Source organism: Balearica regulorum, chromosome 6, assembly GCF_011004875.1.
Source record: "Balearica regulorum gibbericeps isolate bBalReg1 chromosome 6, bBalReg1.pri, whole genome shotgun sequence".
NCBI classification, from domain to species: Eukaryota; Metazoa; Chordata; class Aves; order Gruiformes; family Gruidae; genus Balearica; species Balearica regulorum.
In genome coordinates, this window is record NC_046189.1 from 27,559,256 (window position 1) to 27,631,344 (window position 72,089).

Here is a 72,089-nt window from a genome sequence, read left to right on the forward strand (position 1 = left end):
ATAGTTGCCTCCTGATTTTATCTATTTATGGACTGGAAATCTCAGCTTGAAATTTGGGAGTCCCGTTCATTAGGCATAATCTCCCATACATAGTCTGCCACTGTGTTGAACCTCCTAGTTGAGTAAGCAGTCTGGCTCAGATACAGCAGAATTTCACAGCTGTGGGGTAGACTTCAGGGGTAAGTATCAGAGGTCCTTAAGGCAGGGCTCTAGAAGAAGCCATTCTGCTGGCAGCAAGGAAATATGACCATTTGCAGGGAGGAAAAAGGGATGCAAGTTACAGAACTAATTTGTAGGGTGGAACTGTGAAGTACAGTATCTAGGAGAGACTGAGGCAGATACTATTCACATCAGCATCTACATCTCTGCTTTTGGTGAATTCTCAGCAATAGGACTGTTTACTAATTCATCTCTTTCATCATCCTATTTGTCATTCCCCTTTTCCTTCTCTATTGACTTGATTCAAGCAAACAGCAGCATCTGAAGCATATGGGGAGAAATTACAGCATCCATCTTTAAAGTGACCTGCTTTTCTTTTTAAACAACTTCTATGCTCTACCCAGGCTTCGGAAGTTCTCTGCTGGATAATGTAAAATGACACTAACTGGGCTATTTATATCACTGCAAAGTGACTACATGATGGGATAATTAGCAGTGCTATATCTGCTGGAGTGAATGATAACGCTGTAACACATTTTTGTGTTAAGCAACACAAACAACTATGCCTGCAGGTTAAACAGCACCTGAGCGGCTGATAGGCCTCCTACACTGTTATTTCCAGGAGGCAATATCTACTGGCTTCATTCATGCGGGAGACACAGTTGTAATGCTGGTGTTATTACTTCTTGCAGTACTCACCCTCTATGCAGGTAAATGATTTTTGCAAGCAAGCTTGCTTTGGGTAAGTATGGATATTCAAAACATTTTGTGAATGAGTAAGGTTGTGTAGATTCGTAGATCTGCTGACTAAAACGTGACCCTTGAATGAAATCATCCAAGTGCTTGGCCAGTCAGTCTCACACTGTTACTCCTGTACGGAGTCCAATAGCTTGTGCTGTGTTTCGGCTTACATATTACCTCACAAAACACAGCTGGTCTTGACCTGAAGCCATAAAAGTGTGTGCGTGATCCATTTAGCCCACATCTAGGTAGAAAGATTCTAGCTTTGCTGATGCGAGCCTGGACTTCTTTTAAGTATTAGCACAGCCACAGCTGCAGAGAACAAGAACTTTTTATGCTCAGTGAATTTCAATGGTTAATCACACTCATTAAAAAATGTTTAATATGAATTTTCTCAATTTCAATTTCCATAAATTGTCTGTTACGCCTTTCTCTGCAAGATTAAAGGACTATTTTGTATATGCTGTTTTCTCCCCAGGAAGGTTACTAATGCACTAATCATGGCTGTCTCAATTCTTCCTTGAGATCAGATCAAATTCACTCCCTGTAAATATTTTTCTCCGTCCCTTGAGCTATGTTTGTGTCTCCTCCCTTCACACCCTGTAGTTTTTCAACATCGTCTTTAAAATGTCAGCACCATAACTGGACATGCCATTCCGGTATGCAGGAAACATGCCAGCATCAGGTGAGCTGCGCCAGACGGGGAACTGAAATCATTGCAGTGCTTGCCTGCTGGTGCATCCAAGGAATGAGTTTGTTCACTGATTATATCACCCTTGCAAAGTATGTTGGGTTGTTTCTTTGTTATGAACTATAAGTATGACTTGCTGGTTACTAGGGTTCAGTTCCTCACTTTTTATCTTTAGATCAGTAATACTGCATTTCACCTAGCTAAAATGCACTTTGTTTGCATGGACCAAACTTTCAAAGCAAAATCTGTAACTGTCCTTATTGATGTTTATTCATCATGTCACCCTCTCTGATGAGGAGCAATTCTACATTTACCTCCAGCTCACCTATGGGATACTCCATTGGAAGGTGGACTAGGAACTCTACAGCTCAGGCTTGTAATTCCCTGGTTCTAAGGCAGAGCTGTTTCATGTTTCACGAAAAGACAAGAGAAGTCCTATTTAACCTTGGTAAAGAATAGTATTATGATTGTGAAAAGAAACTGGAGAGTGACGTGTAGGTGAAACGTTCTGGTAATGTTTCCATGCTGTCAGCTAGTGTGAAATATGCCACCTCCATGACTAGAATTTATCCCATCTCCAATCTGCAGCTGCTTTGTGTTAGCAGAGATTTCTGCTACCAATTTATCTGAATTCTATAAGCAAATCCATCCAAGATAAGACAAATTTTGGGCTCAAGTCTGTTAGGTATCCATCAGGACTTTGCCTTTCATATTATCCTAGTTCAGTCCAATGAGTTCTGACACAACAGTTCATTATGTGAGGAAGAGAACAACTTTTCACAAAGTGGAAGCCAAACATCTAGTTTTTTTTAAAAGTGAGGCTACACATGAAGACAGTCTTGAAAACCCTCTAGTGGTCTATAATAACATGAAGATTAAAATGCTGTCTGTTGCATAGAAGCCATGGATTGCAGAGTGTTATCTTCTTGAATAAGACTGCTGCCACAAAGGCAGTGTATTGCTGACTGTATTATGCAGAGAATAGTTGTCAAGCTTTAAAAGAGCCATTTAACAGAAGTTGAGAACAAAAAGAAAAATATCTAAAGAATACAACTTTCTAAGTAATTTCCTTTCACATTATTTGAAATTTCTGCTGTACTTTCCCGCATACAGAACAAGTCATGCTACTGTAGCTGTCTCAAGTAGCCACTCAGAAGGTGGACAGGGCTTCCAAGTGGCTTGAGGACTACTGAGGAAGTAAATGGAAATAACTGTTGGCCAGCTGTTCTGATGTAAGGACCATCAGGGCTGTGCTGAGAAACCATCAGGGACAGGATGAGAACAAAGAAAAGGAAGTATTGCTTTCTTAAATGCCCTGTTGAGCTGTGTAGCTTCTTGCTTCAGCATGCGGGGGTTGGAACTAGATGATCTTTAAGGTCCCTTCCAACCCAAACCATTCTATGATTCTATGATTCTACGTTTGAAACACAAAAAGAATTATGTGTTTTCAAAGCATAACCCTATAAGATAATAGAAGAAAAATCCTTAAAATCTGAGAACACGACGACTTTCCTCTGATATGTGAAATTCCTAAATCATAAATATTTGGAGTAAATGTTAGAGAAATTGCACTATAAGCTTCCTCTGTTCTTGTATCCTTCCCTTTTGTATCTGCTATTGACAAAGAGTTGGAGATGTAGTACTAGGACACATGGGCCTTTTTTCTGACCCAGTAAAGCTCTTTTATGTTATGTTTCCCTTCTTACAGAGCTACATGCCTTCCCTATGATACCGGAGTCAGCCTCTAACTGCTTCTGCAGTTTACTGCAATATCAGTATGAGGAAGGTGAGAGAGATTTGTTGCCCTGAATCAACTAGAGACAAAATAAGCTGAAAGAAAAGCTCACTGCACAGGGAACCAGACTTAGCATTCACTGGTGGGAAGCAGCTGCTCTAGTAGCAAATAAAGGCTGGATGCAGTCAAGGGGTTGATAGCAGGGTGGCAACAGGAGAGCAGGGTAGAGAGGTGCTGCCCAGCAGTGTACTTGTCCCTACAACAGGCCAGAGCGTGCGAGCTGTGCCAGGTGTAGCTTGTGTCTTAACGGGAACGGTGCAGTGCTGAGATCTGACTGAGAAGACCACGCCACACTGGCTGAGGTGTGTAGGGAGAGAGAAGGAGGGCGGAAGAAATTGCACTCCCTCTAAGTATCCTGCTCTGCCAGAAAATCAGCCTTACGTAGAGCAGCCATATAGAATTATACAGAAAAATGGACCTGCTTCTAATTTAGAGTATCCTGTTCTACAAGAAGAGCTATATTTAGATGCTCTTCACTAAACAACACTGCATTTTCACTCACTATTTTTCCCTCCTTCAAACTTTTCTCCATACTTTAGCTACAAATGCATTCTGAAACCCAAGCAATAAAAACACTCTGTTTTGCACTCCTCTAGCCAACTCAGAGGATTGACTGAAAATTTTCTTATAAAAACTTCTCCCCAGCTGTGGCGATTTACTAAATAGGAGAGGATTAGTTTCTTAGTGGAAACCAGCACAGAAAGTTACACCTTGTTGCTGCGTTAGATGATTGTAAACCCTAAGTGACTGGTAGGATTCATGAGAGTATAGATGGATAGATGGATAATAGTATTCTGGGGAATGAAATCTAGATGTGTAGAGACTGTCAGTGTCAAGAAGCAAGGTATGTTGGGAGTTCAGAGTCATTGATAAAAAGCTTCTGGTCATTGAAGTCTAAAATTGCTTCGGTAGAATATGGGTTTAAGCTGAAATGAGTTTGAGGCACTTAATGATGAACTGCTATTGTCAGTCTTAGTAGCAATGCAAAAATAAAGTCTTTGTTATTGACTTTACTAGGCAGCAAATATAGGCTTTCTGAGATACCTCAAATGCATAGGTCTACCTCTTGAAGGCAGCTCTGTTCAATTTTCTGTTAGGTCTAAAGGATCTGACTTTTTCTTACTATGAAGAAGTTGCTGATAGGAAGGCTGCTTCTGAAGATACAGTTCAACTCTGACTTTAAAACTCTGATCAAACCAGAGGTCTTCAGGTGGATTCTGTCCTCAGTTATCTCTGTGGAAATTGAGTAGCTTTATCAAAACCAGCTGATAGTATAGGAGCAGAGCAATGGGCAGCGTATGCTCTGTATAACTTTGTCTTCTAAATAACCTTTCTTGTACTGCTACTAAATCACCATATTCCTTTTCAAAGAGCATCTGATATCACTTCCCTGCAGAACAAAAGGAACAGCAATAATATTATTCTGTTTTCTATTTTATTCAGTCCTGCACTTAAAAACTTGGGAAAAATAACCTAAATATTCAAAAGTAAATTTTGTGAACAATGAACCTTCACTCGCCGTTCACAGACTGAAGGAGTGGGAGAAGAAAGTTGTTGTTGTTCTTGTTTTACACTTTAAATTTAAGGGTGATGTCTTTACTTTGCAAAGTGCTTGGGTTATGGATGATGGTAGAACAAATTCTATTTTTTTCCCCTCTAATCTTCTTGACTGTGACTAACTCCAAATTTTACCCTCCAAATTTTACCTGCCTGTGATAATTTCTGGCTGCCATACGAACAGGATTGGCCATTCTAAGCATTATAGATCCAGCAGTCAATTCCAAGATCTCTAGAATTTCTGAGTCAGTGAACTATATTGTATGTGGCCTTTTAACATTAATAGGCAAGTTAAATTTTGTTGGGTTTTTAATAGATATTTTTAAAAAATCAATGACTTTCCAGGAATTTTAATCCAAAGTAATTACAGTTATCAAATCCATATTTTTTTCTTGTCTGTTTCAATTTCTTGCCATTAACTTAAGCTGTTGCTCTCCACAGAAAATGTGAGCAAAACTCTGTGCCTTCTTAAGAATCTCCAGCTTACACCCAATGCAAGATCCTGTGCAAGAGGTGAAAATCAATTAAAAGTTATTTTTTAGTCTTCTAAGACATTATATGCTTGTGATGTAGAACTTTCAAACTTTTCCCCTTGATCTGAATATTCCTGTGAGGTAACTAACTTTGGACAGGCCCATAATAGTAAAACATTGTCAGTAAGTCTTCCTTTTCAAATGAGCAGAAAAACTTGTTTAAAGCACCTTCCATCTTTAAAAGCATTTTTCCCTTCAGAAACCTTGAAGTGCTACAGCAAAGCTGGAGCTGTCTGCATACAGAAACCTGCCTGTCACTTCTGGAAAACTCAAATTTCATATATCAAGGGCTTGTGTGAAAATTGCTTTGAGTGTTAATTGCCCAAATGATTCAGCTTTATAAGAGCCTCTCTTATGTACTCAAGTATGTCTCATAGCATGCTGAGTGCCAAGCTCCAATAGAGGGCCAGCTGTGCTCTGTTCCCAGATGTTTGAAGAAGATAATTCTCACCCATCGTTTCAGTCCCCCTCCAAAAATCCTGAGCAATTTGTTTAATGAAGTCATTAATGCACAATAGCATATTTCTTCTTCTTCTTTTTTTTTTTTTTTTTTTTTTTCCCCTGTTAAAATAATACTCTCCCTAGAATGTATGCAAGTTTGCCTTGGCTTATAATTACAGTAGCACATTGTCAGATTAACTGTGCTGAGGAGATAAAAAAAAAAAAAAAAAGCCATCAGTTCTGCAAAATTAAGACTCTGCCAATACAATTTAGAAAAGATCAGATCCCTCTGCTTTCCAATATGCTGTTTCTTTGCTGTCTTTGAGGTCATTTTAATTCTCCAATTCACCTATTGCAACAAGAATTGCTGTTGGAAATCTAACAAAAAATATTCTCAGTCTGGGATTCAAGCCTTTTCATAATTATTCTTCATCCAGATCTCAATTTTCAACATGTTCATGTGTCAGATCCTTGAGCAATTTACATTGCTTAGATTTTTTTTTAAGTTGAAGTACCTGCATTGAAGTGATCTGTGTTTATTTATTCCAGCCACCTGTGGGCTGAGCTAAAACCCTGGATCCAAACAGCAAGAAAACAGCCTTTTACAGGGAGATCCTGCCTGAACTTTTCCTGTCAGTGTGCAGGTGCAAAGAATTTCAAGGAGAGGTTTTCTGTGCTATATGGCAATAAAATATTTGTGAGGTCTACAGCTTCATCTTCATAGTGAGTGACTACCATCAATTCCTACTCCTGACTCAGCTGTCAGAAGAGATTTCTCTCAGACTATGTTATAACTGAGTTTGAACAACCACAGATGGGCACTGGGTTAATTCAGCCTGTCTTTGTGGCCAGTCTGCTCTTGAATCACAAGTATATAGCTGTATTTACACAGCGCAGGAGCTAGGCGATATGAGTTCACTTTCCACGGTTCCCAAGGTACCGTGGTAGAGCTCATCTGTCTTCCCAGGCCCATGTGTTTCTGCGTTCACCCACCACAGCATTTCTAGCCCACAGGTTGCTCTGGTTTTACAGCATCTGATCCAGCTGCTGTTGCAAGTTACGGACTCTGCCAGGCATCTGTAGCCTCTTTCAGCTGCTGTTAAAGTTGTTGCAAAGTCCATTTTTGCTGGTTCAATTAGAGGTGATAAGACCCTCTGGAAAGCATTTTGTCTGTAGCTGATGGCCCTCACAAGCTGAGGGCAGATGTTGATGGAGATTATTGAGGTTGCACACAGATCTGAGAGACGTGAGACAGCAGAGCTCCTTGTGGCAATGCTGGGATGAAGCAGCTGCTCTGAAACAGAGCCGCAGCCACAAAAATCTGTGCAAGTCTGGGGTGGCCAGAGCGACTCTAGACACTTCTTCTCTTTATGAAGCTAAGTGAGGCATTTGCTTGTATCTCTATCAAACGATCCATCCAGAATTAGGACATACACACTTGGGGATACAAATCATTCACTGATTTTGTTCCCACTGGTACTAAAGGGTACAGCGGTGCAAAGGGTAACATTTTCTATGTGGGCTTAGTAAAAGACCTTAAGAAGTATGATTTGTATTGCTCTCTTGTTCTGTTAACTAGAATATGAAATTCTGTCATTTGCAAGGTTGTTTCCGTGAGGTGCTGTGCAGCCAAGGTATGTCATTCAGAGTAAACATGTGAGATGTGTTGCTGTTTCACTCACCAACTGCAAGAACCTAGAAGACACAGGCAGAAACATACAGGTGGAGACTGGACATCTCCCATGGTATGGAGATTTTTTTATTTCAGCTTTTTTTTCATTCAGGTATTGCCTGTAGGTAGAAATACTATTTGGATTAGACTAGTTTAGCAGCCACAACAGCCACGGACATGACAACCGAACAGGCATGTAAACGTTCTGCATTCCAGCAGCTGTGTGCACTGGTAGATGATGCTGTAATTTTCTCAGGCTTTCTGGAAGAATATCGGCTGAGTGTTAAGACTGAAGAAATCAGTCTTAAACTTGCAGTCACAGCAAGTGACAGCAGTGGAGAAGACAATGTTGGAAAATGTTGGAAGATTGTTACCAAATAAAACCCAAGGATGTGTTCTTGCACATACTCTGGATAGCGACTACAGAGATACATATGTTAAATATACAATTGTAAGAAACTGCATAGCATTTTCTCAGGGGTTTAATTTTCCATAATAATACCAATAAAATAAAACATAGCCCTTGGAAGGTGTGAACTCCTGCCTGGACTCAGAGCTAAGCAATGTATGATTATATATATTTTCCCAGCTCTGCCTTAACCCGACGTACATAGAGAGAGAGGGCAAGACCTGGGAAGACACTGCACAAGAAAAATGATTATTAGATAAAACAACACAAACGTCTTCCACAAATGTTACTGCAGAGGGAAGATGAAACAAAAATATTACTTTGCCTTTGTGCTATGTTAACAAATTATACTATACAGCACAGAACTTTTGGAAAATAAATGGTTTTAGTGAATAATGAACTCCTATTCATCTGTTTTTGATTAAAAATGCTTTTTCATCATACTGATTATTTATTTACTCTTTCTTGAAGAAAGGAGACAATTATGAGGAGGTAAGAGGTGACTTTTAAAAAAAACCCCAACAATTCAACTTTGGCCAAGAAATTTGTTTTTTAGAAAAGGTATTGTTTGGTCAGAAAATGTCAGAAAAATATTCTGGTAATGCTTTCTGTCAAATCTTCAGTATCCCCTTTCTTTGTGTATGGAGGCTGACTTTCTTTGGGAATGTGACCTTCATTCATGACTATGCCATTAGCTTCCTCACTGAAATTCCACTGTTTTGTCAAGTTATAAGTTTTTTTTGTACGTAAAACAAACAAACAAACAAAATCCACAACCAAACCAACAACAATCCCCTCCCTACCCTGAAGATTTGATCTATGAAAAGGTCAGCCAGAACCTAATTAGAAACCTCCTGATCCTGCAGCAGGAGAGGACAAACACTGGACTGGAGGGCTGGGTCAAAATGAAAAAATTGGGACAGGCTTTCAAAATCCATGTAACTTATACCTCCAAGTGGGACTGTGTGGAAGCTGACTTGGTAGGTCAGATAAGGTTTAAAGTAATCTGATCCTGAAGTATTTGCTCGTCTCCTTGGGCCTGTAATTCATTTTTCATTGCAGTCAGTGAAGCTGCAGAGATGAGAGATCTGGTTAAACACAGCTGCCAGATTTTTTTGGGGGGGAAAGAAGGGGAGAGAGGTATTGAATGTGAAGACTAAGAAAAATAATTCTTTGGGGGTTGGGCAGAAGTGTCTATGACTAATTCTTGTGGTTTAACTTTTGGCAAGTGTTCAGCACCTTGCTGTTCAGGGGAATCAGCTTGTTCGTGATTCTGCGCCCTGCCTTTCATTTTTCATTCTGCTTTCTTATGTCCCAGTGTCAGAAGCATCCCTCATGTCATGCAAGAAGAAAGACTGAGAGAGTCCTGAGCTCCCTTCATGGAACAATGGTCTTTATCCCTTTACCAGAAAACTGAGAGATGTAATAATCTCTCCGATTCTTCCACTTCTGTTCTGGTAAGTAAGTTGTGCTGCTGCTGAACAGAAGGGAATGGGGATATTTCAGCTCTGTAGAAGAATTTTGGAGCACAAGGCTGTATTTATGCATAACGTTACAGGAATGTTAGAAAAGGTATGGAGAGCCCTGAGGGTCACACATGCATTTGTGAAACAAAAATTTATGAATGGAGAAGAAAGCAGAAATTGACAGTAAAGAACGGCAGAAAGTGTAATTTAATCGAAATACAATATAAAATCTTATTTGAGTTAAATATGACTTACAGTGGGCTTTATTAAAATGCTATTGATCCCTCCATTAGGTGTTAGAATGAATAAAGATGATTGTTCCCAGTAACCAAGAATGTGGCGTTGAGTTGCATTTTATCAGCATATCAATATGTCACATTGAGCAGGGCTTTCAAGTGGACCTGCGGGCAATACCTCTGGGAGATTAAATACTTTGTTTCCCAGATACTGGAAACTGAGTGACCACTCAGGTCTTCCTGGTCATTAGCCAAACATCAGAAATTAGGAAACCTTTCTATGTGCAGCCCTGGCAAGGCCGGCTACAAAATGTTTGGGTGTTACATTGTGGTTTTTTGTTTTTTTTTTTTTTTTGTTTTTTTTTTTTTTTTAAGCTGAAACAGAAATGTTAATCAAAATCTTTGCTGGAAAGCAGGTACATTACTGTAAGGTCTGGACTCTTTTCTTTCTCAGTGTAGTCAAAATATTCCGTACTGAGGCTTTAGGTTTAACACCAATGATACAAGAGGTGCGAAGCAAATCATATGTATGTGTAAGATGTTACTATGTAATAGCACATATTGGTGAAAACTCATATTTTCATGTCCTTCCCTTTTTTTGGGGGGGTATTTTTTTCCTTTTTTCCTCTTTGCTTCTCCTGCAAGCTTTTCAAATACTGGTCATCCATAAAGGAAGAATTTTGTCCCAACAGACGTTCATTATTTCCTGGCAAACAGCGTATAGTCAATCTCCATGGAATTACATGCCATGCAGTGCCACTGGTAACAGTATAAACTGTCACAGATTTGGGCTGCTGAAGCACCTCCAGTAACACTGAATCCCATTGTCAGATGCGGTATAAAGTCAACATCAAATTTGCATAAGGTGCCGGCTAATGACGGAGGATCCAGTGCCTAGTCTTCAGTAGTCTTACCTCTCTGTTTGTCATCCCAGCAAGAACATTGCTAATGAACCATTTGGCTATTGCTGGCCTCCTAACAGTCCTATGCATCAAAGTCCTATGGCACATAAAGGCTCATTGGAAGACCTGTTCTTACCACAACTTCTCCACTTATGGATATTAAAACTTAGATGATCCACCATCCTTCTGGTACCCTCCAGGTTTTCACCCTTTTGAGGCATTATTTTGACTCGCTACTGTTTTGGGGTTTTTTTTTTTTTTGGTCACTGACAGCAATTACCTTTGAAAAAAGAGGTGGCAGAGACAAGATTACAATACATATTACACTAGGTATAACCTCTGATTATTCTTTAACTATGGATATATTAAGATAAAAGATAAATTGTATGGAAAGCATGAAGAACAAATTAGCAGTATTCACATTGGGGAGGCAGGCCATCCATCAGTAAATACCCATTAGATGTTTATAAGCCTGCCTAGAACTGTTAAGAATACTGTGCTTTAGGATAACAGACCAGTGTACAGGTCCACACTGGCATCCGCAGGGTAATATTCCTTCAGAGAGAATTACTGTTTGATTTCTTATTTGAAGTTTGACTCCTACTTAGACCTATCAAAAGCTTCTCTTGCTTTTTTAATGCAAACACCAGCAGTATATCTTTTAGGGTTTGCATGCTCTATTAAGAAAAAATTCTAGTCTACTATTCCTTTTTGATCTATGTTCTTATGAAAACAACATAATTGGCAATTCTCAAAGTTCATGATATTTTAAAAGAGAAGAAAAATATGAGAACAGTCTTTTAAATGCTGAAAATGACAACTTTAATTATAAAGTTATTTGTTTCTTCATATTTTAGGTTTGGTTTGGTTTGGTTTTCTTTTTTCTTCAAAATATAGTAGATTTACACCAGCAGTGTATTAATAGCTTTGGTAAATACAAACATTATAGTCAGCTTTAACATACAATCAGCAGTAAGTTTTGAATGCTCTGTGTTCTCTATTCGTGTCATATTAATGCTGCAATTCAAATAAACTTTAATACAACATATCAGATACTTTGCATCATATATACAGTTTGAAACAACAGAAAAACTGTGTGGAGAGACGAGGTTATGCTGAAAGATCAGCCCACATAAAGATTTCTACTATGTGTGTTTCTTTCTGACATGGGTTGGAATACAATTTTTTTCAGAAAGGCTATAGCCAGTGAAATTCTTGTCCCACTGAATTCAGTGGGATTTTATCCCACCATGCAGTGAACAGTCATGTAGAATAAGGATTCCTTATTTCCAGTCACTGACAATATTACCTTCTAGAACTAGAGAAGGACCTCTCCTACTACAAACATTTCATTTCTTTGTAATATGGTTGAAATTTTTACTCACCATATATGTTTTCCATTGATATCATTAGCTTCCTTTATTAACTACCTGAATTTCCAGACATCAGATGTGTGTTCATTGCTTGCTCAGGGGTTCTTTAGTTTTCTGTCTTACATGAACTGCTTCTGTGAAGCTTCTGCATTTTCTAAACACACAAAGCTTTCTTATGTGAAGAACTGAGAGATTTTAGAAAATGCAATAAGCAGCTCTTAATAAATTTAACGTGAGTACTCTTTTGGTGTGTATTTACCAGCATTTTTTGATTGGACTGGCACATGCAAACAATTCAAACACCTCATATAATTCAAAGAAATTTGTTGTCAGCAGTTACCTTCAGCAAATACACTTTGATTTCTCCAAATGGCAATATCTATTTTGTTTGATGAAAGACTGCTCTCCATCTCTATTGGCATCTAATTACCTTCTCCCCCTCCATATCTTTTTACTGATTTATATCTTGTCTCAGCATTTCCGGTATTCTGTGAGGAATCCTTGCAGGATGTAGCTAGTTGTGCCATCCTACTTATTCTGCAGCTATAAATGTTTCAGCACCTTGTCTGCATTCCTTGCTGAAAGTGAACAGTCTTTTTTATTTTCCTGTCCTAGTGTTCCCCCAATGATCCCTAGATTTGATTTACGAGAAAAATCGATGTAGATGTTCTGAGGGATCCTATGGTACTATTTGCAATAGCTCCCCAAAGTGATTTGGTCCTGTTGTTCTAAAAAGAAAAAAAAAAATGTTATCTTGACTAGTGGCTGATTAAATACTCCTTGGGACTGCATTAATGCACAATGGCACATTGGACCTCAGGAAAACCTGGAATGATAGAGGCCAAGCCCCAGGAAAAAAATGCATACCACGTCCAGTAATGGGTGGCCAGATACACATTTGGGATTGACTGCTTTTGTACAGAATTACTCTGCTGAGCTGTAATGTTGCTACAGGGGCTGACGCTGGCAAGCAGTCATTTTTGTGCAAGGGACGACTGTACAGGTATCCTCCAAAAATTAGAAGAAATAGAGTTCCAGGTGTTGAGGCAGAATGGTGGAATTTTGAATCTGTGAAGTCTGTTTTCAAAGATTGACAAGAAGAGATGGTTTAAAAAGATATTTGTTTCCTTTTGTAAACAGTGATTTTTTTCAGTAAGAGAATTTGAAAGCTCCGTGGACTCCACTCTTAAAGCTCACCAATGTAATCAGAAATATTATGCTTAACTCTTGTCATTTGCATATAACTTTAAAAAACATCTTGTGTTCCTACAACATCATATTTATCCTCTCTCTTCCAACTCCAGCAAATATTGGTCATTTTGATGCACAGCTTTCCTGAACATCATTGAAAAGGACTCACGCTTTTAAATATGGGCCAGTAGCAAAGTGGGATTCAACAAACTTTCAGAAGGCATTAAGTCATCAGGACAAAACTGAGTTTCTTGAGGGATTGTTATTCTGCTCCCTTGTTTAGTGAACACTAGAGATTTATAGCACTAACTTTAACTAACTAAAGAGCTTGCAGTGCTATTTTTAGACCTGTTTTCTTTGAAAATGTGGCGTATGTGATCACTCTGTCAGTGTCAGCAGTCTCAGGTCAGGTTGGTCAGGTTTGATCAAATTTGACACAGGATTTGAAGTCCAAAGCTAAACACTTTGTAAAATTTGGTTCTTGGCTGGCAGAGAGAGACAGAGTATCTTCACTGATGAAAATAAATAAATAAGCAAATACATAAGTAAACGGCCAATCCTTTGCCATCGGGAGGACAGTAGGGATCCAGCTGGGAGGCTGGGGGACTGCAAGCAGGAATGGCAGTCACGGTTGGGGAGATGGGGCACCAGAGAGTTGCAGGGCAACAGACCACAGCAGTGGAGGGACCTGGGATAAAAGCATGTGGGGGAAAAAGAAACTGTTTCCTTAGTTCTCCTATTCGGTTAGGAATCATTTAATCATCAGTGATGAAAAGCTATGGCTGCCAACCGAGATGTCTGAGTGTTGTACATAATGTTTGTTTTAGCACAGCATGTTGCTTGCAGAAGGATGTTTTGCTAATTAGTCCTAAAAGTAATAGGAAGTTTATAATGCACTCTTTTTACAACTCAGTTGAATGACTCAAGACAGTAGAGTTATTGTATGAGTAAAAAATAGCAGGATCAGGCCGTCAGAGTCTGCCAGTCATCAGATATCATGAGCTTTCTTCTTTACAAAGCAAAATTTGTCCCGAAAAAACCAAATAAACAGAAAATCTCCACAAACCATCTCCTCTGTCTCTTCAGCATGCTTGAGTTATTTCTAAATACACAAAGCCCGGAAACCCAAAAAGGCACTGTGAAAAAATAAACTAACTGAAACCATAGCTCCTGGTAGAGTCACTGCTCTGCAAATATTCAAAGTAGCTCATTACTGATAGGGAAGCTGTTGTTGTATGCTTGGACTGTCAGCCTAGATGAATAGGGAAAATGGGATAAAGAGATTTAATTAAGCTATTAAGAAGGGATACAGTCAAAGACCAGTAGCTGCATGCAGTTCAGAATTAGGGGAAGCAGTGACACAAAGTCTGGCATTGACTGAACTGGTAAGAATTGGCTGAGATCCACTAAACTCATGTTGTACCACCAGAAAGACTGGCCTCTGTAGTTCCATTGTGGACAGTTAGTGTGTGTCAGTCCACCTCATAATTAAAAAACTCACATACCACCCAAAAGAGCCACTAATTCAGGTTCTCTTGGGTATCAGGTATGACATAGTTGTCTAACTATAATCAGCAGGCTCAAGCTGGAAAAAACAGAATTTCATGACTGGGGGGGGAGGGAGGCAGGAATTTATTCCTCATGTCCCTCACACCTTCCTCTAAAGTAATTTTTCTTTAATAGCCAAACTTACATTACATAGTTCTGAATATATGAAAGCGGACAAAAGGCTGGTGGTCCTCTATAGGTCTTGCTAGCGCTGGAGGAAAAGTTTTCAGTGTTCTCATGCCTTGCATGGGAGATGCAGCAGAGCTCAAGTCATCTCATTTACCATCTTCTCAGAGGAAATATTTACATTTTTATTGAACTGGTGGGTCAGGCGTCTTCAGTTTTACAAACTCAGTATTACAGCTAAGATCAGTGAATTTCTCCAACATTTGGCTTAGAAAAATAAAACCAGATTCCTTTTTCAAAGGTAGTAAAAAGATTAAAATAGTAATGTATCTTGGAAGGAAACAGGTGCATAATATCAAAATACTTGAGCTCTGCATTTTGTGCATTTTATACTGCACTAGATACAGAATACAATTTGTTTGTGCAATGGTATGTTATCAAAAATATCTTAAGCATTGAGTAAATTTGGCATGATTTTGATATTCTTTGGTTAAAATGAAAACAAGTGGGGATTTGAGATTCAAAATCAAAGCTATCAGGATTCTAAGAATAATTCAGAGTCCATCTCCTTTGGGCACTGAGAAAAGACTGAGATTGTGATTAAAAAGACAAAAATATCCCATTTCTTCACTTGGGTCCTCAGAGTCTTTTCTTGTTCAGATCTGTCTTCTCTTACAGCATTTTTGTGGCCAATGCTGATAATGAATACTGGAGTCCAGGAGCTTTCCAAACTTTGGTGCCAAGAAGCGAGCACAAGTGATCAGCAACCATGTCTTGAAAGCATAGTCGTAGATGACTTTATGTATATGTACACACATATATAGATCAAAACACAGGAAAAAACATATCAAGTTGAGCAGAGCTCATCAGTGTCTTGTTTGTTATCATGTTTTTCTCCTCCTTTATTTTCAGTAGTCCAGGGCAACATCGCAGCTGGGGATGAGCAGGTGCAAAGAACAATTATCCTATTTCCAGAGCTAATTGTGGGCTTCAATTAGGAAGTCAACTTACCGGGGTAAAGAAACTCATCACTGTCAGTTCTTAGGCAAGGAATAAGATCTTTTTGTGACCCATAATGACTAATCTATTTATTTATTTATAATAAAGCATTGATGGTCGGTGTAATTCTCTTATCTAGCACAGTGCAAAGGATATACAGAGGCCATACAGAGGGAGACATCAATACAAGCCAGCAGGATGCAGATGAACAAGCTTCTTTATACTGGCGGTCTTATGATTGCATTTGTAAAAGATTTATCAGTATCTGCACCAGAATTGAATTCCTCTCCCTGCAAAAATCCAGAATCCTGCTGGTGGGCATTCAAGAGAATGTTCCAATGCAAAATAAATAAATAAATACTCAGGCAAAAATATCTTTCATGAAAAAATCTAGCTGAGCTTCATTGTTTCAAAAAGCCTGCTCAAACCAAGATGCTTTACCTTTTAATATCTATCTATTTATGCATGCATGGAACCTACCAACTAATTGGAATCATATTTGTAAGTCTACTGACTATGACATACTACATTGTAAATTCCAGCATTTTGCAGTTCTGAAGCTGCCATGCAGAGCAAGTTAGAAATAAATCCTTCATTCTTACATTTTCCATGTTTTCCAGAGTTTTATTTCTTTGAAGTTTCTTGGACTTTTATATATATAAAACTCAAAAAATAATAAAAAAATCCCAATCTAAATACCCAAACAAACAAAACAGACTCCCCTGTGCCAGCAAAATTGCACATTTAAGGGGAGGGGAGAGATATCTGGGCTACAAAGCTATTTTTGTTCCAGCTACATCAGTTTTATCTAGTTTAATGTTTGTTCTGTGACCATTTGAAATTCAATTTCAGGTAGTTCTGTATTATATCAGCATAGGATGCATCATTAACTCTAAGAGGATGTTTTCCATTGGCATCTGCTATTTTCACCAAATGTCAAGGCTTGACATTTGCTATCTTTATTTGGTTTTGGTGTATCACTCATACTGAGATTTTGTTTCTTCTTATCTGATATTGATTTCAACTGTGACCAGCTGTGTTGCTAATAAAATCAACAGGCAAGTATCTGGCATTTAGTTCTTCACCAGTAGAGGAAAAGAAACAACCCAGTGACAAAAAAAGTAAAGAGATACTTTTCAATTAGGATGCTTGCCTGTATCCTCATATTATCCATCTCTTAGCACTTCTGTTGATGTAGCATTTCTGATTGATTCCCTTGAGGAAGTCTCCATGGAAATCCTTGCTTCTCAGATGAAATATTCTTTTTTGCTCTCATCCACTGCTTCCTGTAGAGCAGGGTCATTTTTCAAAGCGGCATCTGCGCTTTCAGCAAACTCAGTTCCTTTTGCCTCATTGGTGTGGTAGGTGCCCTTATGCCTGTACATGTACCGGACCATCACTACCAGCAGGCAAATGAGGACAAACACCACTGCAGCAATCACACCTAGAGGAAAGAGACCAGTTAAATGTATTGCCCGTAATAAAACACAAGCAGTATCTCACAGCCAGGCATCACAACTTGAATTATTTGATAGGGAAAAGTCCAAGTATCATAAGATATTTGCATGTTGCAGTGGCCAGTGACAGAACAGTGTGATAATACAAAAACCAAGATGGGATACAGATACTGCAGGAATGCAGGTCAAAGTCTCTCTAGACTTCTTTCAAATCAATGGCTTGATTTGGTTGAAGTCATTGGAGCTAAAACTTCATGACAAAATGAGGAGAAATAAGAAAACATAAAGGAAAACCACTAGGTTTCTTTCATCCTTCTGGTAACATATATCCAGGGGAGTTTGCAGGCCACCCGACCCTGCATCCATGAGTGTACTCAATTTCAGAAGTACAGGGCACTCAGTATTTCTTAGGAGAAATTCAACAAATAGCAGGAGCCATGTGACTGCAGTATTGCTCCGTATTTGCAAGCTGCCATTTCACGCTGTGCTCTAATTAAGAAAGTCTGATTGTAATGAATGTGGAAATGACACCTGGGAGGAGGAAGAGATTCTGGGTAGACCTCTCCTGTCTCCTGGACTAAGGCTAATTTACTGGCAATGTGTTGACTGGACAAAAATTTCCATAGGTAACCAAAATACACATAGGACTAAACAGTGAATGGAAGCACTCCTAGTGAAGGAAAGTAAATTCAAGTTCCAGTGGTGGTTGTGCAAAGAATACTGTGTGTCCTTGCTTCCCAGAGCCCTTCTGTTTTTCTCCTTTTCTACTGAGAAAGGTGGAAGTCCATAATACAGGGCCACACTGGCAAGTCCCTTGTTAAAAAATTACAAGTTGTATGCCCCTCCCTCCCGATGAAATTCTTCACATAAGAATCCTGAAAACAAATGAAGTATTTTGAATTTTATTCAACTTGTGTGAGCTTTATTTTTTAACAGATTTTGGATACGACTGGGATGTGCTTATAAACTCTATAGCTGTGAGTCTGTACAAGTACATGATACTGAGCTATGTTCACATGACTCCCAGAGAAAACCAAACATTAAAGAAATACACAATAAAAAGAACCAGAAGAGGACATTCCTAGGTAAATCCCATATGTGGAGTATGAAGCTGCTGTGAGGATGCAATGGGCAGGAATTCATCTGACTCACTGTAGGCATCTACAGTTCAGGAAGCTCCATCTGAGTTACTCCCCCAGGTTTACTTTACTGTCAGTGGATGGTGTGTGTGGGTGATTCCTCTTCTAGAATTGAATTCCTATGTTTGGTCAGATGAATGGGTCCCTGGAAATGCCTACTATTCCGCAGGGACAACGAGGGATATGTACACAGTATCTCTCTTCTATCCCCTGTGTTCAAGATGTGTGGTAAGAATGGATATCTCCAAAGCTTTAGATTTATCAGCATCAGCAAACTGAGTGGGGATACCCTATTGGCATGGAAACAGGGGAACGGACAGAACATTAGCAGGGTGAATAAAAATGATAACTTTGTCTTAAAAAAACATGCCTGCAATGTTATCCTACAGATTTTATGGGGCCTGGTTCTGGAAAGTGAAGGTACTGCTAGCAGAAATGAAATTGCCTATACAAAGAACTTTAGGTTTACAATAATATCATAGTTGCAGTGGGGGCTTCATCAATTTTTTAAGACCTCACTGGTATCCCTTGACACAAGAGGCTTTAATAGGCTTTGGATGTAGCACAATATTAATAAGCCTAAGGGACTAAGTACAAATCAATTTACCCGCTACTTGTTCATAGAAAGCTGAAATTAAAGTTACGGGAGATGGGACCTAAGGGAAATATAGCAGAACCTCACCAATTTGCACTAATGATTGGTATACCCCCCAGTGAATGACTGAAATTAGTGCGTTAGCATGGAAATGAACAAACACAACAAAAATAAAAAGACAGGTTCTCTCTGTGAACATAGCTCTGCTCATTTATTCTGACAACTGTATTTAGTTTAAATGCATAAGAGTGCTTTAATGGAACACCAGGAAATGCAACGTGGTATATTCTGTATAAATAAAGGGTCAGCTGGTATCAGCTACCGTAGCTCAAATCAAAGATGCTACACTAATTTTGTATTAAATGACAATATTGGCCCAGTGAATAGCAAAGAATATCAGAGGGTGACTTTGCTGCTGGACTCTTAGGTATTTTGTCTTAAAATGAGGAATGGATGGGGGTGGTACTGCTCACTATGGTTTATGCTCATTATCTCATCTCGTTATCTTGCCAATAGCCCCTCTGGGAGCAGATTTCCCACTGGCCTAATTAACTCTAATTGTGCCGCTCCTGTTGTCTTGTCAGCAAAGTAGGGGTTTTGCAAAATGCAAGAAATCAACCAACCCGCTGTTTTAATTCTAATGGTGCAGCTTAGTACGGTCTGCTACTTACCTCCAATAACAGCCACATCTGCTCCAGCTGTGGGGCTCTCAATGTCTCCATCTATAAATAGATTAGAACATACAAAAGTTAATTAAAGAAAAAAGAATTGAATCATATGTAACAGCAGTGACTGTACTGGTGGTGCTATATTTTTTAACCTCTGAAACTCAGAACTTAAGATCTCTTGTTAGCAAAAGACATTTTTGAAATTAGAATTAGCTGTACTGTTACAGTTTTCTGTCACCATAATACTGGAAAACAAATAGCTAGCACATTATGCAAACTATCATGGCCCACAGGGAAACAGCTATTGTTTCTTATAAGCACTTACCTGTAACATCCTACAGTGACTGATTAAATTAAGAGCATTCAGGTACTGTGATTACTCTCAGAAAGGTAGTTTTGCAGAAAAAATGTTGGTGCCTATTTATTTTCCCATTTATGGTTCTTCAGAGTATCATCTGGATCTTGATTTCATGCAAATTAATCTGGCTCTATTGATTTCAATTAGTATTTATTTATCTGCAATACCCTGTTTTTAATCTTAGAATTTATTTTCTTTTAAACCTACATTTGGAAAAAGGGCAAGCCTGTTATGTGTGGTATAAAACACAGACCCCACTTAGAGTGAGTCTGAACTCAGTCTTGAAAAATCAAATCATATTCTTTACTGAATTATAATTTATAAAAATAAAGACAACTTTTCAATTTAAATGCAAAAGAGAAGTACCTAACTATGTCCTTTTAAGAAGTAAGAAATTCGTTTGAAAAGCTGTAAGCTGCTGAAAGATCAATTAGAATTGGAATTACATTTTGATCTTAATTATAGCACTTACTAAGAATATCCAAAACAACTAACAAATAGCCACAGTGTTTTAAAGGGGAGAGGAAAAAAAAATCCTAAAAAATTAGTGAGGATTTTTCTCTCCTTATTATCTGATATAGACCTTATGTGAAAGTAAATTCATATAGACAAGCACTTCTTCACTAGCTTCGCTGTAGTTCATCAAGGTACAATTCTGATCTTATTTTCTACTCCTTATTTCACGCCATTGGTATCAGCCCACTTATTCCTGAATTATGTGGATATTTGAGAAGGTGATGAACTCCTGGAGTTTTTCCATGTTAGGTTTATGACAGGACACTCCTTTCTTTGTTTATTGTTGGACTATTTATACAATTCTAAATGATATTGGTTTCTGAACAAGGCAAATAGCTTTATGTGAGGTCTCTTTTAATTTCCATTTGGTAAATACAGTGAATAGAAAAGTTCTCTGGAAAAGGTAAAAATGCTAATTTAAAATCCTTCTTTAAATTCATCAGTGGCACTAGGGCTCGTATCTGGCTCTCCTTTCGCTAAATCTGTGACAGATGATAACGCAATGCTAAGATGCTATCAGCAGCATTCTCCCTACTCATGTCCAGTCTCTTACATCAAATTGCAATAAACTGAGGAGAGCTGAGATTCAAAGGATCCCCTCTTCCCAAACATGGGAGATGCTTTTTCTGGAAAGTAGCAGTTCTTTCCTCTCCCTCACTTTTTCTTCCAGCTATACACTCATGGAAAGATTGAGCATGCCTAGTGTAATTTAAAAACTCTAATTATGTCTACGTCCATTCAAAACCCATGTGTCTCAGAAGAGATTAATTGCTTCAAGGTCAAACTGTTCTGTATTTCTTTATACACCAAATATATGCTGCATGCCAAAAAAGGAGGCTCCTCTACAGCAATCAAATACTTGAAGGTGTGAATTCTAAAGTGCTTCCCTAGCCACACAGCTTGCTTCCAAACATTAATTCCAGATCAAATCATTATTCCTTTAATTATAAAAAGGTATGCAAGTAACTCTCTGCTCTTTTCTGTCATTCCCAGGTGCCTCTCAGATTCAGATAACAAGCAGGTGCCTTATCTCTAGTACTTGCCACCAAAGTGCTTTTTGATAATGGATTACAGTATCATCACTTTGCAGAAAAGTTTTCATTTCCATACTGTACTTTCCAAGTTTTGAGAAGAATGAGAAGACCCATCTTGATCTACGGTGTAGTCGGCACTGACCTGTTAAGCTGACGACGCTGTGCCATTCAGCAACCAGTTAACACTTTGATGTGACTTCACTTAACCACAGTTCCCAGTTTACTGCAAGCATGAGAGTCTGACTTCTCCTTTGTACGTCAACTTTTGACATACTAAAAGTGTGCTGTCCTCCCAGATGGCACTTGTTGGCTTTTGCTGCATCATCTGGAGTGCCAGGACACTGCAGCCACCACCAATGGCCAGAGGTTTTCAGAGCCCGCTCCTCAGATTAGTTTTGAAGCAAGGATAATGGAGGGGAGAGAGGGACCCTCAATGCCTGTCTCACAGTCCTTGAAATTTCTCTTGGTCCAAAAATAGCTATGTGATTCATGGCAATATCACAATATTGCTAGGCAGGGAGAAAGGTATCAGTGTCATTCAAGATTTGAGCAGTATCATCACCCTTCATGATACATGACTGAGGAAAATGCAAGGTATGTGCTCATGAAATGAGGCCATCTTCCCCGAGCAGGGGTGAAGACAACAGCCGCTACCCAGATGGGAATCCATGCTTGGCAGGAACCTCAGCATGTTCTCTTTAACTTCAGCTCAGTCTATGTGAGAAATACATTGCATTACTGTAGAACTGAATCTTCACTTTCTGAAGCAGGAAAGATATCAAACGTACTGGAGGAATTTTTAGCCGAACAATGCCTGTAGGCTTTGGCCTTCTTGTACCTTCCTTATTCTGCTCTTCTTTGCATGCAGAACACTCAGAGGTCTGTGTTTCAGTAACTGCTGTTGCACCTGTTTTGGTTATTTTCCTTTGTTTCAAGGACATCTTTTGTGTTATCTATCTGCTGCTAAATTGTCCTTGCAAAACTTCCTCTCACTGTTACACTGGCCCTTGTCCATAGCTACAATCTGGTCCCGAAAGTGTTCAGACAGTGTTGTTATTTAGTGCCATTGGTTACCATGACATGCAGAAATCAAAAGATTGTGGGAAAACTTGTTTTTCGTAAAATCTCTGGCCATCAGAATGAGTTGGCTAAATCAAAAATAGAACATACAAATCAAATTGCCTGTTGTTGGAAAGTATGTTTCTAAAAGCGACAATGAAGGAAAAGAAATGCCTTTGTGTCATGACCTGAAATTCATCAAATTTCAGTTCTGCCCATAAACTTACAGATAAGGAATTTTGCAATAGAATGACAATTGCTACCTGTCTCATTCTCATCAATCAAATCATGCTGAGAAGGCAGCAGCCTCTGAAAGCCCCAGGAATTTTCCTGACTTAAATACCACAAGCAGATCTCTGGCTTTGTGCTTCAAAGCTGAACGGCCAGTACAACTAGCTTTTCTGTTAATGTAGCCAGTGGCGAGTTTTTCCTGCTAGATTTGTTGGTTAAAAGAAATAAAAAATCTGGTACTTGCACCCTTAGTGGTTTTGCAGTCAGCACTGTAGTTAACAGTTTAAGTACCTATATGTTTGCTTGTTATGGATTTACGCATGGAAAAGACATGAAAGGAAAACTGTACCTGCAAAGGGATCCCCATTTGGCACAGTTGATATGAATGCATGGGCATCACCCTACAGGATAGATCTAATCTGTTGGTGTGAACTACCAAATCTCTGCTGTGTAACAAGGGCCATTTGATGGGATAACATAGACCTTACCCTAAACTTCTCAGTGTCTCTCTCATTTTCTAAGGCTCCAAACTAATGCTGGACAACCGCTTACTGCTAAGTAGTGTTGAATATAGAAAGAAACCCCTGAGATTACAACTCACGTTGCCACAATTTCCTTGCAGCTGTGGGTGATACTGTTGTTTTGGAGTGGGTGAGTCAAGCTGAGTAAGTACACAGATATCTATGTGTGATAAGCACCTTTTACAACACAGTTTTCAAAGCTACTCAACACCAGTCAGGCAGCACTGCTCCTGCACCTGCCTTTCAGGATTTTCCCACCCACAAGCTTGTGCTTTTGATTCTCAGCAGCCTAAGCCATCTCTTATCATGATGCTCCATTGCTGCCTGCTTGTGGCTACAATCTCAGATGAAGCCTTGGCTGCTAAATTATACTCAAGTAGGTCTCTGAGTGCTTTCTTGGGCAACCCATTTTCTCGCTTGATGTGCTGTTCATTGCATAAGAAGCGCTTGAAATTCATTCAATCCCTGTGAATGATGAGCTGAGTTCCTTAGGGCAGTCATTTTCTCTTAGGGCTTTCTTAGGCGTGCTGACTAGGAAACGCACAGTAAGATTTCATCTTTAATCAGCTCACCTAACCACCTTATGCTGCTAGTGGGACTTCTCCAGGTGAGGAACAACCCAAACTTATCTAGGTATATCCATGGATGTGCATTGCAGAACCACCCCAAACATTGACGGTATTGTTGCAGGAAGTAGTGTGTAAGCAGTCTGTAGGCTGAGATGTGTCTTTAGAATTCAACTATTAAATGTTTAATGGTTTTGTCTTAAACATTAGTCCTATCTATCAGTGCACTTTCAGTAAACAAGGGAGATGTTCAAACTGAACAACACTCAGTTCATGATTCAGGCCAGATATAAACGGAATTCAGGGAAGGATTGTGCCTCTGTATTGATTGTTCTTTCATACATTCATACATTGGAAAGAGAGCTTTAACTGGAGAATAATGAAATACAGTTTTCTCAGTAATACTGAGCCTAGTAAATTATTCTCTATTTTTTGGGTTGTATCAATTGACCTAAACCAACATACCAAACTAATTTTGCCTTATTTTAAAAAACTTGGAATTTTCAAGGAAGACTGCCTTTTTATGTAAAGAATTTAGATGGGGTTTCAAAAACACTCGTCACTGATCTAATTGCTTCCACTGAAGATGATAGTAAAGTATTTGACTGGGTTCAACTTATTATAAACTTGTGAAAGTATTGAGGAATATACAGAGTCTACCAGGAAGCTTTTGCAATTGTTAAAAACCTTTACTATAATTTTTGCAATTTTTTATTTTTTAATATGTATATAAAATGTATTTATTGTAACTGTTCCTTTCCCAGGGGCTCTTTTTGTTCTCTGTATGCTCTTCTGCAGTTATCATTGCTCTTGACTGTAAAAGCAGGTCTTAACGTGTCCCTATTATCATCACTGATGCAAGACTTTTCTTACCACACATTTAGTATGGAAGAACTAATGAAGTCTTAACATCTCCATTGTTTATACAACTGTGGTATGTCCTCCTTGCCCTTTGGTTTATGTTTGTGCCTTGCCAACACATTGCATTCATGAGAAAATCATTAATCTATTAACCTCAGCACACCGATTTAATTTACAAGCTATAGTTAGAACTGGTTCACTGCAGCTGCATGTGTAAAAATGAGTTGAACCAACTTCTGAAAACTTCATGTTAAAAATATGTTAATTGCTCAAGCTGCTCTCTGGCCTGTATTACGATATCAGATGCATTGCACTGAGGCCTTTCTGGATTAAAAAAAAAATTCATTACCTATTTTAATATTTGCCAGTAAGTGTGCAGTTCCTTGCCAGAGCTGGCATCTCTTATCCCAAAGGGTCATCAGCCTGAACCCATCAATTTGACATATTCTGCTGAAAAAGCCATCACCATCTCCCATTAGATAATGAAACACATCAAGGCTGTTCTTTCAAAATTAAGGAACAGTTTCTCATCTGTCAATCTGGAAAAGAGACAGAATAATTTGGCTTCCATTTATATACTAAATTATTATAAGGACAATAATGGTGACATACAACAACAACAACCACATGATCTTTTGGGTAAGTAAATGGCCTGTGCTCCAAATGTAAGGTAAATCATGCAGATTAAAAATATCTAGAAAATTAAAATGTACTGGGCCCAATCCTCTTGCTATCCTAGCTAGCAAGTACTTTGTCATTAATTCTGAAAAGACAGAATCTAGTTTCATTCAATTAAAATAAAGGTCTGTTCAAGACTTTTCACACTTTGTAATATAGTGAGGTTAAAAAGGCATTATAAAATTAGTTCAATTAGATTAGGATTGACACATAATTTAGCAGTTTTAATTTGATTCTGGTATAGAGTGTCAGCCAAATATTTTTGTACCATCATAGAATGTTATGAAGTAAACAAAAGAAAATAAGTTTTCCAGTGTTTGAGGAAGCAATGGCTTCACTCAGACAGTTTCTCCTTTTGTGAAGCTGAATTGCATGTGGGTCTTTGGGAAAATCAGAGATGGAGAGATACAATAAAAGTCAGCTTGTCAAAAAATAATCACATGATATCCCGTAATGATAAGAGGAACAAGGAGAAAATGTTCATGAAATCTGGGAAATTATTTTTGGTGAAAAATCATAAGAATCTTTTAAACCTGAACAGATACTCTATATTTTTAAATAAAAAAAAAAAAATTTAAAAAGAGAAGAAAATGTGTTTTAAAGGGTTACATAATCTAAAAAAACCCAGAATTTTTTTTAGTTAAATGGAAGAAGGTCTAACATTTTTCAAAAAATGCTGCATGTGGCAACTTGCAAGTTGTGCCCTGCTTTGTCTGTCTCATGGTTATAGTTGCATCACTGCAAAAAGTTCCTTACTTTTCCATGGAAATACGTTAATGTAACCAGGCCATCATTTACATTTTTCCTTCACAGCCATCAAAGTCGGCTCACACTCCAGATGTACAATGTCTTGCTGGGGAAGATAAATTGGCCTGGTATTGCTTCATTAAAGGAGTGACAAATGGGGTATGAATCAATCCATAAGGTACAGTCCACGATCAGGACATTTTCCTGCATGTGTCCCTCCTCCTCCTACCTTACCCCTCTTCATCAGAACAGAGTACTCCTCTTGAGGGCTTTTTAATCGGGAAAGTTTTGAAAGAAACACTAAATATCCAGCGAATCTGCCAAATAATTTCTGCCGGACTTTTCTCCAAAGTCAACAATTTCAAGCTCTAGTCATTTTTTGCTGAATCAAAATGGGAAAAAAACCCCAACCATTTGCTCATTCACTGAGATCAAAACTGTATGGAAAGGAGTTGCTGGCTTAATTGATTAACCATTGCAAATGTTGCAAATGATCATAGGTAACCAAAGGAGCTGACTGTGGACATAGTGAAAGCCCATCTGACAACCTGTAACACATACTTAACTTGTAATTCTTGAGAAACAGTGCATGAAAGAAGCACACCTTGCTGACCTAAACTTTGCACGTTAGAAACATAAGCATAAAACTTTGAGCCAGAACCTTTCAGTGGAAAGTCAGAGGCCAAGAGGTCTTGGAGGACATGATAATTCCTTCCCAGCCTCTTGTGTAAATGGTTATATGATACAGTAAGACAACTTAACTGCTAAACTGCTTGTAATTATTTACCAAGACGTGCTTTTGATTTGTACCTAACAGGTCTACCAGCCTCAGTCCTGACTCTCAGGCCTTTTGACTGTGTCATCAGAAGATAAGGTGATCTCTGTGTTTCTTAATGTTGCTGTGCTTGATTTTATGACCTTAATAAATTCTTAAGATTAGGTTTTAGTTTACATTTGAAACATAACGTCTTTATGAATGTGGCACTATTCAAGACAAACATTAGTTAAAATTAGTCCCCTTAACTAAGACAGGCTGAACTGTTTGCTAGTATTTGAAATATTTCCATTGAATACATTTGGCATTATTTTTGCACTGTTCCTCACTGTTCCTGTTGTGCACCTTACTGTTCTTGTACCTTTTACAAGTTTTGAGTCCATTATACAACTCCAACTGCTTTTAAAGGAAGAGCAGGCAAAGATAAGCACTACGTCTCAATTTTTGTGTAGGTTGGAGAGAAAAGGGAGACTAGAGTAGTCCGGAAGTGAAGGAAAGGCAGTGAGGACTCAGCAATTTTAAGCTCTTTTTAGCAGCAGCCAGTTCTCCAGTCACCACGTGCTTCCCAGTCATCGTGCAGGTAGATCCAGAGGAGTTGCAGCGAGGTGCCTTCCCTCCCCATGGGGAGCTGCTATGGGAGGGAGCCAGTGTATGCTGGGAGTGGATTTAGAGGGCAAAGATAAATCCAAAAGCAAGAGCGTTTCACTGACTGCTGGCAGAAAACTTGTAATGAACACTGACATGCAAGGAAAGAAACATGGTCATTATTCTGTTAAGGTTGATAAATGTCCATTTCTCATTTTGAGATGAAAAAGCTTGACCTTGTCCCTAAATTACAGGTGATATGAACAAATTACAGGTGATGTCATCTAGAAATCACCTGGAACCTGGCAAAAGCCTACAGTTATGCACAAAGATATTATCGTGACAATTCAAAGAATGTAGTGCCAGGCTACTATCCTTAGAAAAGTTTAAGCATTTTCCCAACATGGGCAGGTTTATTCCTTTATGTCCTATTCCCACCACCAATATTTTCAGGAGGAATACAAGGATGTCATGAGGTTATACAGGGAGAAAATTAGAAAGGCATAAGACCAACTAGAACTTAATCTGGCTACTGCAGTAAGAGACAATAAAAATGTTTATATAATTACATTAGCAACAAAAGGAGGGCTAAGGAGAATCTCCATCCTTTATTGGATGCAAGGGGAAATATAGTGACAAAGAATGAGGAAAAGCCTGAGGTACTTAATGCCTTCTTTGCCTCAGCCTTTAATAGTAAGACCAGTTGTTCTCAGGGTACTCAGCCCCCTGAGCTGGTGAAGGGTCTAGAGCACAAGTCTTACGAGGAACAGCTGAAGGAACTGGGGTTGTTTAGCCTGCAGAAAAGGAGGCTGAGGGGAGACCTTCTTGCTCTCTACAACTACCTGAAAGGATGTTGTCACCAGGTGGGTGTTGGTCTCTTCTCCCAAGTAACAAGTGATAGGACAAGAGGAAATGGCCTCAGATTGTGCCAGGCGAGGTTTAGACTGGATATTAGGAAAAATATCTTCAGCAAAAGTGTTATCAAGCGTTGGAACAGGCTGCCCAGGGAAGTGGTGGAGTCACCATCCCTGGAGATATGTAAAAGACGTGTAGATGTGGTGCTTAGGGACATGGTTTAGTGGTGGACTTGGCAGTGCTATGTTAATGGTAAGACTTCATGACCTTATGGTCTTTTCCAACCTAAACAATTCTACGATTCTATGATTCTAATATTTTGTAGCAAAGCAGTCTGACAGGTGACAATTTTTGGAAACAGGAGCTCTCTGTGCTCTGTCCCCTAGCTTATTTGATATGAATTATATTCAGCTACATCCAGCTCATACACCAGCACTTGCCTAAGGCACTGTCTACTAAGCATTGCAGGTGGAAATGTCAGGATGTTTAGCATATGCTCTTCAGGGACACAGAGATCTTTTCTGGAACGCTGATGAGGTTAATATTATTATTGGACATATCCATAGTGGAAACAATCTTCCAAATGCTTTAAATATTGAGCATATTAAACAAAGGAAATAAAACATATTGAAACACCTTAGAAACTTGCAAGGCAAATAGTAGCTCAGGGCAACAACATTGCTCATTTTCCAAGGATTCTGCAATGAGTATGCAGATTTCTTTTGCATATCTGGTCCATTTAAAAAGACAAAGCACATTTTATTATCTGAAAGGTGTTTACATATCAGTGCAAGCTGTCTGAATGGAGTTGAGCAATTTTAGTAAAACTTCTTTACTGATGAATTTATCATTCATCTGAGCAATTCTAGACAGATTGTGCAATCATTTTTAAAAAGAGGCAAAAAAAAAAAAAAAAAGTCTTGCTTGTCTATTATTTTTGGCCAGTTGTCTGGCATTACTTGTCAAATAGCATATTGAACATATTAACAGAGCTGAACATGAAAAAAGCCTTCATTGAATGTTTTTCAGCATGGGACTTATATTGTTGTGAGATTCATTAACAACTCATTACTAATGTTCTTCTCTCCTAATGAAACATGAATGTTAAGTACCATGTAGGTGGAAAGTTAATAACCAGCCTGGTGAGATGTTTGACTACTGGAAAGGACTCTATGTGATCTAAACTGTCTTCACAGGTGCTGCAGAGAGGACACTAGTTGGAAGTTGGCCTAGACGATTGTTGTAGGTCTCTTCCAACTGGAACTATTCTGTTCTGTTCTGTTCTGACATGCCTTCTTGCAAGGAGATCCATTCTGCTCCAAGAGAGGTGCGATGAGTCCTGGGGGATGGAGTGGGAATTTCTCTTCCCATCAACCAAGCAACAAACCTGGAAGACTAGCTTAGACTAGAAGCCTAGTTTTCTGGTGTCTATAATTAGGGAAAATAAACCCCAATCATTATTGGTAGCATTGCTTAACCATCCCTTTCCAAAGCCTGTGCTGGGGGAGAGGCTTAGGTCTTAGAGACTTTTTGGCAGAGCTTTCAATATGCACTGCTCAGAAGGGCTAGATCTCTCCTACAGGTGCTTCAATAGCATCTTGCACTCTGCTTTTGGCTGTTAAGTTTCAGTCCTGTTTATGGAAGCAATCTTATCGTGCCAAAATTTGATGCTACTACATTCCTAACTAGAAAAGAACTCCATTTAGTTTGGTCTCCTGCCAAGGAGTCCTTTTTGTTTTACTGCTCATTTGAATGGCTCTATGTAGACAAATGTTGACTTTCATACAACTTGGAGAATGATAATAATTTCTGAGGCTTCTGCTTCTCTTTCAAATCTGGTCAGTGGATCTAAAAGTTCTTGATGGAAGTGACAGATGGATGAACAGATGATTAAGCAGACAGATAGTAGTAACGCATAAGACTCATTTCATTAGGAAACTGGACTGAAAACAGAAGTAGCAATGGGTACTTGGATAATATTCATATTTTGGTCACCAATTTAAAAAATGGTATGTTTTTGCGACCATTTCAAAGCTTGTAGATGATGTCATTAGTGGTTTTAAAAAAACAAAGGGACATGGCTGAGATGTTTTTTCAGCTCACGTTTTGGTGAGAATGCTATATTTTTATAGTTTGGACTATATTTTAAACCTTTAAAGCCAGATTCATCTTGGACAGCCCTGGCAATTTCAATGGAGGATTAATGCGTGTCATTAAGCAAAGAAATATGGTCTAGTACTTTTCAACAGCAACAAATGCTTGCTATGGCACTTCTCTGATCAACATATTTTTGACTTACTGTAAAGCCTTTGGGCTGCTCTTTTCCTAAATGTATGAAATATACATGCAGGAAAGCTGTGAGTGAATTGTTATGATTTGAGCTGGCTGCTACATTCCAGCAGAAAAGGGCATTCTTGTTCCTAACCCTTTTCCTTTCAAGCTGATCCAGCAGAAAACCAGCTCACCAAAAGGAAAGAGGTGGGGGGTATTTACTTATTGGCAAACCGATCCAAGTCTGACTGTTCATCAATCCGTTAACAGGGAGGGATTTGCTAGGTGCAGATAGAGAGGGCAAAAAGCAGGAACGGTCTTTTGGGCGGGTGAATCTGCACTCAGAAAAAACAAGTCCCCCAAAAGTGAAGCATAAGGAGAAAAATAGCTGGATAAAGCTGAAGATTTCCTTGCTAGATTGCTCTGATCAGAATAGAAAACTCCAGATTTTCACAGACAAATGACTCCTTTAAAATACAGTATCTCTAGAAGGCCATGGAAAAAGCTGGGCTTGGTATTCCCTGTGTAAGAATATATTGGAATGCACTGAGAAATAAAGCCACTCTCAGCTGTCAAAATAGGGACCACAGGGCAGAGCTCTGTACCTCCCTCCCTGCCTGGAGGGATTCTGCTCTTCCACAGCTGAATCAGCAGCAAGGACACTCTGCAGTGGAGCAGCAGCAGTCATTGCTGTCCCATTTACACTTGTAGCAGGGCACTGTTCCAACACACAAAGTGAAACAGCAAGTGGTATACATACAAGGTGGGATTTGCAAAAGCTCTCTCTGTTAAACTGCTTCTGCTCCCTTTGAAGTTGGTGGCAGATCTCCCACACATTCCAACTGCTCAGTTGGGCCAATGGTGAAAACTTCAAAAAACTCTATTTGTGAATATCAGAAACATGATAGAACCAAGAACTCATTGTCAAGATCATTATATATAACTTCTGTCCATCCTCTCTCTTCTCTAACTTCCTGGTTTAATTCTCCAGTTGATGCTGCCTAACAGGCTGCAAAAATCTGCCTTCTCAAGCAGTCGTGAGAGAGCCTGCAAATTTCTCAAAGCCCTTTCATAATATACACAAACTATTCACCATTGCCTCCAGAGAAGTCTGCTTTGGAACAGTACCATAAGGTCAAGTTATCCCACTGAAACACACCTATTAGTATAAAGAGAATGAAAAAAAAAAAAAAAAGAAAGAAAAATTAACAAACCAACAGCACTAGCACAGCCTTGGAAAATATGAAGTCATAAGTAGAGTTCAGCCAGAGCAGACTCCCATTAAACTTTGTTTAAGAGCCAAGTTCCACCCCAAGATATGTGTGAGCTGCAGTTTATTTCAGGGGGAGCTGTGTTGTACTTCATGTCAGGGCAAGGCTTTGACACAAGTATGTATCTGTTACAAGTCAGAGAGGAGTAAAGCCTACACCCCTTTTGCATTTTTTGGTTCCATCTGCATAGATGGAATAGAAAACTAAAAGAACTGGATAAAATAGTCCATGCTTTTATAGGGCCTGTCTATCAAACTTAATTCCTTTTTCCGTAAGACCTGAATGCTCATGTTTCTAACTTCACTAAGCTACTTCAATGAGATGTGGTAGCCTTTCCCTGTGCCCCGGCTCCTCCCACGAGAGTTAAACACACAGGTAGAAGCTCTGGGGCTTGTCTTTCTGGCTTCTTTACTCTTGGGAGTCCCTTTAGGAGACAGTCAGCAAGAAGTGTTCCCTAGGATATGCACATGCTTTGTGAAGAAAGGACATATGTAGCAATCTGGTTTTACTTCCTTAAACGCTTCCACTGAACATTTTTGTTTGACAAACAGGAGCTCCGCTGAATGAGGAGGGAAGAAGGAGTGGCAGAGACTTTCCCTATCCTGCTTGCATTCCCAGACAGGGGCCAGGCATGTCAGCACCCTTGTGCTGTGCTGAGTTGCATGGATAGCTTCAGGCAACAGCCTGTATAGTTGCTGGGCAGGCCCCTGCTGCATAGCTGGCTGTTAGAGGGGAAAAAAGGATAAAGCCATGGCCACACGTATTTCCTGGCTCCTGGAGGCACCATGGTTACCTGGGGGAACGAGGCAGAGGAGTGCCTTTCTCCCTGACACGAGCTGTGCCTTCAGTAGTGCTGAGCTCCCAAGGTTGAATTCCTTCAACTACAAGTTGAAAGAGCTCATTCAAGAAGAAGGAAGGGGGGGAGGTAAGGCTCAGTCCTGCCAAGCGCTGAGTCTGTATGTGAGCAGGAGGTTAAAGTATTTCATATGAGAAACCCTGAAAAATGCAAGAGCTTTTATACCCCAAGGCAACCCTTTAAACACTGAAATACTAACTCTGGCTCAAGAATTTCCCATGCCTCAGATCCCTAGATGGTTGCCCTGTGTTTAACTCTCCATTAGGCATCTGTTACTGGCTCTAACAGACCATCAGCTCCACGCTCACTACAGCATTTTCATGGGCAGAGCTGAAAACGTGTTTAAGTCCTAGTTAGGCAAGAACACCCAGCAACATCAGGATCAAACCTACGTTGGCAATCGCTTGTCATGGATACTGTAGCAGATGGGAAGAGGTGGTAATGTCCCTGGGAAAGAAAGTCTCTTTTTCTTCATACTGGTGTAAGCTAACAGCCAGCTGGTGAGGGCCAAGGGAAACCGCTGGCAGCTCTGGTAATGCCACAACATCGCTTCATTGTGCAGTGGCAGTGAAACAAAGGATGGAAAAAATTGGTACCAAACCCCATTAGCTAGAAGATGGATTGGAAATATCCCATCAAGGATGGGGAATGGGAAAGACAGGTATGTGTGCCCTGGGAGTCTGCAGAAACGATATGACCCTTGGCCAAAGCTGGCATGCCATGGCTTTGCGCCTGTCATGGGACTGATTTTGTATTTCTTGCTACGTTTTCCCTCAGCCAGGATTATGTTCAGTGTGGGGGAGAAGTATCCTTTTAGGGATATGGATGCTCATGCCCACAGACCACACCTTAATGTGCCAAATAGTGGCAAACAAAATCAATTCCAAAGCTGGACACCCACATTTATCAGTATATCTCCCTGGCTGACCTCCTTCAGCCACCCCACAAGTCCTGGACCTTGCTGTGTGCTGCAGGCACATGCAGGGTGTGACTGGGGAGGGTTGACCCCTTAGGGTTTGAGAGATTCTTCTCAGGTGTGAGCTGTGAAGGAAATCACTTAGGTGGAAAATGGCATGTGCTAGATGTTCCAGTTTCCAAGCCTATTTTGCTCATTCAATGAGGAAAATACACCCCTCTCCTCTGGAGTGAATCACTGACACAATCTTTGATTACAGGAGATGTGCTACCCCCCTCCCCCAATGACTGCTGCAATTTCATATCTGACAAAAATAGGCACCCAAAGGGAGTAGCTTGTATTTCCCCCTCCAACCGCCTCCAGCAGCTGCCAGACTCTGCAAGGTCCTGGGGCTGGGCTGCACTACATTTGAAAGGGAGGGAGATTTATCCAGTGATTTGGTACTCAGGTCACTTAAAAACAGCACAGTGGACGCAGCGATGTGGAAGTCATACTCCCTTCTGCTCTGCTACTGGCCTCTGGAGAAAACAGGACACAGGATATGCTTCCTGCCTGGGGAAGACTTGTAGCAGCCTGGGAGAGAAGGCATGACCTTTTCCTTAAAAGAAGTGCAAGTCATGGAGAGGACCAGGGGAAGAAAGTGCAGACTGCATTTTATCTTAAAAACAGTGTCATGGAGTTGTACCTCCTCTTGCTTTCTCCCCGTGTTTAAAGCTGATCCTTACTTATTTAGCAATGACACATTTTAAACAGTTCAATCCATCTCTGCCACCCCATTGTTACTCCAGTCAGTCATGAACCTTCTGACATAAGTCAGATGCTGTTGAAATGAAAGGTTTCATTCATTGTAAGGAAAGGAAATCAGAGATACCCCAAGAGGAGAAGGGCTTGGTTCACGCGCTCTTTCCAGCTCACAAATGGTTATGTCCCCAGGATGCAGAGATTAAGCATCTCACACAGAACATGGGAGGAGGAAGAAGAGTTTTTCTGAAATTCACAGATTTTAATGGATTCCATAAGGGGAAATCTTTTACCAAGAAGCAACAGCAAAGTTCAGAGAAATCCAAAAGCATTTATCTCCCCAGTCGCATTCCTGTCTGCCAAAATGGGAGGGGTGATGTACTCCTCCTTGGTACACAGAGTTCCTTATGGATCATTAATCCACAGGGAGAACGAGCTCAGGAGCCATTGACATCTTTTCTTAATGTGCAAGAACCTTGAATCAGCAGGAAGTATTCTTCTTTGGGAGCATGCAGGGTCAGTTTATTTGCTCCCCACTACCCCTTGCCTTCAGCAGTGGTTCCTGCAAGAGCTCTATTTAAAACTGATAAATCACTTTGCCTTCATTAAAATCTGTGGTGATAGTAGATGAGGCTGCCGTGAGCTAAATCAAGGCATTTGAAGCAGAGTAACATTAAAAAGTGAAGATCTGAAATCAGCAAATTCTGATCCAAAGTCCAATGAAATCAATATGAGCAATCTCAAGTTCCAGGGTACAAGTATCTCAGCACAACTTCGGCAATGAAATGATAACTTGCACTGAATAAGGCATTTCCTGAGAAGCTCTGCAGAAATGTGAAGGAGACAGAAATGGTCAAATATTTGTTTACATGCCAGGACATCTGGTGATGAAGCTTTCTGTTTGTAGCTAGAGCTGATCAGAACACTTGCATCAAAAGTTATGGTAGGAAAGGGATTAGATCTGGTGGACACCTCTAGTTATTATGTTCTCATTTCTTTAGGAGTAATAAAAGTAGTCTCATTTTGTCTCACTTCAACTCTCTGAAACCACCTGAAAATTTTTCCATAATGCTTCAGTTGCTAAGTGAGAAACATTAAAGACTGGTTATATCTATTCATGATACGCAGACATTTACAAAATGCCACTAGTCTGTAGTGGATGGCATTTTATACTCTTTACCTCGGCGAAAAAGTGTGCAGCAGAGAACTACATTTCTGTATTTAAATCTCCCAAGAAGCGCTCACTCCATGCTCAGATTTGCTAGGTACCACATAAGTCTGGTAAATCTACATCCTTATTGCTGTAAAGGACTTACAAGATCAGAAACGTGGCTGAAAGAGAAAACTCAAAGCTGGCTCGTGTCCTCGGGTTTTATGCTCTTCTGTGTGTCTGTGTGTGCATTCAGCATCCTGTATTTTTGCTCCTTGTCAAATGTTGTGTCACAGAGTTAGTCTTTGACAAGTTGAAAAGTATTAAGATTAGAACAATCATGTTTACATGTATTACCACCTGCTACTTCATTTCTTCCATGGTGCTTAAATGTTCAAGCATGTGACTTTGAAACACACTACCTTTTAATGCACTTAACAACTCTGCTGGATTTCCAGCTTGCTTTGATCTCCACAGTCTAGAGACTATCATCTCAGAGAATACAAATAAGTATGTTTAAGGGAAAAATATTTTCACGGAGAAAACCCTAAAGTCCTTCCAGCTTGATATGCTTTGCCAGTTGATGTCATACCTAAGGTTGTTTTTTGCATTTTATCTTTATGCTTCAGGAGGCCTAAAGCTCTGCCCAGAATCAGCAACTTGATGAGGTAACTTGGGAAGAGGGATGTGGTCAGTGCCCCTTACCATGAGCACTGAAGTGGCAAATAATTGTTTGGTGATTTTTGTTTAGAAAGGAGATGGAAGGAGAGATGATTTCTGTCATGAGGAATTTACAGACTAAACAAAGCAAAAAGGATACATTTATGCAATGGAGAAGATGATTGTATTTTAAGAAGGAATGGGGAAAACATGAGCAAACCAGTTTCTTTCTGGGGCTGTGCAACACCATCTTTTCCATCTCTTGCCACATGAAGTCACCATGCTTCACTGCCTTTGTGGTAATGGCTTGGAAATAATCTCAAATTGTCCCCTATACAGCAAGTAAGTAGAAATGAGAGCTGGGTTCCTGGGTCAAGGTGTGGGATGGTTAACTTGAGAAGGAGGCAGCATAAACTGGGGAGATATGGTGAGGTGGGTGGGCAAGTAAGCAGCATGGGAGGGATATTTGGAAGGACCAGATCCATCCAGCTCTACAGAGGGTGAGATAGAAGGTGATTTTTCATTTTTTTTAAATATAATCAAGGTTCCTGACACTATTGCTTGAGCTCTAGGTGTGGATGAGAAGACAACTGTCAGTGGGATATGGGAAAGTGCTAAACACAATCAACAAGGTTTCAGAAGAATTGATCCCTTTCCATTAGGTGGACACAGCCTGCACAAGAAGGACCTACAAAGCACCATTCTCCTCCCTGACCTGGTGTTGTTCTTGGCCATGCTGATGTTAGCAGAAGCCATTCACTCCACTCTTCTTCATGACTGCAGCAGGAATAGGATGAGTAATAGGAAAAGCAACAGAGTATGCAGAGCACACTGAGTGGTTTTGAAAAAGAGTGAGAAACCCATGGCTTCCCCTTTTCCCAAAGCAAAGAGGAAGCTGGAACGGAAGCATGGCTCTCAACGGCAGTTTTGTTTCCTGGTCTGCTCTGCCCAACATTTTCTGTAGAGATGCTGGCTAATCCTGTGCATATCCCCCTGTTTCCACGCAGGGCTTAATTGCCATTAGTCACTGGTAGTATAGGTTTCTTTAAAATAAAGAAGTCCCAATGAGTTCAGTGAGGGGAAAATTGGGTTTCTATGCAACAGAGTCCAAAAATCAAAGTCCACTGATGTAATAATGGAAATTCAAGAGAGACAGACAATAATAAACTCTCCCAATCGTATGATCCAGGATGCAAAAAGCATGCCCCAGGTTGTAAATAAAAATTTCTATGATGTGACGACAGGAAAGATCTGGAGGGGGAAGGCGGTGTTTCCTAGCAAGCCACGAAGATGAGAGAGCAAAGAGAAACCAATGGAAAAGAGAAGAGGGAGATGGAAGAGGGAGTGACTCTCAAAGGAAACAAGGCCTCAGCCCAGAGGATGACAGAGGAAGATTTATGTCTTCCTTGCCTGTGCTTTTCTTCCTTCCTACTGCCAGGACTGTGGAAGGTCCTTGAAACAAGGGAGGAAATGGCATTTAACAACTGGGACCTGTGTGTCTCTCCTATGTTCAGATGTGAGCACTTAGCTGTGGGCTGAGAAAGGGACAGACAGGAAGAATTAGGAGGCACAGAGGATATCTGAACTAGACAACTTGAGAGGGCAGGTGTGAGAGAGAGGTAATGATAGAGACTGGTCTGCTCTCTGAGAGCATCCTTGTATCACAGACACATCAAGAATTTAATTTTCTGCTCTCTGTATTGGATAGGACAGGGACCGTGCTCACGGCACTTGAATGAACCATCAATTGTTAGAAGAACAACCTCTGCTAGCTCATGAGTGCTGGCTATTAAAGTCTCAGGATATAACAGACTCTACTGAAAATGTAATTTCATAATAAATTGGTAAATTTCTAGCCCTAATACATGCTAAGAAACCCTTGAAAGCAGAATTCAACAATATACCCATATAGATCCCAGAAGATAGAAATAAAATATAAAAATCCAGAGTGTCATTTTAAACATACTTCAGAATTTTTGAAAAGGTACACAAGTTTCTTGAATACTTGTATGATCACATTTTTATGGTAACTCTTCACAATCCACTAGAAATATTTTTTCCCTTTACTCGTTTGTACATGTAACTCTTTAATCACCTGCAGTTAACTGATTTATGGGCTATTTGTTTTAGCTAAGGATTACTTGGTTTAGCTAAAGTTGGTCATCAAGAGATGCTTTTTCATCCCTTGTTAAGTGACTGAAATTTTTGAAATATCCCATTAGCAGCTGAGAAGCATCTTGCTTTTGTGCTAACAAGAATACTTTTTCAAAGAAAACAAGGTTATTTTTCTTGTGTACAGAGAACAAATTTGCCTACAGAAAAGGATCAAGTTAACCTGGAGTAACAACCCTGTGAAAGCTATTCCAGTATAAATTAATTTTCCCATAATTGATGGAGGTGGACAGAGAATTACATATGATTGAATTGATTCTTGAGTAAGTATTCTGTTTACAAAGGAGAGCAGTTTTAGCATGAATATGCTACAGTCATCATTTTTTCTAGAAAACTGTCCTGAAGATGCAACTACCAAATTCTCCCAGCACAGATGAGCCACTAGAGGAACACAAACCTGACCAGCTTGAGGTTCAACTTGCACCATTTTCTGCCCAAAGAACACCACCGACTGGGCTTTTCCTAATCTGGGTTCTCCCTTTTAAATAGCTCGATCCATATGGAACATATACTTCCTCCTTGTTTCTTAAGTCATTATCATTGCTTTTCTCTGGAGCTTTGCTTATGGGGACATGGGTCCTGTAATGGTCTCCAAGATGGATTCAGGCAAATACTGTAGATGCTTAAATTCAATACATGAAATGATTCAGTGTCTATACCACTGTCAGCAGAGAGACACCTGAATCTGGCATCTGCAAGGGATAGTTTGCATAAGGCTGATGTTTTACTATATCATATAAAAAGGATATTTTGTAATGTTTTCCAACTTCTTGTATATAGCCCAAATCATCTTCTTGCTTTCTTTCTTGTTACTGAGTTTACGCCTCTACTAAAGCTTCAAAAATGTAGTCATTTTTTCTCCTACTTTTGAAGGTAACTATCCTTTAAAAAGGGAAACATGAGCTTGTGAGTATTGGCTTGTGAACAGAGGTGTGGTCAGAGAGATAAAACTCTCCACACACGAAAGTCTGACGAGTGAAAAGCCATCTAAGTAGTGAAAAGGGTGGGGTGTGTATATATATGTATGTCTGTATGTATGTATGCATACAGATATACAGAATATTATATATACATACACTCTGTTTGTGTATATATGTATGGATATAAAGAATTCAAATCCATTTTCTGGGTTTGATGTCTCTGTTTGCAAATCTAAACACGCACACATATGTAAAGACTTGATGTCTGATTCTGCATTGCTGTGACCTTGTCACACATGCTGTTTATAATGTGGACTGCCACATAAAACTATTTTAAACATGCAGTCCTCAGTAAAATAGGCATTTATCACCCACGATAACACGGAGCTGTCTCAGGGTGTGTTCAAAAGCCCCCCTGCAACTTACTGATAAAAAGCTTAACTCCATTTCAGGGCTTATCTGAGGAAGAAAGAGGTAGACCCTCATGAAATAACTGAATTTATTTTTTTCTCTAAGATGAAAAAGAGAGGGAGAGGGATGGAAAAAAAAAAATCACTTTAAAACTTCAGTGCAGTAGAAGAAGTTTAACCCATTGAGATTTTAAATGAAGTTTTCTGCTTCATCAGGAAGAACCCTGCGGTGAAACATATGTCAGAAAAGAAGCAGATAGGCGAAACTGGCCTCCTTTGCAGATGAGAAGATTAATTAAGAGGAAAATCACTTAGCCAGATGTCTCACTGGTGAAACTACACGTGCAAGGTACATCTGCAATAAGGGAGCAGCATAGCACTGACTGTGCATTTGATCTCCACACTAACGTTGAAGAGATATGTGAATTAGATCATGCTGACTCTTGGAGAAACAGAGGAGTATGGATCTTATTTCAGCTACAAATTATGAGCTGCATGTCTGTTGTTATAACGTTGCAGTGTCGTTACTTCATGCAGTTGAGTTACGAGTTACAAATAAATCATCCAGAGAAGGCAGTCCTTTCCTCCATTCGTGTTCATAAATTGCTGGCAAACCAAACCTGATTTCTCCAACTGCCACTTTTCTTCATTTGCCAAGTAGTTTTTCAGAATGCTTAGCAGCTGGTGAATTTTTCATCAACTAATTCCTGGGGTAACATTGTCAAATTCATTTGACTTAGGAACTTGAGTCTTCCAGAAGTAAGTAAAACTGAAAGAGGGTCGATTTAGATTAGATATTGGGAAGAAATTCTTTACGGTTAGAGTGGTGAGGCACTGGAACAGGTTGCCCAGAGAGGTTGTGGATGCCCCATCCCTGGAAGTGTTCAAGGCCAGGTTGGATGGGGCTTTGGGCAACCTGGTCTAGTGGAGGGTGTCCCTGCCCATGGCAGGGGGGTTGGAACTAGATGGGCTTTAAGGTCCCTTCCAACCCAAACCATTCTATGATTCTGTGATTCTGAACCACAGAATACTTGCCCAGCTAAGGGGTTCATGTATTCTTGTCACTGCGGCATCTGGGTGTCCCCCAATTTTTCATGAATTCCCTATCACAAATTGGATGTGAAGCAAAAAAAAATGTAAGCAAAGATCCTACTAGTGTCAAATGCCGTGTTTAAAAGTTTTCCGATCTTTCTGTGGGAAACAAATAGCCCAGATGCTAAATGACTTCTGAGCTACGTTTTTTTCCTAAGCATACATTACAAAATTAGACAGTGGGAAGGAAAGAGCTGTTGCCCCAGCTCTACTGGAATCAATACTCCTGGCTGCTATAAATGCCTTCCCATAGCCAAAAGCTGCCTCTCCCACACTGCCCCTGGAAAGCAGTCATTTCTCTCCTACCTGTATTCTGTCCTCTCTATGTAGTCGACCAGCCTTTTGAAGAAAGGGTGCCTGTACAGCACCTAGCACAATCAGATGCCACTGTTGGCTTGAATTCCTCTATGCTATAGGAATACTAATCCTTTCCCAACAATAGAGACAGGCACTCCACAGAGCAGTCACACAAACAGACTTTCATTAGAGAATGCAGCCCCAAAAGCCTTTTTACAAAAGGCTTTGCTGATTGGACTCATTCATTTGAACAGTGATGGATACAGGGTATATTCCACAAAAGCCTAGAAAGGAAGGTGCAGCAGTATCAGCAGTGAGATGCAGACACTGCACAATTCTGTAACACTAATAGGCTTAAGCACATAACCAGGCATAACCTGAATCTTTAACATCTACTGTGTAAATCATTGGCTTTTTTTTTTCCTTTCCTTTTCTTTTCCTTTCCTTTCCTTTTTTTTTTTTTTTTTTTTTTTTTTTGGTGTGTGTGTGAAAAGCAGTGCACAGAAATGCTGATAACTCTGTATTTTAAAAAAGCAGACTCCTATTTGGGTGGACATTTCCCCCTATTCCCTCCGGCTTAGTGGTTTGCCAACATTTCTGCTGTTAATTATTGAAATTTCAGGTGTATTCTGAGCCTTTCAATGTGCAGACTTTCACATCAACATCTCAGGCAATGAGGGTGTTGGGAAGAGCCCTGGGGTATAAAGCCAAATTTTCCAATTCATATGCACAGTGGTGGGAGACAAACATACAAGCAGAGGCATTTGATTTACATAAATGCTTGTGGGACACGTTTTGAGACTTCTGTGCTAAAAATGAGAGGTTATTATAATCCATAGGTTTCCTTGCTTATAAATGCTCACAGGTTTACCAGTGAAGACCAAAATTTTCATAGTCAATAGCCTCCATTTTTGTTTATTAGTTACTGTCACAGACAAACACTTCTGTTGATTAAGGGCAATGAAATCAAATCTATTGCCAAGTCAGTGAATAACATGATTAAATGTTTACAGGCATTATTTGCGGCTTTTCATAGGCCCTGTGTGAAAGGTAGTGGTAGTGCTCCAGGAACATTGAAAGGACCAGTTTGCAGCCCCAAAATATATCTCATCATGAGTTAACGATAGGGCAAGGCTGTTCTCAGACCCAGACTCACCATTCACAGCTGGAAGTCACTTTGCCTTTTTTGGGGGCCACCCTTGCAAGCCCTCAGCCTCTCTGGAGGGGACAGCCTGCACATACTTGACTCTTTTTTCCAGAAGCCCTAGCTGTCATTGTGGCAGGTGGAGAAGCTGGGCACGATGGAGCTGAGACCTCCTCCGAGCTGGGCAGGGAGAGCTTGCACCTGGGCTGCTGCTGAACTACAGCTGGTGGTGCAGATGGAAAGCATACAGCTCACCAGGCTCACTTTATTCACCCTGTTCCTGACCCTTTACCTCTCTCTACAGCTGGGACATGGCCTGAGGTCCAGTCTTGCCTCCTGGTTTCCTTTTGGGCCAATCCTTCTACATAGCACAGACTGCACTGCTTCCCTGCCCACCCAGAAGGAAGACCTTTTCTGCTGGTAGGTGATGAGGAAGAGAACACACTGCCTAACATCAGCAGGCTGAATTACTGGCTCCCTTGCCACTCTGTTGAGTATACAAAGAGCCCACTCAGAGCGATGGGATAGCTGAGCTGGGCATGGAAGTGCCCAAGGTTAGATGATGTGGCATCCCCGTATAGAAGCAGAATACATTTTCAGGATTCACCGAGTTGAATATTTTAAATATGAAAAAGGTGGGCTGCTCCCACCTGGATTGCCAGGATCATACTGTATTTACAGAATGAATAAAAATTCCTTATCAGCTGCGAGTGAATACAAGGAGATAAGCAAAGAACATGAGCAATTATGTAACTTAACACTGTTCAGTTTACATCAGTAAGCAGCTGCTCTGTGGTCTCACCTGCAGGTACTCAGCAAAGAATTAATATGTTCAGTATAGTTAAAGGTTTTTGCTGATTCCTTATGCATTTTCACACCCATTTCAAAGATTTTCACTATGGCTATGAAGCAAATTTGTTCTCCCAATTACTCTAATTCTCTGGCAAACATCTGCTGTCCATGCTGTGCAGTGCCTGTCAATACACTGATCTTTCAATATCTTGTTTCTTGCAAAAATTGCTAGAATTTTACTAAGAAATAAGACCCTTTTCCCCAAGACCTACCCCCAAAACCCCAACCATTATACAAAAAATGCACCAAACTTGCATTATACCGGAGTACAATACTGTCGGACCTCCCTCTAATTTAATTTTGTTCTTAATCTGTAAATTTGATCCATGCAATTGAAACAAACAAACAAACAAAAACCAACAAAGACAGACTACAACAAAATGCAGGAACATCCTGTCTGAATCAGCAAGGGAAATTATGAGGGCAAATAGAGAATAGATAGTCACCAGTTTTCAGTCAGAGTACTTTATCTAGCTAGATTGCAAGCCATTTATTTTCACTGGCAATCATAAGATCTTAAAATGATTCAAGCTGAGAATTCCTGCCTAGATTTTGGAAAAAAAAAACAAAACCCAAGAGAACCTGATGCATCAGCCTTTTTTCATTATGAACTGACAAAAGGCCCACGGGGCACTAACTCCTCCTTCAGTTCTACCCTAGGGCCTTCTGTGGGGTCCTCTTACAACCTGGGTCTGTCAGAGAAGCAACTCGTAATGTATTGAGGACTGTAGAGCTGGTCCTGGACTTGTCACCTGGCCAAGCCTGTCACTGAAGATACAAGATTGGGCCTGGACGCTTGTTGATATTGCACAATGAACAAAATGCACCTCAGTGAGTCACGACCACCCTCCTGCACATGTTTGGAGAACACCAATGGCAGTAATTTACTCTAGTTTTTCCAAACCCAAACTCTCAGAATCTGAATTAGCTTGCATGCTTGTTTCCTATCAATAATAGAAAACAAACTGTAATAGAAACAATAGAAAACAAACTATAATATTCTAAACTGCTGAATAAAAAAGAATAAATATAATATAAAACTAGCATCTGCTTTTTCTGGTTGGTTAGAACTTGCAAAAAGAACTAAAGGGTAAATAGCAATTGCTGCTCAGGATTCCAGGGATGCTGCTCATTGTGTCATTTCTGCTGGATCAGCTTGCCTCATTCAGAGCTTGGGAAACCTCACCAGTGGCAACATCCATACAGAACAAATATTCTTACAGCAATCTCTGGATCAAATCCTGAATTGCAGGCAGCTCACAGCAATACTGCCTGTACTTTCTGCCTTCATTACAGATACCACAGTATAATAAACAATTCCGCTATTGGCAGTTTGTTTATTAAAACAATACAAAACTACTGTCTTGAATTAAAACAGGAAAGTTTATACTAAAGCCATAAAAGAGAGATGGAGCTGCTATTGCAGCACCAAAAACTTGGAGTTTTCCCATTGACTTTTCTCAGTTTATCAAATCGGAATCCACCCCCTTCCCCTCCGCTTTCTTTTTAATACTACCCCAAAGTGAACGCTACCCTGCTGCAGTTAAGCCCCGGTGCTCGCTGGACTGTTCGGGCCAAATTCTCTCTTTTCAAGTCTACTGCAATATGCAGCGTTACACCAGCAGAGGACTTGCCCTCCTATACTCTCTCTTGCTGAGAAACTAATTTGTTTGTCCTTAAGCCTACGTTTCTAAATTTCCAGGAGCAGAAACACATTGTGGCTTTAAATATAGACTGTCAGTTTGTGGCTTGCGTCTCATATTACACACAGACAGCTTGAGACTCTAAACACGAGTTGGGCAGCACCATTAATATCTTAGAAAAGTGTCAGTACGCTTTTGAAATGCTCTGTATTTTCATTCCTGAAGGCGGGGGGGGGAGGGAAAAAACATTCAAATGAAACTTTTCTAAGCCAGGGTTTAGGCGGAAACATTACTAAGTTTGCTCGGTCCTATTCAGGAGCCGGAGCTTGCAGAGCCCATTTCAGTTCTTCACACACACGCACACACGGAAACACAAAGAAGGAAAAAAGAAAAACAGTTTCATCACAACTTTTTTTCTTCAGGATTAGTCTCAGGCGTTTTTTCTTTTTTTTTTTTTTTTCATATGAAATGCATTAGGCAATCTTTTCCTTAAGCGGCAGCGTGGTAAATCCACTCTTATTGTAAGGAGGAGGGGGATAAGGGTACTCACGTGGTTGAGATGTCGTATTGTTTTGGTAACTCATAATTTACGCCTTTGAAAAATGCCTTATTTGTGTTGACAGTCTCTCTTCCCTGCTCAGAACCGACGGCGGGATTGAACAGAACAGCTGGAAGAGCCCAGGAAAATGCTCCTCTTGTTCGGGCTCTCCTTGCCTGGCTCCTGACCCCTTTACAACTGGAAAAGGAAACAGCACATGTGTCATTCCCTTTCGCCTGTGTAGCTCACATGAGCGGGGAGGGGCACCCATTTGCAGATAGCACTAACTGTTTTCGAGTTTTGCAAGTTGGATGTATTCCACCCCTCTGCTTTTACTAGCCAGCAACCAGTGGAAAGAAAATGCTCTTTTCATTCTTAGCCAAATCTAGACGCACCTATTAGATTCACTTCCCAAACCCCTACCCACCACTGTTGTTATTTCTTTTAAGTGCAAAACTTGCTGCTGACTCCCTTCCCAAAATGCCTATCATCAGTGAGGGAGATCAAAAGTAGGGCTTTCAATTTTCATTGCCCAGCAGCATCCTTAACACTCACAGTCTAACCGATTCCGTCCTTTTAACGGGTGAAAATTGAGAATGACATTTAGTGGGTCAGAGGAGTTACGTCAGCGTATAGCGTGAATCTACGCTGTGCTCAGAACAAGGAGGAACCTGTGGCTGAGGCACAGGCTGAGGCACCCAGGTAATGCCAGTCCTGGCTCTGACACAGGCTTCTTATGGCACCTCGGGCAAAGCATTTAATCTCTGCCTCAGTTTGTTATCTGTAGAATAAAGATGATACAACCGATTTCCTCCTAGTCTTGGTATTTTTATTTTAATCTGCAGGCAGGCGTTGTTTATAAATAGGATATATTTATTGATCTCCATGACGTAATTTACTGATACTCAGCAGCAAGTTTTTCAGCATGGACGAGGCTACCAGCTCGCTTGTTTATATTGCTATAATTTAAAGCTATCTGGCTATCAGCATGCTATACTGCAATCAGCAGTATGTAGTTGTTGTACGCGTGCATACACAGTCAGCCTGTGGTTGACATGGGCTAGGACTTCTAGGTCATACCAAAATCCAAGTAATTTGTAACACATATGTCTTAGACACTAAGAAGAGTGGACAAAGTCTGGTCCTGTTTTCTGTGAGCCGGAATGGATTAACCACCCACCTGTGACAGCAAAAGCACAGTAACCATCGGAATGGAAGTGGAAAAAAACAGTCATGCAATTCAGGCTGAGACTCATCCTGTTTTGCAAAACTGTCGCAGGATATTTCTGTGAAATCATCTCAGTGACCTCCTACAAGAAATCAATGTTATGGAGTTGGTTAACAGTATTTATTTAACAGCCATAGGATGGAAAGAACAGTGACTTATTTACATGCCAACGACAAATAACAGCTTGTTTGTGAGCACAGATACAGCAAACAACTTCGGTCAGCATTTTCCACACTCTGGGTAGAGAGCCCTGGAACATTTAGTGATAGACAGAGCAAAGCAAGGCACAAAACAAAGAGGCGACAATAATAGCACAAACTCCTGACGTTGCTCCACTGGCTTCAACTCTATAGCACAACATGGATTTACACCAGATAGCTTCTCTATGAAAAAAATGATGGGCATGTTATCTATTACTTTTTCTATGCTTGAAGTACAATATTCACAGTTAAAATTGGGGTTTTCTGTCCTGGGGCATGAGAATTGTTGTCATGCAAAGTTGTTACATTTAAATCTTTCATCATACTTATCCCTGAGAAATTTCAGAACTGCTGTCGAGAAAAGACTTCTCAACCACTGCAGCTGAATTGAAGGATGGAAGGTATTGATACCTTTGTTACGTTCGTGCCAGTGGTCTAGAGACTTCCCAGGAGTTTTGTGGTGGACTACTCAAAATGGCATACACACAACCAGGTGGCTCTCCTAAACTGATCTCAGTTAGCTCCTAGTGCGTAACGTCTCTGTATCTACGCAACACTTCCTGCATCTGTCTTTGTTCTTATTAAGGCTACTCTCCTACCACCAAAATCACTGGGAGAGTCATACCCAAGTTTACATAAAAGGATTCTGGCAGAACCAAGCCTACATGGGAAAGTCCCCCTTAACACCTTGATATCTTCACTTTTCTTACGACTTCTTTCTTGGTTTATTGAATAGGCTGTGATTCCCAGGAAATCAGAGTGCCATGTCCCAAGGCTGTTGCTTGCCCTCAAGCAGGCTATAAAAGAGACTCCCCTTGACCTTTCCCACTCATCATTAATGGGAAATATGTGAGGTTGAAAAGGGAAGCGAGCACGACAGCTCCACGCAGCCCAGCATGCTTCCGGAGAGCCTGAGACTGGGTCACAAAACAAAGAGCAGCCCAGTGCTCTCTTCCTGCCCTGACCCTCAGCTGGCCACCCCTGGGGGATGGGAGCCACCAAAGGAACTCAGAGGCAAAAATGGGAGTGGGGTGATGATGGGGAAAATATGGGATTAATTGTTCATTTCCAGCTTGCCTGAACTCTTTCCTAAACTTTAAATACAGCTGTTGCTTCTGGCAAAAAAGCCCCCCAGGTGGTGAAAGGGTGAAGATAACACCGAGGTAGCTGAAAGCATGTCCTATCTAAGGGCTGTGGCATTCATACAGGATCCACCGGAACAGTGGGATAACACAGATATGCTGGGAAGTGTGTGCGTCAGCTGTGTTGCTTTCATCAGCCAATTACCTGATCTTCTGGGGCCACCATGTGCCCATCAGCCCACAGAAGAAGTATCAGTTTCCTGCCCTGGTGAATACTTTTGTATCTCCAACCTTTAAAAGCTCAGAGTGTTTTTTTGAGCAAGGGAACCAAAATTCCCTTTTTGTCTCAGTAGTGCTTTCAGATGTGACAGTCCTTTGAGGACCAAGAGTGTTAGCTCAGAAGTGGGACCCCTTTTGCCTCTGATACTGCAATTTAGCCCCCTCCTCTTAAGCACAGCTATGTAATGAATTCATAGTCAGGCACACATGGTTGTTCTCTTTGATACTATCTTGCTCTAAGACAAATGATATTTCACAGTCATTCAAGCTGGGCAAGCTGATGCCACGTGCCGCTGCTGTTGTTCCCAACAGGAAGGGAGGGTTTAGGCTGCACTCGAAGGAAAATAAATAAATAAGCCAAAGGAAAAAGTCTCTTTTCAGGGTGTTATGCCTGACGACAATAGGACATCAGACTAGAAATCCCTGTCTTTGCTGGATTTTTATGACAAAACATAATACAAAGTCTGTAACGTCAGCCTGTAGCAAGATTGAAAGAGCTGAGTGGAAATCTCTCAGTAATATCCTTCATTGTCTATCCTACGCAGCCTCCCAACCTTGGAGATGGTGTTTGGATCCATCACCTGGACCTTTGAGGAGAGGATGTAGCAGCAACTGAAGCTGTTCTTGCCTGTTTGTGAGTTCAAGAAGGATCTCATGCCCATACTAATGGCCACATTTGCATGAGCCAGCGGTGTATCCCACCAGGCTGTGTGCCGTGATCACCTGGTCAGCTAGTGTGAGAGATGGTGGTGGCTTTCTCCTCGCCTCTTCTGGCTACACACTTCAGGCTGTCTTAAACATGCCAGGCTGATCAGCTATGTGTGGTTGGGATGGATCCCAAACTTTGAAGACTTTCTGCAGGTCAAGGAGAGATATAGCTATGGTGCAGCAGAAGCTAGGCCAAATTCTGAAGGAGGGATACTTCATATGAGAGGTGCTTCAAGAAGGCATTTAGCTCTGGACACCTTGTGAAATACCATTTTCTACTGATTACCTTCCTCTCCATCTCTGGAAGGAATAATAGTCTATTTATTTGTTACCTTGTGCGGTAGGGTCTTCAGTCCTGACTTCAGTCCTCCTGTTTCCTTCCTGTTTCCCATTTATTTTTGTGCGAGGAGTGTGGGGATTACTGGCCATAGACTACCCATCCCCTGTGTGAGCCAACTCAGGTCTGGAGAATGTCATGGAGAATGAAACCTTTGTGACCATGCAAAAGGGATCAAAGTAGAGTTATTACCCAGGATGGATTATGATGCTAGTGTAACTCCTGTTTTATGTGGCCCCTATGCTGCCAGTGACTGTAAGTGCAACTAGCTTGTGAAATCCTTGGGGCACAGAGCAGGAATTTTCTGTCGGCAGTCATAGCAGTAATTGTTACTGAACTAGTTCCTCACCCTCACATAAGGCCAAAAGAGAAGGATTTACTCTGGAGATAAGAGATCAACTCTCCTTCCTACTTTGTATCACAGGCATATGACTTTATTTTTACCACCCCTCTGACTTCCACTTGAACCTTTGGGATATATTCCTATCCCTGGAACACAGCGTACCCTCTGCTTTGCCTTATCTCACATCTATTTGCAGTTAACGGATGTAGTGTGCCTGTTTGTGTTTAAGACATCCCTGCTTAGGCTGTTAGTTTATTTGGGGCAGGTTCTTTTCCATCTGTGTCTGTAAGGTATCTGTGAACTCAGGGGAACCTCCAGTGTCACTACAATAGAAATCCTTCTCAAAACATGCCATCACTCTGTGAAATGGAAATATAAGGAGACTCTACATCTTCTCTACAGCCCTGTGCTTGAACTGTTGTTTATTTAATGACACCATATGGAGGGAAAATGGGTAAAGTCAAGAGCACAGTGGACAAAGTGTTGCAGATTCTCTGTGACTATCTATAATGTTGTCATATCCAAAGATCACACAGGATGCCTTAGAGCCACTGATTCCTGCCTCCTCTCCAATCTAATACCTGATACCGCTGAAAAGCACGTCATCTGCTTGTACTCTAGACCAGTCAACAGGATGTTGACATGCTGTTTGATAGTGCACATTTGAGTCAGTAGTAATATAAACTGGGGAGATGTGGAGGCGGTGAATCATACTATCAGCTCTTGCTGAGCTAAAGAAATCTGAGAGCAGGCTTTGGTACATAGATTTCTCATAACAAAAGAACTAAAAGATAAATAAAATAATCATGCTGAACTTTAAAACAAACCAAAGGGAAGACTTGCTGACACAAAGCAGAAACAGTGGAAGTCATCGTTCCTAGGGGATCTGGTGTAGTTAGACCTTCAGTTTGACTGAAAACTGTCATTCATGATTACATAGTTGGAACTGTATTATCTGTAGCATAAAGTCAATAAGTTGCTTTTTTCTAGGTCATTGCATAACTCCAAAATGGCTGGAAAATTGAAAATCAAGAGTCCTGATGCTTGCAGAGCCTGACGTGTTTTGTTACCCAAGTGTTAAATTAAGCTTCCACTGCTAGTTAAGTGCAGGTCAAAATTCTCTCAAAGGTTTCTTGTCCATCATCTGGACTGTCCTTGTGTAACATCCGGGTTTGTCTCTGCCTGAGTTCTCTGGGAATTTGGATCCTAATCTCTTCTGTACTTCAGCAAGGGCTTCAGCCTCTTTTCTACCCTTTCTAGTCTGGATGGATCAGGCTCGGGTGGGACATATTCAAAGTTGAGATCTTTCTAATCACAGTGTGAATGCTTTGACCAAAGCAGTAGCTGGGGTATGTCCAACAAAGGTGTTGGAAAAGTATATAAGTATGTGTGCTTTAAAGCCATTCCTGAATCTGCTTCCCACATTGCAGCAACACGAAGCCAAACAAACAGACACAGTCAGATTGGCAGATGATATTTCATGAAATGTAATATCACTGAGGTATTTGATCTCATTTTTAGCCTGCATGTACTATAACCTCTGGAGAAAAAGGCATCAGATTAAGACTACTTCTCTAAGTGCAAGAGCAAAAGGGTCTTGCTTCTCTTCTCTCTTCTCTTCTCTTCTCTTCTCTTCTCTTCTCTTCTCTTCTCTTCTCTTCTCTTCTCTTCTCTTCTCTTCTCTTCCTCTGGTCAATCCACAAATGGCAGTCTCTATGCAGGATTACAGGCTAAATTTACTCAGAGGTACTTATCCTACCAAATTAATGCTGTCCTGCTAATTTTTAGAAACACACTTTGTAATTACTGTGCTAGATATCTTCCTCATCATATTGATGTTGTAACAGTCTTCACTTTGGTTATCAGACTGCTTTCCATAGCCTTGGATTAATTATAAAAGCAGAGATACTTCAGCACAGAGTTTAGAGTTTCAACCCACTATCTGAGCACAATGCTGGCATGTGATAAAGGCATAGTTACATTGACTGAAACTAGGGCACCATGAGGACGTGTGTGATGACCCTGAGACCCTGTCGCTTAGCACTGCTCCTATCACTGTTTTAAAAATAACTCCACAAAATTCCTAGCCCAAATGAAGCTTGAACTTCCTTTTTCTCATGAGTCATGTCATATTAGTAGTTTTTATTTTAAAACAACCTTAAACTTGCATGTTTTTTTCTTTCATTCTGCAAGTTGTCTGAGCAATCATGAAGATGTTTGTGTTTACTGACTTAGTCTAGTTGCTTCCTTTGTTAAGTGATTAATTCAATAACTCAAAGACATAGTCAGCAATCCTAATGGAGTTCATTAGAATCTCACCAATAACTCACTGCAGCCGGAAGAAAGGGTTTACAGGCAGTTAGGACAGATCTGGGTCCTCCCAAGCTCCCTCAGGATGTGTTCTCCTCTGATCCCTGGCTGTAGTGTTTGCAAATCCTTAGGCTCTTGGAGACCATTCCCAAAGTGTCAAATGGTTGCCATATCCTGCATGCAGGGCATCTCTTAGGACCACAGAGATGAAATTTGGAAGCTCCCAAAGCAATGAACACTTTTATTCTGGTAGTGCTGGGGTTTTTTTTGAGGGGGTTGGGTGTTGGTGGTTTTTTTAATTAATCTTATTCTAAACATTTCCTAAATCAATAGACATAGGATCCGGGGAGCCCTGGCTAAAATCCTGCTGTAAACTTACAGCTACAGTGTAGAAATAATTTTTTCTTACCTGCTCACTGGTGTACTCTAAGGAAAAAAAAACAAAACAAACAACATAACCCCCCCCCATGTTTTTTAACCCCTGCTATATGGACACGTGTGTCTTCCCAGTGCAGTCATGTGACTGGATTTACTAACATCCTGCAGACAGTTCCTCCCATGGCTTTCAGAAGACTGTTCACAGGAATTAAGCAGATGAGAAACTGAGTGTAAAACCAGAGCTCCAGGGAGGATTCTCGAAGCCAAACCCAAGCATTAGACATGTGATTCCCCACTGTCTTTTAGTAAGACACAAGAGGGTGTCTTACTTTTCCTTTTAATTTTAAAGGAAATTCATCCACCCCTGCTTAATGGTAGTTTGTGGTTCTCTCAAACAGTTAAATATTCATCTCACATAAGTGAGGTTCCTAAGCCACTGGTAATAAATTTGTGTTGCAAGCTTTGTATAGGGAGTGGGAGAGAAAGAGTTCCCAAAGTGCAGCTAAATGCACTGGATGTGGCGATCCTTGAGGCCCACTGCCCAGTGAGTCCAGCTAAAATAGGATACGGTCTTAAAACCAGCTAATCTGCTGTTCCTTTTGTTTGTGCTAAGTTTTTATACAAAAATGGATATAGCTGTCTGCTGCGATGGGAGTAAAAATTTAGAATGGTCTATTCTAATAATAAATTGCATGCTGATCTTTTTTTTTTTTTTTTTTTTTTTTTTTTTTTTTTTACTGCAGCAAAGGCAATTCAGCTGTATCTGATTGGCACTACTTCAAGATTTTTGATGTTCAGCAGGAGAAAAATATACAGCTGCAAAACCCAAAACAAAGCAAAAAACTCTCAAACTGCACATGCTGGAATGGCAACAAGCCCAACTGCAACAGCTCACCAGACCCACTCACAGCTAATCAGGCACTGGGACACACAATGAATGCTTTTGCTGACTAAATTATACAATGAGTTTTGTTTTGTTATAATGCAGATTCCAAATGTTTCATTCTGGATACAATGTCACAGACTTCCTTGAAACTTATTTAAATGACATGGATGAACATGGTTGAAAATTTTAGCTGTTGATTCTACAACACTCCTGCAGATCTACTTTTTACCGTCCCTGTGTTCCTGTTGGACATGGTAGGCATTACACTGCAAGTAAAAGGTGAGATGCTGAAAGAGAATATGTAGCGATTACTCCTTTCTTGTAATGTGCTGCAAGCAAAATCTACTGATACATACATACTTCACTGTGAAATCTGCAATGCTTTATTTAGAAATAGTTTTCTTCCTTATTTAATCAAGGAGCTGCCCAGGAAGTTATAAGGCAGGACAATAAACATAACTACAGGGAAAATATCTGAATAATCTAAACATATATTTTCTCTACCGAGTAGACTTGTGGCTTATGAAGTCAGGCTGAAAGTAGATTTCACAGGGAGAGTTCAGGAATGGAATTGGTTTAGATCAAGAAGTTTTGGGAAAGAAGATCTAAGTCCAGAAATGTGTAGAATCACTTGATTTTGTCTTTTTTTTTTTTTTTCAAACACTGAAATAAGAGCTGGAGAAATTCTGTGTAACACCAGCGCTACACTGCTGATTTGTCTCTGGGAACTCAAACCCCTATTAGGAAAGCACGGAAGACTGTCCTTATGGCTACCTTGATTTAAGAAAACACAAAGCATGCTCTTAATTTTAAGCACATGATTAGGTCTTTTTCCGAGTTGAAAGCATGCTTAAAGATTTCCCTGATTACTGAAGGCTTCCTATAAATATTCATATATGGACACTTCTCTACCACATCACCAAAATTAAATTTCCTAATTATACTCAGACTCTGTGATGAGGCAGTCTATCGAAGAAGCTTTTTAAAGATAAGGGGTTAGTGTCATTTTATGTAACTTCAGTGACTGAGATATTAGTCACATAATCTATTCTAGTCTTCTGCATTCCCTCTGGCGTAAAAAGAGGAGACAGAGGTTTCCAGAAGGTGATTCATTCTATGGCTAAAATTAGGTGCAATGAACTACATCATGTCCAATAATTCTGTCTCCCCTCTAAGGAAATAAACAACCCCCTTCTTTGCTGAGATCCAGACCTAAAGGACATTGCAGCATTTCTAGGAATATTTAAATTTGCTATTTGTATTCTGGTACCATTTCATGCTCCTCACAGAAGCCATCCCTCTTGTACTGAGCAAATACGAATGGACAGAGTCCTTGCCTTTACCATGTAAAAGTGCTAGTGTGCTTTGGAACAGTGGGCAATCAAATACTCATTTAGAAAGTGCAACTGATTATATGCACCATGTAGCATGAATAAACACTCTGTGTTAATTAACACTCTGTATCAATATTCCATCATTTCAAATTTCACCTGTCATCATCTTCTGTTGTTTTCTTTTTGAACTTAAAAAAAAAATATGTCAGATATCCTCTGAAATGTTGTGCTTATAGTTTAAATAAATTTAAATAAAGTGGTGTTATTGCATGTTATACATAATGCCTTAAAAGCTTTAATTGCCTGAAAAGTACAGTAATTACAGCCAAATAAATTTTTACTTACTTTGTTTCTTTTACTGTTGGTTAATTTTTTTTTACATTAATTCAAATCCTGACCTTTCTCTGAAAACATGTACTGTTTTCTAGTCACTGTAGTCCTTGTTAATATTCGCATCAGTGATAATGGTTGCTCTCAGCTTTAATGCTTGCAGAAATTTACTCAGCAATATTGTGTTAGTACTGCGTTAGTAGATATTTAGAATACAACTTTAGATATGTTTTTTGATAGTGAGATGGAGGTATACAAGTTCTAATAAAAGAGTAGATTTTTTTCTAATGAAGCAGGTAAAGAAAAGTAATTGCAAATACTTAATAAGTTATCCCTCTGTTTATCATATATTGGATATAAGACCATCATCTTTCAAGTTTAGAACTGGGAATAACCCCTAGGAACTTGAATTTAACTAGCTATCATTAAATAATATTTTTTTCTGTTGTACCTTCAAAGTTTCAGAATTTTGTTGTACCTAATAGTCTAAAATAATTAATCTTTGGGCTGTGAGATCACACATTTGATATCTATACAAATATTGCTGTGTGGTTTTTGTAGGTGCAGAAATAAAGGAGAGAAGGAAGTGCTTAAAGATATCTAGTGGATCTGGACCAATTCCCATGTAAACGATCTAGCTTAGAGTATCTCAGCTAAGATATAAAATGAAAAATAAAATGGTAGTGTCTTGCTGGTATCTGATCTCACTGAATAGAGTACCCAGATATTGTCTACATGGAGGAGAGGAGAGGAGAGGAGAGGAGAGGAGAGGAGAGGAGAGGAGAGGAGAGGAGAGGAGAGGAGAGGAGAGGAGAGGAGAGGAGAGGAGAGGAGAGGAGAGGAGAGGAGAGGAGAGGAGAGGAGAGCAGAGGAGAGGAGAGCAGAGGAGAGGAGAGAGAAGGGAAGAGAAGAGAAGAGAAGGGAAGGGAAGGGAAGGGAAGGGAAGGGAAGAGAAGAGAAGAGAAGAGAAGAGAAGAGAAGAGAAGAGAAGAGAAGAGAAGAGAAGAGAGAAGAGAAGAGAAGAGAAGAGAAGAGAAGAGAAGAGAAGAGAAGAGAAGAGAAGAGAAGAGAAGAGAAGAGAAGAGAAGAGAAGAGAAGAGAAGAGAAGAGAAGAGAAGAGAAGAGAAGAGGAGGGACTACTTTCAGATGGAAGGGACTACCATGATCATCTAGTCCAACTGCCTGACCAATTTGGGGCTGATCAAAAGTTTAAGCATGTTGTTAAGGGCATTGTATAAAGCTATTGTGGTTTACAGTGGTTATTGAGAATGATGTTTTGTCCTCCTCAGGTATTCAAAATGTGCAATTCACCTGAAAAAAATCAGAAACATCTCCACCAAATAACATTGTTGGTTTTCTCTTGTGTTACTATATATTCCTTTTGCTGCTAGCCCTGCCTGTTAATCTTCCCATCTAACTACTCTTACATCACTGGCAATCCAGCACAACCATCAGTCCAGCCCAGACTCGAAGTGTGTTAACAGCTGCATCCGGTTAGCTGCACCATGTAACAAATTATCTGTGCACACATGTGAGCAATCTAACTCTGTTGTTATCATATCAGTTAACATTTTTATATTGTCCGTTAAAGTCAGCATTGACTTACTAGTGAATTTAATGGCAAATTGAATGGCCATGGGCAATATCTAGACTTTAATCACACACACACAGCCCCCCCAATATTTATGTTTATAGTCAGCTTTATAACAGTGTAAAAGGTCAGTGTCTTTCAAGTTTTGGAAGGTATGTGGCGAGATTCAGTAATTCTATTCATGGGTTTGTCCTAATAGCAGAAGGAAGACAGCACATTTCTAGCAATTCTCGATACACTGCTAGTGAGCTGATACCATAAAATTGCAGTTTGCTGGCAGAGAGTTAAAAATTATTTAGATTTCTTAGAGGAGTAGAAAATCACCTACAATGTACTGACAGAAAAGGTTGGAAATTTTAAAGGTTTTTGATCACTGGGGAAAAAAAAAAGATTTAAAAGAATCCTGCACTGCAAATATTATCTAGAAAGAAGCACAGACCTGTAATATTGAGATATGAATGGCTTTTTTCCATTTAGAATTTTTCCTCCATCGACTCTACAGGGATTTTTGCCCCTTGCATAGACTGTCCGAATTCCCTGGGAAGTCCAGTTGACTGCTTGAAGCTAAATGTGTCTTTTCACTTTTAAAAGAATCTCATCAGCTGCAGATCTTTATAAGAAGCCTGAGATGAAAAACCAATGGTTGACCTTACCTCTTCTGGGAACTATGGTGGCTTGAGCTAACTTCTGTGGTCTCATCAACATTTTGGAAAACAAGAAGAATCATCATGGAGGAGATTTTTCTTTTCCATTTTGAAAGTATGGAAGATAGAAATATTTAAGTATATTGGGTTTATGATTCATACAAGCCCAAGGACTTGCTGCAGAAATACTTCTGTTTAGCTTATCAAAAAGAAGATTGAGAGGTAATATGATTCTTGCTTGCAAGAATCTCCATGGGAAGGAAAAAATAGGTATTAAAAGGGATTTTAATCTAGTGGAGTAAAGTTTAATGAGAGTTAACAGTTGTGCATTTACTCTGTAGCAATGCAAATGAGAAAAAAAAGATACAATTTTTTAAGAATCAAGATTTGGAACAAGGTACTGAGAAAAAGTATGAATTTTTCTTTCTTAAAATCTTACAGACACCTTGCTGGAAGATTTATGAGTCAAACAGAAGTTACTAGTTTGATATCATTCTGTGGCCTGAGTGGCCTTGGAGATACTAATCTGTGAATCAGCCAATGAAAATCTATGGCCTGTAAAGGGCAGAGTATCCGATGACATGATCGTGATGTCTCTTCTGTCCCTACAGGCCACAGGCCGATGAAACCATCTGTATTAGCTCACTCCAGAGTTCGCTGTTATAGCACTGCTCAAGAAATTCACTGTAAACAACCTCCTTGGTTCTGCCTTTATGGCTATATAAGTAGACTTGAGACCTACAAATTAAGTCATGAGCACAGAGGGTGGAGAGTGTCACCAAGCAAGCTATCAGTGTGACATTTGAAAGCTGCTGGCTGACTGCAGAGTGATATGCAAGCATATACATGAAGCATATAGGGAGGCAGGAGACATATATCAGAGACAGCAGCTGGCATATCAGGTCTGGGACAGCTTCTACCAGGAGAAGAATATTGATTGCAGTTCCAGGCGGAGTGTCTTAACTCTTCTCTCCCTGCCCATGGAGATTTTTATTTCTTGTATTTGTACAATCCCAATAATTTATTTCCAAGATTAGTCCTTTTACTGTATGTTACTTCTGGTCTTAATGTCCTGAAGTGCAGCTTATTTTCTGTTATCTCACCGTAAAAGAGGGATAAACCTATCGGATTTGTGCTCGGTACTTTGAGCTCAAAAGAGCAGAGTAACTTCAGATTTATCACTATATGTAACTTAGAGTGATATTAGGTGTTAAATTTAATATAACCCTTCCCTGTGCAAAAGAGAGAGGGACAAATTCTCTGCTGATGTAAAATGAGAGAGCTCTGTTGGAAATAAAAGAGATTCTGACCTGGGGTTCAGAATATTTAAAAAATACCTAGAGAGAACAATTGAGTAGGAGGATATATTGTTTTCTACTTTATTCCATGACTTCAGCACAAATACTTTTCTCAGCATGAGCCCAAGTCATCACAGTTTCTCACTGTAGAGTCATTCACTACAGGTTTTCTCTGTTATCCTGCTGTGGACGTTAGTGTGATGCCACGAGCTCTCTCACACCTGTAGTTATGGCTTCTAAACAGATTGGTGTCCCCTGGAAATCATGACACATTTGTCCTTGTGGTGTGACCTCGTCTTTCCTGGTGTGACAAAATGTACTCTACCAAAAATAACCTGCTGCTTGTTACTTTCCCAAAATGCTCACAAAAGGATGTGGTGTTACCAACAAGTTATGGTGACAAACCATATTGCAAACAGAGGGGTCAAGGATGGTTTGGGGCATGAAAGTGAGAAGTAGGAGGTAATGATATGATTTAATAAAAGGTACCAAGATAAAAAGGAATAGTTGAAGTATTGTAGTATGTAGTACTGTAGTAAACAATAGGAAATTAGGTAATATTGCAGAATAAAGATGAAGTGAGGAAGAGCTCCAGAAAAAGGAGTGAGAAAGAAATTCTCCATTCTTTTAGAAACAGGCAAAGGAGGAGCAGAGAGGGATGATGACTGTTCTGTCCAGAGTAAGGGTGCAATAAAGTAAACCAAGCTACCTCTGAATGGGCCAGTCTGTCTGTCTCTGTCGTTCAGAGTGTCAGGAAGCAGGGTAAGTGTGCCAATACTGTGTGGAGCTCTTCTAGAAAGGAAAGCAGCCCTGACAAAGCTCTCTACTTCCACAGCTGTATTCCTTCTGGACATAGTGGTGCTAAATAAACTGGCTTTTCATGGTACACCCTCCTCACAAATGTAGGCATTTTCTGCATCCCCTGTAAAAGATCACCCAAGAAGTTCAAGCTGGTCATCCTCCTGAGCACGGTTCAAGTACCTGAACCACAAAGGCATCCATCCTCTTGTTTAGAGTAATCAGAAAGCCAGTTTTGTCTTGGAGCCAAACTTTACAGATAGTCATGTGCTGAGCCAACTCCTCACTATCTCAAATACCTCTCAGCAGTGAGAACTGGGGTTCTTTTTCTCTGGTCTGACTCCAAGGAATGTAAAATATACTTTTGTTTTGTTTTGTTTTTTCCCCCTCCTCCCTTTTGTTTATAACGTGTGCAGTTCATACTCGGTCTTGCAAATTGTTGTCACCTTAAATTACAACAAACACTGTCAGAAATGTTTATCTCATTAGAAGGGCTAGAAAAGCAGTGCAATAAAGTAAAATTAAATTACTACAGTAGCTTGGGTATTAGTGACAATGTAGGAAAATGATAGCAACAAGAATGGCTGAGGAAGTATTACAGCTCCCCAATGCCTAACACAGTAGCAACTATTCGAAACAACTGTTATTTCTTTTTGATGTTTGCTTTTAATATCTGCTCTTTTTTTTTTTTTTTTGGCACCAGATTCCTCCAAACCATGTATTAATGTTGCTTCCTTTTACGCTTTGTGAAGTCCTCAGGAGTCCTCAGGTTTTCTAATGTCTGGGTGGTATTTATGAGGCATCTGTTTTCAAAGCTGAGGGCACCTGTTACTAAATTCACTCAGTTTGAATTACATGATGTGCAATTCTACTGAAGTTTCTGGAAGAAGCTTGTATCAAAGCGGTGCCACGTGTCCCAGGATGGGGCTGCAGACTCTGGAACCAAATGTCACCTTCTTGGAAAACTCTTTGTAATATAGTACAGGTGATAATTTGCCAGTAGGCTTCAAAGGTCTGAGTTGTAAGTACACATTTCAGCAGAAGGGGAATATATCCTTGGGAGATGTTAAAGAAAAAGACAGACACCAATGCAGATGAACTGTCACTGAGAGCATTTTGACAGAAAGGAGGCTTCCAAACCAGCCATATCAATGATGAATCTTGGTATTACTTCTCCAGACAGCTGCTGGTGGATGTCTTCACAAGAAAAATGTTGCTTTGTCAAGGTCAGGGCAGATATTTTCTTATTCCTTTATGTAGAGGAACCTGTTATTTTTTCCATACATAGTTATGTCATTGCTTATCTAAGTGTACCAATAAAAACTGTCTTGGCAAAAAGCTCGAATCATAATTTACCTTCTGAAATGTCTTTGATTCCTTCTTTTCCTACGATAAATATTTTTCATGTTTTTAAACCTCTTGGGTCTCAATAATTCTATACCAAACAGTTAGAAATTCCTGCAATTCCTGTCTGTGCAGAAATATCTGAAGACAAAAGAAATAAATAACAAGACCCTACATCACTGAAAACTTTGAGGGTAAGATTTTATCTGTAAATACGGCAAAAAATCAGCATCTTATCTGTGATGTTTGCTGATACGATAGTAAATTAGGATATAACGTGCAAATGAAGTGAATGTAATTACACACTTTATGCATGCAAAAGAATAGTTGTATATGCACATCAGTCACCCAACTATTTCTCCTGCCTTTCTGCCCATGTAGGTCCAACACATTACATTCACAATGGCACCAAATTCTAGTTCTGGGAGACTTGTTCATTCTTGTGGTATCATAGTCTAGAGGCTGGAGGAGCAGCCAGCATCTCTTCGCATCTATTATACAGTTCAGCCCCTCTAAGTGCTGAAGACTGACATGTAATCTGCCTGCTTGTATCTCACCTGGCTGGCTGCAAATCAGTCATGTCCATGGTCATGCTTTTGCACTGCAGTAGCTTAGCACCATACTAATAACCATTAAAATTTACAAAAGTTGAAGGCTCTGCTTAGTGTCGTTTAATACAGTAGAATATGCAGCCACTTGATGTGGAACAATATTAAATATCCGGTCAGAAAGATACACAAAGGAAATGTCCCAAAACAAAAGGAGTGCTGAAGGTTGTTTTTTTTAATGTTTCTTCTGGATTCTCTAATGTGTTGTCCATTTGATGAAGTAAGCTGAGTGCTTGCTGTCTGCTTTCAGGATGTCCTTGGAAATGAGAGACAACCTCATTGTTTTTTCCTGTTGAAGTAGTTAAACATTAAAAAAGCAGATCTTTGCTTCCAGTACGTTTTTGGAGATGATCCATGAAAGGAAGGACCAATATTCAGGTGGGTTGCCAGAAACAAACCAGCTGGGTCACTCTAAAGAGCTGCACTTTCCCTTAAGGTATCCAAAACAGTGGTGAAATTATCTAGCAGTTTCCTTCCTAAATTCAACATGTTTATTCTCTTGAACTTTTTGGAGTCTTCCCTGTTTCAGACCAAAAGCCTGTTCCTCCTCTATCCATTCATCTATCATTATCTGTTAGTTATTGAGGTCTGGCTCTGTATTGGTTTTGTATATATGTAACACAAATATATTTAAGTAGGAAGTAGTTATCATATTGCTTGTTCAGAGACTCACCAATTCCTTTGCTTCCCTCACCCTTGCCAAACATATTCATTTTAAAAGAAACTGAGGTTTTTTGCTTAATTGAGGGCTTGTTTGTCTGCTTTCTTCTGATGTATTGCCATATGCTTTCTGAAACCTTGGAAATCTGTCTCTTCATCAGCTTGTTGTTCCCCGATTAGAGAGTACCATTTGTAATTATCTGATATTTTAATCGTTTCAACTAATACACTTAAGATTTGGCTTCTTCTACACATCCTGACCAAATTCCGTCTTTTCTAAAGAGCTGCCATTAATTGTACTGATCCAAAATCAAGCCTAAGAAAAGCATGGATAAATGAGCGTCAGGTCCCTTGCTTTTGCTAGATCCTCATGCTGTATTTACCAGCAATGATTTCTGTGTACCTGCAATGCTTAAGTGTTACATCTTTGGACTTCTGCATACTAAGCCCCTGGTCCTTTTCCCTGCCTTCAATGATCTTGTTCACCACCTGCCTATGCGTAGTGATGTATCAAAAATCCTGCTGAAGTCTGTGTAAGTCACATCCATTCCCCTGCACTTCCAAGGATACTGTATTATGCCTTCAAAGCCACGCGTTATTTTCAAGTGATGTACTCTTAAAGATCTTTGCCTGATAAATGCCTTCACTTTCTTGGTAACACATCATTTCAACTTAAGTTAGCAACTCAGAAGGTTGCTTCTTAGAGAAATGTTGGTCACATGAGCTTATAATTAATGTTTTGTCCTCTGTGACCCAGTTTTGAAAGTTGGAATAGTTGCATTATCCAGCTGATGCTCACCCCTCTGCTGACATTTAGCACAAAGGGAAGGGGCTTGAGCCCTTAATACAGCCTCCAGGTTCCCGGGAGTGGTGGCACTTCCAGGGGCTGCATGTATTCCCATCAGGTCAGCAAAGTGGAACAAGACGTAACAATAACCTGGACACAACTTTTGTTTCTGTCTTTGGATTGTCTTGGATATGTCAGCTCCAAGCTTTCCACTGAGACTCTTCTGAGTTTAAATATATACAATATTGATGGATATAGTGATCATGTTGATTCCTTTTATGACTAAGGGAAAGCAATAGGTGTTTCCAAGAAATGATTCATCTAATCCTTTTTAAACATGTAATTTAGGCTGTGACAAATTGCAACTGAGAAATTCCTATTTCTGTCCACTCTCTATAAAGGGAATCTAGACTACCTACTTTAGATATGGATGCTTATCCTGAAGGCTTTACAAGTTAGATGGCATGCATCTCATCATCTGTGACGTGACTCTCACCATCTGTGTCTATATTGCTCATTGCTTTTTGGCAATAGATATTACAATATAGGCTAAATATACATTAGATGCTGCAGTAGGTGGTCTGAACGTGGTCTGGAAATGTTAGCTAGAATTTGAAAGTATATATACGCAAATGTTAGGCACAATAAAACCATAGTGACTGGCATATTACAATAAAAAAGGATTTTACTGGATTAGGTGTCTTTGAATAGTCTAGACTTTGGTTCTTTATTCTGCTCATTTTTATTAATATATCTGGACTAGATTTTTGTTTTGATTTGTTCCCCCTCAGTAACACATCCCCATAGTCTGTGAATAACAAGACATGGGGAATCTGGCATAGCTGGACAAACATTTTTGTACATCAAGGAAGAAGGAAATGACTGGGTTCATCATTGGTGGGACAATACTAGGAAGCTATTTATGTTCTTTAATAGGAAGATGTATTTTCCCAGGCCCTAGGAAAAATAAGGTGATTCTTTGTGCACTTTGTATCGGCCTAACAGCAAAGTGAAGAAGCAGGAGAAATTGGGTCTGTCAGACCTGTGGGCAGACATTGAGGAACACTGAACAGTCAAACCTCATAGGGCATTTTCCTGTTCCTGTCTTCTGTCCTCAGTTGTGAAAAAAACCTGCTAGTGGGGAAGGAATACACAGGGACTCTGTAAGACAGCAAAAGAAAATCAAGAGAGGGAGGCTGATATGATGAAAGTGATATCCACTGGGTATCAACTGAGAAAAAAAGTGGTGATTCAGTGATTCTGCCTTTGAACAATAACATTTTGCATGTGATTCTGCAGGCCTATAGCACAAATCTTTTAACTTTTTCACTAATAACCTGCCTGATGCAATAGAAACATTTATTAAAACTGCAGTGTATAACCTAGGAGGGACTTGCAAAGACACTGGAGAAGAAGATAAGAATTCAAACTAATTCTGGTATGTTGGAGACATGGTTGGGAAAAATCTGGGATGACATAATATAAAAATAGAAAGTATGAGACAGCAGAGTAAGCAGTGAAAAAATAGGTGCAGAAACAGAGGATGGGGAATAGGTAGCAGTTCTTCAGACAGCTGAAGAGTTGTAACAGTTGAACAAGTCATGTCATGTTCATGATATCATGGGAAAAGCAAACATATAAGCAGGAGTATCACCTGTAAAATATAGGAAGTTATCTGAGCATTGACAAGGCTTTAGATGAACTACCATGTATAGCTTTCTAAACTACACTGCAGAAAAGATATCAAGCAATTGCAGAGTTCAGGGGAGACCAAGTGAATGATCATTGCTCTAGTAAACATGACTTGTGATAAAATGTGGGGAGGAAAAAAAAGGTGGTTTAGGTCCTTGGCCTAAAGAAAACATGCCTGTGTGGAGAAATGATCACAAATATGCAAATACATATAAATGTTTTCCATGGTCACAGAGCCAAGACAAGAAGTAACAGGACCAAAATGTAGTTCCAGTCTAAAGGGCTATGTAGTGACTTGATGATGACAATACTATGTGATGTGAGAGCCCATATTACACCAGCCAGTGTTAATGGAGAAGAAAAAGGCTCCTTAGTCTGCTACTAATTCTATACCTAGATTCTGTTCTAAACATTGTATTACCTTGGCTTAATTTGAGCCTAAAGTAATGTTTATATTCTACCCTAACATCTAGAATGGTAGGGAGACAAAAAGATAATAATAGGAAAAATTACAACATGAGGAGGAAACCTAAATAATCTTAAATCAAGACAGAAAAATTATTCTTTCTACCATGAATGTTTTTTCATTTGCTTATTTGTTTAAAAGAAATAATTTCTCCCAGCTGCTGATTTGAAGGTTTAAAAAACCCCAAACAGTTCTCAAACTGGGTAGTATCAAAGGAATTAATTAATTCCACTTGGATAATTAATTTGGTTTGATGGACTTCAGCATTGCGAGGCAGGGTGGCATATTAGATTAGATTCCCCAGATATGTATTAAATAATAATAATGACAATAACACAAATCTTGTGTTTCTTTTTAAGTACTTGTAGAGAGTATTTTAAAACCTTAATTTAGGTTTGTAGTTTGCATTAGTTTGGTCTTGGGTTTGGAGGGTGAAACTGGGAACTATCACAGGCTGTGTTCAAACTGAGAGCCTGTCTCTGGGAGGTGAGGCAGATCATATTAGCATTTATTTTGAAGAATCTCTCCATGTCAGCAGAAGCTCTAGGTTTTGTATTTGCATTGAGAAGAAAATACAATGCAACCTAAGCAGAAAGATAGCAAAAATCCCTGGGAAAAAGCCTGATTATCTTAGGCCTTGGTATTCAAAAGCATATCAGAATAATTTCCTGCCCTTTTTTCATCTCCTGCTGTCTTATCTCTGACTCTTTCTGCACCATATAACATCTTCCAAACTATGATTATTATTATTACTGCTATAATTATTACTACTTGCCTCTTTTCTTTGTACATGAACTAGAAGCCCTAACTTTTATCATGGTGAGGCCCAAATACAAGGAGCCTGAAGCTAAACCAGAGTAAGAACAGCAGCTGGAATCATCTCCATGGGAAAGGAAAGGAAGAGGTCAGGATGATGTCCTGGGATCCCTAACACTTGCACTGGCTTCTTCCTCTTAAACTCCACTGAGAGGAGCTTTGCAAGCACCGAGGCAGGAAGGAGATCTCGGCAGCCACTGCTTGGCTCCTGATTTCCAGGAAGAACAAGAGGAAGGAGACAGGAGTGCCTGGATAAGCAGCTAGACAGACAGCCAAAAGTGTCCTTGCCATTTTGTCATCCCAATTTCTTTCCTGTGCAGCTCTGGGACCCCAGCAAATATCAGGGCCAAAATGTCGGGGCAAGCAGATGGGCAGTCATCCTGTCTCCCTAGGGATGCACTGGGCTTCCTGCACAGCCACATCCCTGCCCGCACAGGCGAGCAGCCCGTTATCGATGCAGCCCCATACAGCTTTCTGCTGGAAGACGTCCTGAGGGGGATATCACAGTGTCTTTGGGGTTTTTTTGCTGTTTAGATATTTTCCTTCAGAAAGAGATAATGGCTTGCAGAATTTAGACCTGTGCTTTCTCTGTGGAAAACTATCTCCTTTTCTTTTTCTCCATTCCCAGCTCTGGCCTTGTTTCAATATCTCTCTCCATTGCCCATAGTACCCGTTTACTCTTTTCCTTTTCACCCAGTTCCACTTCTTTCTGTTCCTATTTTCTTATTCTAAAGTAAAAAGTGAGAACTCTCTGCACTCCCTCAAGCCTCCTTATATCTTGTTTAAAGTCTCTCAGCCCCTCCCAGAGCCCGGATTTTTCTTCACAGGAGAAAACAAAAGGTCTAGCATCCTTCCCCTATCTCTGAGCTAAGGCATCTTGAAAGAGGCAGGCTGAGATAAACATGTATTCATCTCCAGCGCTCCCAGATGCATTTCAGTCAGTCTCCTTTATGGGAGCAAGATAAGACAATTTTGTGCAAGAGATGAATATCTGTAAGCAGCATTAAGAACAAGAGCTCTGGTCACCAGCAGGGGAAAAGAGATTGCTTAAGCCCTCAGCTTCTGTCGCAAAGACTGTCCTCATGAATCAGAAATGCTCTGGGAGGAGTATGTCCCTCTGACACCGTATTGTAGCACAAGATATTTTTCAACAGCCAGGAACAGAAAGATAAACTCTTCTCTGTGTTACATGGGAGACTTTCGGGTAGGCTGCGATGCACGTTTAAGCTCTAGGTAGGTGGGTGACTCACCACAAAGGCTTGCGAGGGGAGATTTGCGCTTTCATGTCCGTGGGGCTGAGTGAGCACTGCATAGACACAGTGGAGGAAAAGGGTGCCACACACCGCACGCCCACAAGCCCTGGTCTCAAGGAATTGTGTTACAGGAAGGAAAATACATTCCAGCAAAGATCTGATCCTGGCACCCTCTCTTTTGTTCTTTCACTTGCTTGGGAGCATTTTTTGTCACAACTAATCAAGGCAACAGCACTCCTGCTCTTACTAACCCTGACTGGGAAGAAACGATATCCCTAGTCCCAGTGGTTGATGCTAGTACTTGCTGCTTCAGCAAAAGGGCTGAAAATCCATACTTTCTGACAGGTGGTGGTTGTGGCTAAAACAAGCCCACAGAAGTGCAGGAAAAGGAAGTCCAGGGAGGAATGTAAGCATAAATGTCCCAGTGGGGGACTAAAGGAGAGGTCCTGGAGTCTGAATGCCATTCAGCTGCTTTGTGTTTTCTTTTCTTTCTCTTGGGGGGGGGGGTGGGGGGAGGGGAAGAAGAAAGTAAAAAGAAAAAAGGAAAAGGAAAAAAAGTGACCCTTGTGGAGGAATTCCTACAAAAACACCAGGGCACCTGGACCTGGGAAAGGTGAGGAACTTGTTTTTCTGAAAGCAGGGAGGTACATAAACTGGGGTTTGTGGTATGAACTTAACAGTGAAATTTCAGCAGTGAATTCCCTTTTCAGAAAGTTCAGGCTGTTTGCTTTCATGTAAGGCTGCCTCTCTTCTCACGTTATCACTGTCAGAGGTCAAATCCTGAGCAGTTAAAAAAAAAAAAAGGCATTATTTTAAAGCTATTTATATTTCTAGGCAGGATTGTAGGGCAGGACTGACTAGCCCACAGAAGAGGCAGTGAAGTGCAAACTCTTTCATACCTAGGAAATGGGTCGGGTCAGGTAGGAATCAAGCATTGTTAGTGCCTGGCAGCTGATGGCCGGTCTACGTGCAATGACTTTCTTGCTCTGACTGCTCTCTGGTGTGAATTAATGTTGGCAGTTTCAGCCAGCAGAAGGAACGAATAGGTCAACTTGGCTGAGTCGTGTTGTCCGTAATTCTGGAACTCTGACACTTACCTGAGGGACTCGCCCCTGGTCCCAGTATGTTTCTGCTGCTGTTCCCCTGGATCCAAAAGGATAGCACAGGTATCATAATAACAGCAGACAGTGGCCACTGCCAGCAAGCATCTTGGCCTCCTTTTGCTAGACTAAACAAGCACAGATCCTTTAACCTCTCTTTGCATCTTGCATGCTGTAGGTCATGAGTTCTGGTAGCCATGAACGGCTTGGTTTTAGCTACCACTTTGTAAAATATAAGAATTACTTTTGATATAGGTGATTGATGGTAAAATGCTTACATTTTGAAGGTAAACCTCAGCCATGGAAGCCACGGTAGAAAGTTATCACATAATTTTACCCCCTGGGCTCAGCTGGAGTATTAGCTGAGGATGGATTGACTTTATACTGAGTCAATATGAAAATTCTCTAAGCAAACAAAGATGCTGCATCATTTATATTGGATGTGTGTTGTTCTGTGAGATATTCAGGCCTTTCAGATATGGGAAGGGAAGAACTGAACCTAATGTTTCTCCTTTAAACTGCAAAGGTCCTGTTGTTTACAATTCATTTTTTATGTCATTTAAAGGCAATTTACTTCAACAGCTTACTTGTGAAACCATTTATTCAGGACAAAACCGGAACACAAAGCACTGAGGACAAGGCAACTGAAATGATCCTCCCACTCTCTTCCTATTAGCAAGGATACTGGCTTCTGATCCACATTATAGGCTTGGATACCTTGCACACAGTGTTAGCATTTTGGCTTTCGTGGTGCAGAATTGATTTTTTAAAAATACTTTTATTAAATTTCTTTGAACTTTTCTGTTTTAAAAGCATGATGAATCAGACTACTCCACAAAGTTGTTCTGCGTGTGTTTTTTTAAATTAAGGTTGAATCCTAAATTCCTGTCTGAATGCACAAGTCATGCTTTTTTTTTGACTTTTTTAACAAATATACTCCTTTCTTCATTATTTTCCTTTTTTCTAAAATAACTGCCAAGTCATCCTCTGAACTCATTACTTGACCATGTGTTTGTTCATTTAGAGATGAGCGAAGTGGGAGAAGGAAAAACAATCTTCCCATGTAACATCCAGTTTCAAATATTTATTTTTCTATAAAGTAAAGCAAACATGAGAAGAAAAAAAATGTTTAAAATTAACACCAAAAAAGTAAAAAACCTTTTAAAATATATTTTAAAACTAGATACTTTCCATTGGAAATCGAAAAAATAGAATAATGTCCAGCAATGTGTCACAGTTTAAAGAAGTGGTTGCATCCATGAAATGAAAACAAAGGAAACCCTTCATCAACAGCAAACGAGACTGCAGAAAATTCCCTCTCCCCAGAGTTGTGTTAGTCTTTCTTTTGGCACTGTGGATACCCTGAGAGAAATTATTCAATGAATTAATATTTGAGGAAGCAAGAAAAAAGGCAAGAGAGAGTAAAACAAGCAAATAACCTGCATAAGCAAACAAAAAAATTCCCTAATGGGAAAACAAATGTTATTTGACTGACAAAATTCAGCTTCTATGTGAGGCGGCAGCTCTGGGCTCCTGCTGACTTCACAATTCAAATGTCACCTTGTGTCATGGGAAGCAGCAGCTCTGCCTCTGGTGATGCCTTGGAACTATCCATGATCTTGTGACTCTCCCAGAGGCGCACATCCAGCCAGCTTGCAGTGCAGGGTCTTGACTCTTCACTGAAGTGCTGCCATCAGGCAAAGCCAAGCAAAAAAAAAAAACAAACCAAAAAACAAAACTCTACAGTTTTGACAGATATGACTCTTTTCAAGATGTTACATCACCTTCTACCTTTGCATTTTGAGCACTCCTCTAATGAAGATCTGATTCATGTTCATGTTGAAGCTGCTTCTGATCAGAGCCCTTCTGTAACACAGGGGACCACTGGCGGCAGAGAAATAGTTAACAGGTAGGGAGGTTCAGGAAATAAGAGAAGAAGGGCTTTGAATCCTGCTTTCAGGAATAGCTGAAATATGTTTGTTCCTGATGATAACACTTTTCTGACCAGCTCTCCCTTGTGCTTGTAGAGGACAGGAAAAACAAACACGTAAGGAGTCACCACCTCTTGAAAAAAAGACTCACTTCAGGGATAATTAAGCTCACAAATCAAGGAGAGATGTTCAGACCGCACACTCCAATGCCTGACAAGATCCAAGGAGGAATGGGATTGCTATGAGTCAGAAGAAGGGGTGAAAAATATTAATCACCAAAAAAACCCAACACCAAGACCTATTTTCATAGACTCCCAGTGGAAATATTCTGATAGATTTTGATGGCACTGGATTGTTAATATTTATGAAGCCAGGCAAGACCTCCAGATGGAAGCTGCTCTATAAGTGCAAAGCTTTGCTATTAATATTTATTAAAGTACTTATTTAGTTTTTAGGCAATTTTTGCTCCATCTTTTTCCCAAGCAAAGTAACATTAAATCTGTGGGATCTGTGAATTTTCAGCTTCCCACTGCTGCCCGTGATGTAAATTGCGCCTCAAAGAAAAATGAAGGAAAATACAGAAGAAAGTTCAGAAAGTCACAATGTGAAGGCTCGAGAGCTGTTTGCAGAGAGCATTCCTGGCAAGTGCTGAACATTTGGACTCCACATTGAGCAACATAAACAAAGTTTTCAGACCTGATCCTGGGGCCTCTATGAAGTATGAAGTCACAGGGAGAAAATCGTGCCCACAGGAAGGTTTATACTGACAGGTGTTACTGGATGGTGTTTCAGGATGGCAATGATGCATGCCACCTTCTCGCCTGGAGCCATGTGGCAATGCTTCAGTGGTGCTAGGACTCAGACACTAAGCGAGAGGGCTGTTATGTGGGCACCATGGTTATGTCTACACCACAGCTTGGGTAGTACTGGCCCCCTGATCATCCCAACTAACCCACCCAGGTTCCTTCTGTGCCCATGTCGGGATGTCCTCCCAGAGGAATCCAGGGAACGAAATACATCAGATTTTGTCATTGTATGCAGCTCTGAGATGGCCAAGCTGTGCATCCAGCAGCCAGGACTGCACAGCTGGGCATAGTGTGGCTCAGTTGCTCTTACTCAGGGCCTAAATTGTGGTACTGCGTTAAAAACCTGATGAAAGCATTTTTGTGTTCACAAAAAGGAATGAACAGAACCAAAAGTTCCTGCAAAGCCTATGCAGCCAAGTAAAAGTTTCCTCTGCACTCATCAGGCCTAAACTTAATGACTAGAAGGAATCAGTGAAATTTGCTGCCTGTAATTTCACTTATTTGAAAGAAATCACCCTTAATTGTGACTTAGAGAAGACTCATTTTTTTAATCAAGTTTAACAAAAGGAAACAGAAATTCTGCTCTCATAAGAAATTATTCTATAAATGACCAACCTCATTTTAGCCAATGGGTTCATATAATTATTTTTTTTTTTGCTTTTGGAGACTCCTCTGGGGTGCCCAGTTCTGAATGGCAGCAGTGGTACCATCCTTCCTTTCCCACTGTGATCTGATTTTACTCTACAACTTAAATATGTCTATATGAATAAACCCCAAGGCTTTCTTCATTTTGAGAATACACATCTGCTGTTGGTAGCAGCAGTGCACCTGCAAATGTAATCCCCTGCTCCCGTTCTTAATGGAAAAGTAGAAATGAGCAGAACTTGACATTGTGTGGTCATTTGTCCCCTCTGTATTATGCCAGGTTGGTATTGCTGTTTTCCTCTCACTTTCCCATTCTTGTCTTTTTATAAATGTGGTTTCTCCGATGCGCATCTTTAGATCTAAAATAACACCAATGGGTAACACCGCAGGAGAAAGAAAATGCCTCTCTGCTGAGATGTTGCTCATACCTCTGCAGTCCTCGGAGCTCCTCGCTGATCTCTGCTCCCTCAAGGTGAAACTGTTCTCAGTGCAAGCTTTGTCAAACTTACAAAGAGGTAGCCTGAGTATAACACAGTTTGGCTTTTGAAATCTTTCCTCTCCCTTCTTAGCAGACATTGCGCTCCTCACTGTGTGTTCCTTGTGAGCTGAGGACAAATACCTTCACATATATGCACACAGCAACATAGTTCTGTTATCACAGTGATGTCTCTCTGAGATACGTTACAACCTGCTGGTTAAAAGGAAAAATAGGTTCTCCCCACACTACATCCAAAGTTTAACTTCAGGGGAACTTCCAGGTCCTTCCAGCATAACATCATCTGCAGATGTAATACATATATTCATTTCATCATCCAGGT

General features: G+C 40.1%; 1 protein-coding gene across 1 annotated transcript; it reads right to left on the reverse strand.

The window, feature by feature from the left end:
* Window positions 1-11,398: 11,398 nt before the first annotated feature.
* On the reverse strand, window positions 11,399-45,672 carry GYPC (glycophorin C (Gerbich blood group)). Its single transcript, XM_010308029.2, has 3 exons — window positions 45,430-45,672; window positions 19,702-19,752; window positions 11,399-17,283 (listed from the first exon to the last, which is right to left on the reverse strand). Exons 1-3 carry the CDS (start codon window positions 45,461-45,463, stop codon window positions 17,087-17,089), a joined length of 282 nt encoding a protein of 93 aa, XP_010306331.1. The 5' UTR covers window positions 45,464-45,672; the 3' UTR covers window positions 11,399-17,086.
* Between the last annotated feature and the right edge of the window lie 26,417 nt (window positions 45,673-72,089).

What these genes read in the sequence shown, in the direction of transcription:
- GYPC (XM_010308029.2), bottom strand. Translation starts at nt 45,463, where the DNA reads ATGAGTTACCAAAACAATACGACATCTCAACCAC. An exon ending in CAATACGACATCTCAACCAC is followed by an intron (nt 19,753 to 45,429) that starts GTGAGTACCCTT and finishes ATCTATTTATAG; the next exon opens with ATGGAGACATTGAGAGCCCC. An exon ending in AGATGTGGCTGTTATTGGAG is followed by an intron (nt 17,284 to 19,701) that starts GTAAGTAGCAGA and finishes TCTTTCCTCTAG; the next exon opens with GTGTGATTGCTGCAGTGGTG.